Source organism: Lytechinus pictus, chromosome 8 (genome assembly GCF_037042905.1).
Source record: "Lytechinus pictus isolate F3 Inbred chromosome 8, Lp3.0, whole genome shotgun sequence".
Lineage (NCBI taxonomy): Eukaryota > Metazoa > Echinodermata > Echinoidea > Temnopleuroida > Toxopneustidae > Lytechinus > Lytechinus pictus.
In genome coordinates this window covers 36,058,435-36,130,523 of record NC_087252.1, presented here as the reverse complement: position 1 = coordinate 36,130,523, position 72,089 = coordinate 36,058,435, and the positions used below count along the sequence as shown (strand labels likewise).

Below are 72,089 nucleotides of genomic sequence, written 5' to 3'. Positions count from 1 at the left end.
GTTAATGAACACACTGCTGCTTTCCAGAAGATCTAAGGATAGCACATATGAAGAGGTCCATTTTTCATCAAACTTAATTTTTATGTCTCAATGTATAGATTTTTAGTAGCTCTATAAAGATGATACCAACGAAAAGTTGAAAAAGTGATCTAAAATCGCAAAGAAAAACTACTGTTTTTTCAAAAGGAGTAGGTCCATTTCAGTTTAGTTGCAAAAGGGGTTAGGTCAACACTGATTTTTTTTGGAAAAGAATATCATAGAAAACATGAAGACAGGTAGATTTATTCTATACCCTATTTCATTTTCTCATGGAAGGGTATCATGAAAATTCAGTTTCGCATAAGAATTTTGCAATATGGGAGAATTAAAAAAAAAAATCTTGGAGTGGGCCTAACCCCTTTTGCAACAAAATTCTTCTGAAGAACTCATTTATCAAAAGGGGTTAGGTCCATAGTAAATTGTATTGTTTTCTGTCTCTAACCCTCTAAATTTTTAGTCACTCTGATGATACGAAAGAAAATATGAAATTCAAATGAAAACGTGAATGAAAGTGGCAAAGAAAAATATTTTTTTAATTAAAAGAGATTGGATTCATTTCAGTTTACTTTAAAAATGGGTTAGGTCCACATTTATGATATTTTCAAAAATATATAGAAAAAATTGAAGACATGTAGATCTCTTTATACCCAATTTTATGTTCACATGATAAGGTAGTACATCATGACAATTTAGTTTCTCAAAAGAATATTGCAATAAGTGAGAATAAAAAAAGATGGTTTTTCTCGGAATGGTCCAAAGTGGACCTTACCCCTTTTGCCATGTTTGCAACTAAACTTTTCATACAAAGAGGAATATATGAATTATCAAGTCATCAGAGTTGGTGCTTATCGATTCGAATATTAAACACCTATGCCATTAGAGTTCAAATGACCTTCTTCTGATAGAATGGAACTCCGAACTGGCTTATTATAGAAAAACATTAAACAAACTCATGATTGATAATAATGATAATAGGCATTTACATAGTGCCATCTATCTAGAAGTATTCTATTCCGAGGCGCGATTTTTTTATTATTATTACCCCGGCTTTAGTTCGAGCTGCCTTTCAGTGCTCATGCATTCAATGAATTAATCACCTCACCTGGGTTGAGTGCAGCAAAATGTAGAAAAAAATTCTTGCTGACGGAAACTACGCCATGGCTGGGATTCAATCAAAGAAGGGGGAGGCTGCCGCTAAAAGTCCCCTTGCCCCTCCGCTCCAGGCGCCTGTCGAACCAGCTTTTCAAATGAACAATTTCGTCTAAATATAATTAGCATGCGTGTTTCAATTAGCGTGACGTGCAATTACAAATAACGTTCTATACTTTTGACTTTCATTTCAGGGCCACATTCTTTATCTCTTCAATTGGGAGGAACCAATCTTTTCTACACGCTTTCCAAAGTGCCTACCATATTTTATATCGATACGAACGCTAGTGTGCTAAACGTCGAGACATTACTGACTGTCCCCAATGCAGATTTTATTACAGTTGAAACCATCGATAGGTAAGTTATTTGCCAGGACCTGGCGTTTCATAAAGCTGTTACGAGCAACTTTGCCAATAGGCCGTTGGCCGAGGGCGTTTATCGTGTCAAAACGTTTCAGTTGGAGCTTGAGGGGGTTTATTATACGTTGAAAAGGGAGAAAAATACATTGATTGGGAAATTGTTTGTTCCCGCAGTCATATCGCTGCATTTAGTGAAATATGTAATTCGGAACTCCGGTTTCATCATGCTACCTAGCAATTGTACAAGCCACATTTAGCCATACGCACTGCTTTAGCACAGCTGATAAATGCGCGCTCGACATCCGAACTTTGAGTCAAAATCGGTCAGGACCTAGCCTTATTATTATTTATAGACTCAATGTAAAGTATCTTTGAAAATCTGTTTAGATGTCAACAACCTACCTTTAGTTACAAATCATCGCACTATATGAATATAATAATAATGATAATAATAATAGCTGGATTTATAAAGCGCTTTTTGCCTGAGGATACAAAGCGCTGCTATTATTACCCCGGCTTTAGTTCGAGCTACCATCACCGGCGCTCAGTGCATGCAGGGAATTACTCCTGCCGGGTACCCATTCCATTCCATAATAATATCCTCAAATTTATCGAAACCGTACAAAAAATGTAGACTCACGGGTCGGACTGAAAATTGTGCGTTGCCAATTTAGCTGTATACACGGATCGTACGTAGTGCGCCGTTTGTTAATCAAACTGCGTTAATATGGTGAAAATGTGTATTTATAAACTATCTTATTCACAACATACACTTGAAAATGAAAGTGTAGACTAGTCTTGATGGAATTCTGGTAGAAGTGCATAATATTTCGCCTGGGATCCTTTTCCAAAGTGACAAGATGTATAGATTCCATTAACATGATTTAAGAAGGCAGATTTTGTCCTTTTATGAATGCATTTTTTCTGGCACTGCCTTTCGATCTTTGTGTTTCTGTGTCTGTGTGTAGTTAAAGATAGAGAGAGAGAGAGAAATTGAGGGGTTGAGAGGAGAGAGAGAAAAGAGATTATACTAAAGAAAAATAGGGACGGAGAACGAGGGAGAAATAAAATGTAAATGCATAATATTAATTTTGGTAAAGTTCAATGGAAGATTCAGTTTTCCTAATAACAAAACCATGTTACTAATGTATTAATTTCCATTGCAAAATATGATTTGTACAAAAAAAGGAAAATAAATGAATATTTTAAGAATCTGATGAATATAAAACGTGTGCCTCTTATTATTTTGTGAACATAAATTTTCAAATTTTATTCATAATGAAAACCAGGGGAAGGTGGATGGATGAAGACTTATGTTTCTCCTGACAAAGTGTTCTTTATCTGACGGTACTGATGGATATTATTGTCAGACAACAAAATAATGATAATGAAAATGCTTGCTTCTTTGAGAAGAGGAGGGAAGAATAGAGAGGGAATGGGAAGAGGGAGAAGGAATTTGTATGAGGTGTAGATATGAACTACAAAGTGTTTTTTTTTTACGGAGAAAATTACAAGAAGAAAGAGAGAGAGGGAGGGAAGACATGCAAAAGAGTTGTATTGGTAATTAGTTGGACAGGCCTATATGCCGTATTATCACAATGTATAATAATAATAACAATATAGTATTTCTAAAGCACCAATTCCACCTTGATTATGTGCTCACTTATAAATAAATTTCATCACTATTATCATTATGATCATCTCTCTTGTATCCTTCCTCCGTTATAGTCGGAGATCGCTTGTATCAGTTGAAAGAATGCAGACACTTCCTAAGGGTTGTTAGAGCTTGAAAAAATGATGAGGAGGTTTTGGCGGGTTGTGTGAAGATTGCGGATGAAGTATAAAATAAGTGTGTGGAGCTGGGTCATTTTACTGGCATTGTTAAGGTGCACAGGGGGAAGAAAGAGAAAACACTCTAGAAAATGCTGAGGGTCTGTCTCAAAGAAGCCTACAAATCACTAGCGTACCTAAGGGGGGCAGACTGCCCCCCTGTCAAGTCACAACTCATGCAGGGGACGTATCCCTCCCCCCCCTGACGAGTCACAACTGATACAGGGCACGTGCCCCCCCCCCCTTTTGAGAAGCCAAATTAATAATTTGTAATGTAAAAATGCAATAAAAACAGACGTGGACCCCCTCTTTTCCTCTTTTGAACCTGAAAACTTTTTTTTGGCTCGTCAAATTTTGTTCTGGTTAGAAATCTTTTTTTAGGTTGAAGACCTATTTTTTTTTTTTTTTTTTTGCTTGTCTGTCAATTTTTTTCGCGGACGAAATTTCCTCCAAAAAATTTGCCCCTCTTCTGGAAAATCCTAGGTACGCCAGTGCTACAAATTGTCTGGTATTGTCATTGTATTGTCATCACGATAATCATGATGATTTTAAAATTGTTTCACCATCATTTAGTTAACTGAAATATATGACCCAGCCCTTTCATCCTGGAATAATTTTAGGGACATTTATCTTTCCATTTTTCTTTGTCTCTATTTCGCTTTCCACTATATAATCTCTCATTTCTCAATCTCTCTTCAAAAGACAGGACTAGACAAATGCATTTATATAAAAAGGACAATATGCCTTCTTCTTTAATGGAATATATCTTGTGACTTGGAAAAGGAATTGCTATCATTTCTTAAAATAAGTCCACGGCGAAATGTTATGCTATCATACTAGAATTCTACAAAGACTAGTATGTCCGTTTTCAAGTGTTTGTTGAGATTAAACATGGACCTATCCACGGAGGATTATCTATTGTTATGGGGGTGCTGTGACAATGCTCAGCACCCCCAGTAACAATAGAATAATCCTCCATGAATAGGTCCATGTGATTAAAACAGTTTATAAATACATATTTTCATCATAATGCATAATACAGACTCGCAGCACAGCGCACTACTAACAATATGTGTATACAGCTAAATTGGCAACGCAATTTTTTCTGCTTGAGTATCCAGTTTCAGTCCGACACGCGAAGCTACAGTTTTCTCGACTGTTTTTGTAAATTTGAGGATGTTATTATAGAATATTCATATATTGCGATGATTTACAACTAAAGGTAGGTGATTGACATCCATAGAGATTTCCAGGGATACGATATACTGATAGTAGAAATTATAATACTGTTTATCACTGACCAAATCGACTCGAACTTCGACTGTAGCGCTCACATTTCCCCGCTGTGCAATTGCAGTGCCCATGTCTAAATGTGCAGCTCGTACAAGAACTAGGCAGCATGATGAAACCGGAGTTCTAAATTACATATTTCACTAACTGCAGTTGGTTTACTGCGGGAACAAGCCATTTCCTAATCAATGTATTTTTTATTTTTTTTTCAATATATCAAAAATACCTCAAGGTCAACTGAAGCAAAAGTTAAAAACTAAAGCACTTTTGATCGTTCGGCCCGCGGCCTACAAGGACTGCCATGCTTTCTTAAATATAAATTCCAGTTGTGGGAACGATCTCAAAATGACTTTTTACAGAATTTAATATAAAGATCACCAAAGTGTCTGTTTGTATGAATAAAAAATATGTGCCAAAGGATTCTGGAAGAAATTGTGTAATTGCTGAGAAATAAGCAAAATAAGCGCGGATTCGGTAACTTCCGTCGGGTCTTTATTCCACCAATAATAATACACTGTCCCACGTGTGCCTATCTGTGTTGGCGATCTTCAGTGTAACCGTTTTTTAGCTAGATATTATGATTTCACACAGTTCAGTTTATGTAACTGTACCAGATCTAGATCCACGATGATATATCAATACTGTACTTTGGTTTTACAGACTTTCTCACGAAATCAGTGTTTTACTGCAACTACGTTCATTTAGCTTTAAGCTCGAAATCAATATCCGTGAACATTTGGGGAATATATTTACCACATGAAGGGCTCTATGAAACGCATATTGGGTCCTTTTACCTGCGACTATATAGGAGATCGTATGCAACATGTACCCCCTCCCCGAAAAAAAAATCCACACAAAAAACACTATGAAAGACCGGCATATTCATATTCTTTGTAATATGTAATTATGATACATTTATGACCGTGTTGAGTTTTTTTTTTATAATATCTGTTTTTTGAAGTTTTGAATGAGAGCCACATTTAATGTTAATATAATTTACTTTGTTATAAATATCTCTTTTGATTGCACTTATGGTCCACTTTATGTTGGGTGCCTGATTTTAAGACTAATTTTGTCTTCTCTTTGCTCCGCCACAATAGTGTACATTTCTTTATATTTATTTTCTTTATATATGTTTAATTCCCTCGTTGGTTTATTTTCGTGTTCAATTGTGTGTGCTTCCTATTTTGGACATATTTGTCCGTGTATTTATTCGTTTAAATTGAAATGCACCATATTGCATTTTTAAACAATTTTGGAAAAGTTAGTAAAATTCAATATAAAAGGAGCAAATTTAGAGTTTTATTTCAAAAGAAGCTAAATCAACTCTACAGTGATTTCAAATTCCTTATTTTTTCTACTTTACCTGTTGTAGATACAATTTCACTTCATCTCTGCACATCGTGATGAAAATAACATAATTTCTATATGTTTATGAATATTTTATGGATTTAATTCTTTTCGGAATAAAACATGGAAAAGTCACCATTCTTAGAAACAATGAAGAAATGTCATTTTCTCGTTACATTTTCGATGGATAAACACAAAAAGAGATGTAAATTGTACTCTGGCAGCCATATCCATGAGTCTCGTGGTCAAATCAAATAGTAAGCTCTTTTAAATTGGCAAAACATGACCATTCGACTAAGGTTCTACTCCCAAAGAAACTAAATCTATTGAAAGTCATTTTGTTTTGTTTATTCAAAAATTGTTATTGAATGCTGAATAAAAAAAAGATGTGAGTTAATTAAGCTATGATAATAGCAGTATCATTATACAGTGCGTATAAAAAATACACTTTGAAAAAGCCCTGGGAATTAAAAAAATATACAACTTGTGGGTAATTTTTTTCATATATAATCTTTGGATTTTGGTCTCATCTATCCAATGAAAGTAAAAGTTTTGACAAAATGTTCTACTTGAGGGAGCACTGTCCATTTTTTTAATGCTCGCAGAAATCTGTTTGCGCAGAAATGCTCGTTTTCACGCTGTGTCAAGGGGAAAGGGCGAAATCAAACTTACCTTGCGAAACATATCTCATACATTTCGCTTGCACTTTTAGTATTAGACAAAACGGATACATTCAAGTATTTTGTAACAATTTTGCGACCCAAATTGAAATTTCAACACTTAGTAAGCACAACCTTTACCCCTGTTGGGCCAGCTGGATCTGAGGACATAACTGAATCTGAACAAAAGTTTATATCAGACATCTCCAGCATTTTTTTTTTCACTCAGATTTTAATAATTTAAAGTGGGTTTACATTTCATTTTTCATTTAATACTTGTTCCTCCACACTGTTCCTAAGCTTGACAATGATTAACAAAATAAAAATCAGCTCAGGTAAATCACAGCTCAGTGTAAATCAAATATCGTCACGATGGCCTCGGTGTGTGGGTGAGTGGGGTGGGGCGCAATGTACTCTTCGAATTGTTTTGGGCAAGGAAACAATTTATAAAAGGTAAAAGATATCTTCAAATCAATTTTACTAGCTAAATTCCACGTGTTCTTCATGATTAATGTTTACTTTTATTCATATAACTATTTCCAAGTTCTGCGCAAATCATTTTTCACTAACTTTTCAAAAGTAAGTGGTGCTCACTCAAGCGGTTATATCTGTACCAATGTTAAAATGTGGAAAAATCTTCAGGATATTAGAAATATAATTTTTACAGGATTTTTTTCGAAGTGTAAACTTTTTTCTTGATACGCACTGTTTATCAGAATAAAACAATGTACATAGAGAACGTGGTAAAGTAAAAAGCCTCGATTTACAGAAAAAAACGCAAACAGGCGTATTTAGCTCCGTTGAAATAAAACTTAAAATCGCTTTCGAGTTATGATAAATTTGTAGCATCCTCCCTCTTCTCAGTCAAACTAATTGTCCTGATGATCTAAGCCAAATGCACATTTATTTTGTTTCCAAGGTTTCTTGTCTACACTACTCCTCTTACTCAGAAGTTGACTATCTTCGACTTAATGACCAGCACAGCATTGTCAGTCTACCCCATCTATGCACAGGCGTCGGTATTTGAGAAGTGCCTATTACATGTTGGCACAACTGGCGATCCTAATGGTAACTGTAAGATATTATTCTATTTTATAGCCTCTGTGCCTACTAAGGTTTAATTTAGTGGAATTATTCAAAGTTTGAATTTTTTGTAAGATAGTTATAATAATAATAATGATAATAGCCAATTTTTATAAAGCGCTCTTCCCAGAATGGCTCAAAGCGCGTTACAGCATATTATTACCCCGGTCATTGGATTCAGTTCAATCCCGCACGAAAAGTGCACATTTTCCACTCCCTGGGGAGCATTCCTTGCATTCATCGCAGCCTCATTATGGCGCTGGCAAATCAAACATACAATATCTTTCGCATCCTTCCGGGTACCCATTTAGCACCTGGGTCGAGAGTGGCAAAGTGTAGATTAACGCCTTGCCAAAGGACGCTAGACCGCGGTGGGATTCGAACACACGACCCTCTGTTTACAAGGCGAGAGTCAGAACCACTACACCACGGCTCTTCCACAGTAAGACAGGGTAGACGTCTAAACGGTGGGGGTGTCCTGGTCTAGTGGTTCTGACTCTCGCCTTTGAAACAGAGGGTCGTGAGTTCGAATCCTAGCCATGGCGTGTTTTCCTTCAGCAAGAAATTTATCCACACTGTGCTGCACTCGACCCAGGTGAGGTGAATGGGTACCCGGCAGGAGTAATTTCTTGCATGCACTGAGCGACGGTGATGGTAGCTCGAGCTAAAGCCGGGGTAATAATACCAGCGCTTTGTATCTTCAAGCAAAATAAGCGCTTTATTAATCCAGCTATTATTATTATTAATAAACACATGCCCTTTGAAATATCAAATCTGAACGTAGTATACGGGTTGGTTAAATATGCATTTAAAGACTTCTAAAATAACAATAAAACCAAAAAATAGCTAGACAATTGAATTTAATTGTGAATTTATTGTCCAATTGAATGGACATTTGGTGCTCGCTGGTTATCAACGAATTAACAAATACAAATGCAATGTATAAAATAAATGATAATTGACAATACATATCCAATAATAACAGCAAAATGGCGTAAAGAGTAAATAAATATGACCTGTGTATGCTCTTGGAGACAATTCCGTGTAGAAACAGTGTTGACTCTGTGATATATCTTTTTCTTTTGTTAAGCTTTTTTTAGAATCTACAATTTGATAATAATTTGAAAAATTATGGTCACTGGTCTTAATGCCTTTCTAGGAGCCTTCAAAAACATCCGTTACCCCTTTGATTTCTCATATATTTTTGTGACAAGAAACATTACCAAAACGAAAGATTGCTAGAGATAATTGTATACTATTTTAAACTCCAGGATCTATATACATTATGTATGAAACTAACTTTTCAAATCCTATATTTGTTCTATGGGACATTTCCGCTTTTTATTTTGTCGTCATAACGGCTTTTGAATGGTTGCTGTTGGATTTCATGGATATATTGAGTATGATGCGACCAAAACAAACAAACCATGCCCCGAAAAAATATTCGTGATAATTCAATATTGATATCCAATTTTAAACTTCCTACGTTTTTTCCCCATTTCTCTCACTAGCCCGTTTGTACTATATGTACAATTCGACTATCTTAGGTTATACGGATACACTCAACAGTGGGAATCGGACCATGATAGGGAATCTGCCTTTTGAGGAAGGTGAAGTAAGGACGGACATGGAAAAGTATGGAAGCACGCTTTTCTTAATACGAAATAAGCTGGTGGAATACGACACAATGTCTAAATCCGTCAAAATCCATGACAACATCACTGTGTCTCTAAAGACTGGTGTCAAGCATACGTTCAGTCCTCAATCTATTCGGATCACTGGCAGTAAGACCCATGTTAATTTCTTTTATTTGTATTCAGCTCAGGGGGGGGGGGGATAGTTCATCGTGACTTGGGCCTTTGATACGCTGTTTACATGTGATCGGCTTTTGCATCGGCTAGCGGTTCTGAACCGCGAGCCGATGCAGCATCGGCTTTTTCATAGCGTGTAAACGCGATTAACTTGAATCGGCTCTCGGTTCTAGGTTCAGGGGGGCGTTTCGTGAAAGGACTTGTCGGACGTTTTATCCGACAAGTCCCATTTTATCCGACAGTTACCATAGTAACAGTACCTCTCAGCCAATCAACATCAGAGAAAGATGTCAGATCTGACAACTTGTCGGATGAAAATGTTGATGGAACACTCCCCAGAACCGCGAGCCGATGCAGAATCGGATTTTATTATTACGTGTAAACAGAAAGCATCGGCTTTTGGTTCTGAACCAAAAGCCGATTACATGTAAAGACGGTATATGTCAGGTATGAGGCTGCATGTACGTCTACATTTTTTGTTGGTGATCATTGCGTCCCAGCATGTTGGTCTATGGTCCAACGAGAAGGGGAACCGTAATTCAATGTATTTTTTTCCTATCACTGTTTTCCTACATTAATGTACATGAATGGATAGATATATATCTTTTCTTTCATTTCGGACCCATCTCGAAGTTCACAATGCACGCCTGGCCAAGTTAGAATAATGGAAAACTGGTGCTACCGAATTTTCATCTGCAGTTAAGGACAATCAGTGGTCCAGCATGTTTATAAAAAACAAAATGGCTTCCAAAAATGAAGTCTAAAATTGCTGTTACTACTTTAAAAGAACCCGACATAGTTTCTTCATTATCAAGAAACATGATTTTTGTGTCCATGCCATGGTTTACTGGGTCAAATAATACATTGGGACAAGTTACAAGGAAAGTCAGTGGTCTGGTATGTGCAAAAATCTGCGATGTGTTCCAAAAATTGTTTCTTAAATGGCTGCGTTTACTTAAAGCAGACATAACTCATTTTATTTTGGCCTGGGAGATGTGACTTTAATGTCTAAACCACTGGTTTCAAGGGTCAAAATATTACATTAGGACAAGTTTTAAGGATGGTCAGTGGTCTGGTATGACTAAAAATCCAATATGGCTTCCAAAAATTGATTCTAAAATGGCTGCTGATACTTAAAAGGGGCAATGCTCATTTTGTATCCGCCTGTGAGATTTGATTTCAGTGTCTAAACTAGGGTCAAATTATATATTAGGACAAGTTACAATGAAAGTCAGTTTGTCCAAAATTCCACGATGGCTTCCAAAAATGGAGTAGAAAAATGTCTGATGTTACTTATAAAAGGAAACAGTCTGTTCAATACATGTCTTGGGAATATAAGTTTGGTGTCTAAACCATGGTGTAAAGGGTTAAGTAATACACTAGGGTAAGTTACAAGACCAGTCAGTTGTTTGTACATGTATGTTAAAGAATCCAAGATGACTTAAAAAATGGGGTGTAAATTGACTGCTGTTACTTAAAATTATACATAGTTTATAAGAAATACACCTCGGAGGTACAATTTTACTGGCTACACTAGAGTTTAAAGGGTCAAATAATACATTGGGTTAAGTTGAAAGGACAGTCGGGTGCCAGGTATGTTCGAAAATTGAAGATGGCTTAAAAAATGGGGGTCTTAAATGACTGTTGTACTTAAAAGTTGATGCAGAACATTACAAATACACATTGGGGATATCATTTTGGTGTCTAAACTAGGGTTTCAAGGGTCAAAAATACTTTGGGACTGGTTACCAGGATATGCAGTTATCCATTTTGCCTTAAAATCCAAGTTGGCTTTAAAAAAAAAGTTTTTAAGTGACTGCTGTTACTTAAAAATTGATATAGTTCATACAATATCCACCTGTGAGAAATAATCTTGGTGCCTACACTTAAATGCATAGGGATAAATTATCATATTGTTTCATGAGTTGGCAACAGCACCCATTTTGATGAAATTTTAGAATTCGCCATGGATTGTTGTTTTTGACAACATGGAATACTTACCATCCTTGTTTCTTTCGAATGTATTATTTGGCCCTTCATACCAAAATTTAGACACCAAAATTAATTTTTACAAATAGATATTGTAGAACTCTGACCATTATTGAGTGATACGAGTAATTCTAGATGCCTTTTTTGAAAACCCTCTTGGATTTTTAGGCAAACTGGACAACTGCAAAATCATTAACCAGTCCAAACGTATTATTTCAACCATGAAACCATAGTGTGAACACCGAAATCATATCTCCTTGGTGGATTTTAAATGAACTATGTCAATTTTCAAAGTACCAGCAGTAATTTTAGACTCCGATTTTTTTGAAGCCATTGTGGAATTTCGACGTACTGGCCCACTGACTGTCCTTGTAACTAATTTTCTGACTTTTAAAACCATGGTAAAGACATCAAAAATCACATACCCTTGACGGATATTACATGAGTTATGTCCATTTGTAAATACCAGCGGCTAATTTATACTATCTTTTAAGCCATTGTGGACTTACTTGACAACCCATCGTCCTTGTAACTTACATGTATCCCAATTTATTATTTGACTCATTTAACCACGGTATAGGCACAAAAATCATATTCCCGGATATTGAACAAACTATGTTTTTTTTTAGTAGAAACAACAGTTTTCTACTCCATTTTTTGGAAGCCATCTTAGATTTTTTTAACATACTGGACCACTGACTGTCCCTGTAACTTGTCGCAATATACTATTTGACAATTGAAACCATGGTCTAGACACCAAAATCATATCTTCCGGGTGAATATTATATGAGCTATGTCCATTTTAAGTATTAACAGCCATTTTAAACCCAATTTTTGGAAGCCATCTTGAATTTTTGGACACACCAGACCACTGGCTGTCTTTGTAACTTGTCCCGATATTTCTTCACCATCGAAACCATTGAATAAAAACCAAATTAAAGCCACTTAAGTAAGTAATAGATGAATTATGGATTTTTAGCCTCCTGCAGCCATTTTGGGCGCCATCTTGGATTTTCCTGGTACCCAGGAGTGCTAATATTCACTCTTGTATCAATAAATTCGTTTATCCACTGGGCCATGGAATATGAACCCAAATATGATTCTAGGGTGGATAATGAGTGAGTTATATCCATTTTCAGTGACTGGCGGCCATCTTGGACGCCATCTTAAAATTAACTACTTTCCCATATGCGGATTTTTGGTAGATTTTTAGTATGTTATTCCTGAGGTCAAATACTACAAAAAACCGTTGAAAAAATCATTTGTTGCAATTTGTTCCGGGTCAAACCACATATTGACCAGTCTAGATGGAGGGAGGCTTTTTTATCGTCGCGGGCTGGAGTTTTCAATATTACAACGGTAATGATTTTGATAACTTGTATCTCAAACTTCTCTCAATCATTGCATGTACCACTGATTTTTACATGGGCGGAAGGACATGTGAAGGGGCAGGGTGAAGCAAAAAAAAGGCACATCACTTTTTACAAGTGCAGACAAGGTAGAATAGAAAGCCATTTTTAGCTAGGAAGGTTTATTGTTTATTGGGTTAAACACCCCCCCCCCCTCGTCTTATCATTTAAAGATATGTTTTTACAAGTTAGAAAGACTTAAACATAACACTCAGGGCAATCTCACTAACCGCTAATGGCCCACCAGTAGCAGTGTAGCACATTTTCTGCTGTTTTATTTGAATTGATTGGTTTTCGATGATCCGTCCATTAGGTACAAATCAATAATATTTTCATGCTACTTTTTCTCGACCATGCGTTCAATCATATTTTTCGCAAGGTCTCGTATGAAAGATGAAATAAATGATGGATATTTAAGCCACGAACTTCCTTTTTCCGAATAGAGGGCAGTAAAAGCAATACAAACCAACTAAAATTCGCCTTTGCTCCTGACAAGGAACTTTGGTAACACCACTTTCCATCATTGTTCATTGTTCGTACTCAGTCATGCGTACATTGTGAACGTTGAGATGGGCTCCATTTGAAAGAAGGGGAGTACACTTATCGTTTCACTGATGTACTACAAATAATGAGGCAAATAATGATTATGATGGCAAAAATAACACTGAACATAATACGGTTTTTTTTCTTGGACGCAGGGAGGGCGCCTTGAACTTGATTGGATGGCACATTCTTATATTCAAGCTGCATGATAAACATGATGACAAACCTGACGACGGTTCTTTGTTTTTTTTTATTTTATATCACATATTTCGAGAAACTGGCAAGCTGATTGTTTTATTCATAAACTAATATTTCTAACGGGAGCTTTGTTACTCACATAAAAGTGGGTCTTTATAAAGGTTAGGTCCACACCAGAGAAAAAAATGATGATTTGGACCAATAGAGAAAAATCCAACCAGCAAAACGCTAAAAATTGCATCCAAATTTGATTAAAAAATAAGAAAGTTATGACATTAACGTTTTGCTTATTTTTCACAAAATCGATGCACATCTCAGTGACATGCAAATGGGACAGTCAATGATGTCCATCACTAACTATATATTTTGCTTTTTTATTGCTTGAATTATACAATATTTCATTTTTTTACAGATTCGACAATAAGTACCAACTATACTAAACCATATACATGTAGTATTAAAACAAAGCTAATTTCACATGTTCAGGGAGGAAGAAATATTTGTTTCAATTTACAATGAGGAAAAATTAGAATATTTTATAGTTCATATAATGAAATACAAAATAAATAAGTGAGTGGATGACGTCATCAGTCTCCTTATTTGCATACCGACCAGGATATGCATATTACTGTTTTTGTTAATTGTCATTACTTTCTTATTTTACATCCGATTTTGATGAAATTTTCAGTGTTATGCTTGTTGGATGTTTCTCTTTTAGTTCAAACCAACTAATGGTTGAGATGGACTTATCATTTAAGGAGAAATCGAAAAGCGTGAGGTAGCGCACCTTTTCCCCATATACGCTGAATATTGCCAGCTTTAGACCACTTAATGTGTGTCATACCATTCCCGGAGAGACGCCGCCTTCAAACTGCATCGACCGCTCTGATCTAATACCTCCCTGGTTTGCTAGATCGTACACCTTGGGGTCGTCTTTTAAGTGTGGCGATAATTGATCCAATCAACCACACGTATGGATATCCATCGACGTCAACATCTAAAATGCATGCTTGTTAAAAATGTGTTCTATATATGATGTACATTAATGCATTGATTGTTTTCTTTGTTTACAAAAGGACAATGTATGATTTCGAGTAGAAAACTGGCCAATCATATGGATTTCCATAAATTCCGGGTCGATCGAATCAATCGCAATTATTTGTAAGACGAGACTCTGACATATCACATAGCCGGTTACTTTAACTCATAAAGCTTGCGAGTACATGTATTTGTGAGTTTTCAATAGTGAGTGCATTCCTCAAGAAATAATTAGGGAGTTCTCGAATTCGGAAGGGGTCGGATTCTGCAGCATAGCAAATTTATCGAAAACGGCCGCCAAATAAAATTGAACAACTTAGACGTCATAGTCGAAAAATCGTGAACCGGGACACCAGTTCGTCCTAAGATTCGTAGCTGACAAAAAAATGTTAAGACGTCGACTGTCCAGAGTCCAGGACGACACTGCTTATTTTTCATTCACCGATTCGTGAAAATTACTCTTTGAAACCTTTGTCAAGAAGAGCTTGTGACAATATATTCGCAGCGTCTCAGAAAGCGTCTGCGTAGTAGCTGTAAATGCTTTTTAATATACCATTTCAACCTGAAATCTAGTCCATCTACTTTTCAACAGTTGATTAAACCGAACCTGTTACCATCGTGGATTGCCCTATGGACATCTCTGTACCCATCAGCAGTAGCTCGACAGACAGCACGCAGCAGGTCTCATGGAGTGAGCCTACTTTGAACGCTTGGTCCAACTGTGCTACCTTGGAATTTCTGGGACCAGGAACCAATGGAGGTAATTTCAGAGAGGGGAACTACAGCATGTCATACCAAGCCTTTGATACGAGAGGAAACACAGATGTGTGTAACTTCACGGTGACAGTCATGAATAATGGTCAGTAAATTTGTTGTTATCATTAGAAAACATGATTATTACCTCTCACTCTATTTACATGTATGCTTTTTGGCAACGATCGGCTAAAATAAGCGTGTTATTTAAATGACAAGACCGATTTTAACCGTTTGGGACGGTTATATCTTGTAATTTCTTACTATTTTTGGGTCAGATTTTTTTTCCTCAACTAAATAAGAAAAAAATAACATAATATTTGAAAAACGGTAAGCAGAGATGCTGACCCATTCTTCCAGTCAATCACAACTGGGGGGGGGGGGGGGGGGTTGGCGTTTGTGACCATGTTAATAACAATAGTAATAGGCATTTATATAGCGCCATTTATCTAGAAATATTCCGTGGCGCACAATAAAAGAAAGAATAAGAGATTCCGGTTAAGTGTCAAAGTGCCAATAACTAATTCTCTTAGAAAAAATGAGATTCCAGTTTAGATTTGAAGGTCTCCAGTGATGGTATAATTCTGAAGTTCATTAGCAAATTATTCCAGAGGGGTGCTGAGGCAGAGAAAGCTCGCGTACCATATGCTACACTTGTCTTGGGAGTCGTAAACAGTTACTGGTGTTATGATCTTAGGCTACGAGCTGGGTTGCAAGGTTCCATGTAGGAACCTTGCAAAAACATAAGGCAACGAACATGACACAATGCTGTAAAATGGTCGAATACTCTGGATATGAATTTAATGATTTTGCCAATCAAAATACGCTTCTTACGATTTCTTTAAAACCACTAGTCGGAATGTAAGTATATGTACATCTCGGGATATTAGTGGGCTTTCGCTCACCGACTCAGAATGAATCCTACAAGGCAGCAAATGGATTGAAAATACAAGTTGAGTTACAATTAAAGGGGAATCCAACCCCCCCCCCCCCCATAAATTGTTTTAGACGAAAAGAAAAAAAATCAGATAATTTGATAAGGGAAAGTTTGAACGGTATTGGACAAACAATAAGAAAGCTAAGAACTTTTAAAGGTTGCAAAATTGGTACATACTATGCACATATGGGATGTCATAGTGATGTAAGGCAGGGACTACTCCTCCATGTACTCCAATACATAATATGGCTATAATGTCTCTTTTCAATATTTTTACTTTAAATTATATTCTTCTTTCATGAGGACATAAACAATATACCTGCTGGGTAATACTTAGATTACTGCCCAAAGGGACTTGGCACTTGAGAGAAAAACACAAATCCCTGATAATGAAGTACATGGCCTATGGGATAGTTGTCCTTGTCTCTTGTCATAATCCACTCACACAGTTGCCAATTTGAAATCTACGAAGTCTTATGGATCTCAATTTTTAAACAGCCATGACTTTCTAATTTCTTGTCTGATTCCTTTCCATTTTTCACCATTCTTTCTTACTTTTTTTTTCTTATTTCGAATACATGTTGTGACCAAGGCTGGATTCCCCTTAAAGCCTTTGTCGAGGGTCGCTAAATAAGAAGAGCAGTTACAACTGCCTTTCAGACTTTGCGGAAAAAAAAATATGTCGAAACTAAACTACTGTTTCGATTCACCGACCCTCCACAAAGCTTCATTTTTTTATTTATCAGACAACAGGTGAACTACGTTCTAAAAAGCATATGTAAAGCTTTTGCGAAAAATCTCTAATATCTCTCATCTCTTTGATAACTTGTGTATTGCAATTCAGTAATTTCAAAACGGTTTATTCAATTCGGTAAAGGCCCCGATAAAAGATAGCATCCTCAATTACCAGTTATGAATTCTGCTTCTGAACTTCGTGGTTGCATTAAGCAACATTAAGTTATAACAGACCTTGTAATGAGGTCGAGCCGAATTCATTCCTTGAGTGTTACCTCAACTGACTTGTATAATTAAACTTAATTTGATAAATTGACATTGAAATAATATTTTTGTTTTATTTCCAACGCGTCTTATACGGATACTTCTGTACCTTCAGACGTTTCTACTCCGGATGCCTCGTCTATCGATCCTCAATCTGGGCCTACTGGAGGCGGCACTACACCCAGTTCGGATGGGACCCCACCGTCCGGGAGTGGCATCAAAACCTCGTGTAACGTGTTGCAAGTAGCCACTGCCCTTTTCATAACCATGATAACCGTATTCATATAGGCCTTACAAAGCGATCAATAGTTTTATTTTGTTTCTTAATGGTAGACGGAAGAAACGTACTTAAAACATACCCCTTCCAAAATTACAACGCACGCGCATACTCTATGTGGTTAAGGTTTTGAGGTTGTGGCACTAGCATTGCCCTTTTTTCAGATTGTTTGGAAAATAAATCTACTTTTGAATTTGTGTACGTAGCGGGCAGTATACATTCCCGCAGAATATGTCCTCCATCGATATCTTAAAACGGAAGTTCACTAATGAACGTCTTAACCCCTTGTATAATTGAAAATTTTTGAATAAGCGACGCAGAATGACTTCTAGAACATCTAAGAGGTCTTTGTCGAAAACTGGTGAGCCGGGACTGCAGTTCTGCGGAGCGTTGTGGCCCAGTGGATTAGTCTTCGGACTTTAAAACAGAGGGTCGTGGGTTCGAATCTCAGCCATGGCGTAATTTCCTTCGGCAATAAACTGATCCACAATGTGCTGCACTCAACCCAGGTGAGGTAAATGGGTACCGGTACGAAGTAATTCCTTAAAAAGCTGTGTGCGCTATGAACGCCTAGCTTAGCCGGGTAATATAGGAGCGCCTTGAGCACCTAACAAGGTGGATATGTGCGCAATATAAATACCCTATATTATTATTATTATTCTGTCATCAGTTTCGAAGCTGAAAAAAAATGCAATATGTCGTTTGCACAGGACCAAACTGCTGTTTTAAATCACCATTAATGTTTTACTATGGACTTTCGTTGTTGGTCCAGTCTTACTAATTTCTAATTGATTTCATTGAGATGTCCCCACTCCAATAAAAGGGTATTTGATTATAAACGGAGTACTCCTGAATGAAATTACTGCGCTAATAATAAGCAGTAATATGTAATGGTTTTATTAGTTGCTTGAAAGATTATATTTCAGGTTTACTAGGGGAAAAGAAAACACTTGTGTCATGTAAAGGACTTGTTGGACGATTTGATTTATGTAGGGGTTGATGTGTAACTTTATTTCTTCTTTTTTTTAATATATATTTCTTATGCATATATCATGATAATTACGATTAGCAGGATGCTAGTTTTTCTCATTTTGTTCATGTGCACGAAGAATAAAAAATAAATCTAAGAACAAATAAAAAAATCGTGTAGACAATTGCAGATCTAAGATATGCATTGATATTGTATCATTAACTTCAAACAAAATAATGAAATTAGGCTTGCATACAAACTTGGGTAGACGGTAAAAGATAATGGCCATATCTAACATTTATATTACGGTAGGATGTTTTGTGGTATGTTTTTTTCTCTTTTTATTTATCCGCAAATGTGAGTTTATGGTGACCTAAAATCGTTTTCAATAAAGGAGCTTAAACATGTTAAATTATTTCATATGTTTATTATTTGTATACTGAAGATTTAAAAATAGTTTGTCTGGTGTTTGGAATATGTATGTAATAAGTGATCTAATCAGATTGTGTTACTCTGTACACCAAAAAAATGGTCTGAAATTCTTTGAAGAATATGTGGATTTATGCATTTATTTACAAAGTTACATTGTTAAAGCTTATTCATGTCCTGTAATTTTGACATTTGAAGGGAATGGAATTAACCGTCCAATCACCAACGCACATTCATCCAAATTCGCGCGCATCATGCTTGACTGTACGCGCAACCACTATCGGGTGCGCAACGGCGTGTCATCAACACCACAGAACCAGAAGTAAAAGCCGCAGGCGACCTTGGTCGATTGCTGAGCTTCGAAAACTAACACGTGACGAAGCAGACGAACTAAATGATCCTCATAATATGACACGTAACCGGAAGGTGAAGCAACTGAAACGTACCAAATTCGTATCAGAAGTTAGGGAGCTGGACTGTCAATGTCTGACTTGTGGAAAGAGATTAATAACTGTGAATACTCTAATACCTGACCGATGCAGAACTAATGAAGAGCTTGATTCCAAAAGGGGCTAAATCCACTTTTGATCGAAATTGAGTTTTTGATTTAAATATATGTATCTAGACCTGGGAATCAAATGCACCATATTGCATATGGAAAAAAAATGGGAAAGTTGGTAAAAATTGATTGCAAATTTGAGTTTTATTCCAAAGTAGTCTAAATCCAAAACAGTTTTGTCCCATTTATTTACTTTTTATTTATTTATTTGACATCTTTATACAAGGTAACCAATTCAGCTGTACACGATAAAAACATTAACAAAGATAAAAAGCTGGTTTGCAATTGGGCCCTGTTAATTAAAATACATACAAATTATAATGGTAAATATATACAATACATAATATGCAAAATAAACAAGAAATAAATCTTTTAAAAATTTCAACCCTCTGTGCCGTCATCAGACATCAGAAACACACAAACACACGGAAGCACCCAAACCCACACACGCATTCCCTCTCATACTATGGTACACTCTGCAGACTCGTTACTTACTTGTAACATAAAATCAATTTATCATTATGATTACATATTGACATGAGCGAAAACAAATTATGCAATTATGTTATATGTGAATATTTTTAGGAATTCAGAAGTCGTTTGAATATTACTCATGACAGAGCGGATCGAGTGTCTTGAGATAAACAGTTGCATTCATTTATACCTACCGGTATAAAAAAGGAGCTTAATCCACTACCGGGTAATGGAAAATGTGTCTTATTTTACTACTTATCATAATGTTATGGAATCAGATTTGTAGGTACATGTTGTGAATACAAGTTCACACCATCTGTGCGAATTTTGATGAATATTTAAAAAATACCATAATTATGATTTTTTTGATTTAGCTCATTTGGGAATAAAACATCGAAAAGTAACCGTCCTTAGAATTATTTTTTTCGTTTTTTTTTCATTTTCACTGGATAAATGAAGTAAACTATAGTCTTTTATTTTTTTAGCTCAATTCGAGGAAAGCAAGTATGTATTTCCAATGGGATTTGGTCATTTTGTTCATTTATTTCGGTCACTTTTGCGGGGAATGCCTGGGATATAAATCACAAAATAAGATGAGCTCGTATAAGCTATAACATGCCATGTTAAACCAAATTTGACCATGATGGGGACTTGGGTCGTTCTTGAATCCATATACTCGATAGACCTTATGCATGTTACGTAATAATATCATATCGCCCTCCCTCAGAGGATATAGGAGTACGTGTAAACGGAGTTGTCAAAGATGAGTCAGCTGCATATCACGCATTACCTGAGAACAAGGCAATAGCACTTACCTCTATAAAGATGGGGATACGATGGCGTCAATTCATAAGGGGTCCGTTTCATAAAACTGGTTACAATAACAAATTGTCGATAACATTTATAAACCACTGAAATCCTTCACTCTTGTTGACCGATAGTAAAGTCAGTAAAGAAATATTGCATTTGGTATTATAACAAGTCTTTGTGAAACGGGACTCGAGTCTATTGATTACGGAAACTTCGTCTACATTATGCTCTCTGTTCATTTATGAGCAGGTGCGTATCCAGCATCAGATCCTACAAACCACTTCAGGGGCCCAATTGTCGGCGGACAATAGTGACTCTATTATGCTTGTGCATGGGCCCATGCATTTTCTGTCGTAGTTGATGCTGGATACGCTAGTGATGAGTGTGGTGATTCGTCAAACGCGCACATACCAAACGCACACCAGCAAATGCCAAATTGACATTCCATCAGGTACCAATTAGGTGATACGGCATTTGTTCCTCCGACAATTGCTCCAGGTAATTTCGTCTAAGAAACAGGGTTTAGGTTTAGTGTTGCAATAGGATTTTAAGTTCGCTTTAGTGTAGAGTATAGTGTTATACCCAGGGTTGAAGTTGGTCATTCGATAAGTTCGTGGAAGTTTCTTATGGGAAATTCATGAAACCACTAACCCTGGAAGAACAATGGTATCAGAGTGTTCTTGAGTTAACATGGACTCAACAATCTGCGACCACCCTTGGCAACACTCTTCCACACACGATATATATATCATACAGAAAGCTTCAACACAGATCACGCCCCATTTTCATAACGCACCAACGGCAGATTCCCGTTTTCATAAATATTGTGTCATAATGAAGGAATGAAGAATGTGCCAAATAAAAGACACAGCAACCCACTGAACCCTTGCGACTTGTCCTTACATCCGCCAATTCCTATATCCAGAATTAAAGATAACCTACCAAACTCAAGGGACTGCAATCGGAACGTAACTCGCCCCATTCTAAATGAATATTTTCATTGCAAGGTTCTATGAGACAACATCCAAGGTTTGCAAAAATTATGCAAAGCGTTGGCATCCGAAGTGTCATAGGTGTCAGGCGATGACAGATTTCTTACCACCTTTTTGGAAACATTTTCTTTCTTTAAAATCATAATTTTCATTATGGGTCCCGTAACACAATGGTCAGCGATTAATCGTACGCTTAATCATAATTGTGGTCAATGCAGTCAAGCGTAATAATAAAAAAGCTCGACGATCATTACTAAGTTTTGTTTTGTGTTACGGGCCCCTGGACACACTTCTACAAGGCAACGACGGTATTGGGGCGCAGAATGCGACGGACTTTAATAAAAAATAAAAAAATCCTAGAGTAAAAATAACAAGGGTTTCCATTATTAGGTTAATTTCATTCGTCACCTGTTTTTATGCCCGGTGTATAGACTAAACGAACTTTTGAACATCGCTATTATTCAACACATGGTGTATTTATCAGAATGTGCGGACATGTATGTAAAGGTATAATTTAACGATTTGTGTGAAATTGTTCAATAAGATTATCAGAAATAAATTATATCATTTTCCACTCTTATCTTTTGATCTTATGCATATCGTATAAACCAGAAAGATTTTGACAGTGAGTAAGTGTAAAAGAAGCAGGGATTGTCCATTTACCTATATTTATTTCATCAAAATCAGACAAGATGAAACAAAGTTATGAGATTTTTTTCAGCTATGTATTATTTTAGTGAAACCGTTGACGTGAGACCATATTCCCGCCTATTTATTTTTATTTTATCAAATGAAATTTAATCTATGCAAATATTTTCCACAAATAATTTTTTTAATATAGTTGATAACTGAGTTATTGCATAATAATGTCAATTGCAGTGGCATTTCATTGTGTCAGAAGGAAGACGTATCGTGCATACGTGTATAACAATACAAAATAATTATGATTTCATGTAATAATACAAGAGAAAAGAACGTCGGGACGACATTACTAACAATCAATACTAAATGATGAACTGTTTCTTGAAAGTTCTTTTTGTTTACTCAATTGGGCGCGGAATATTACAAATGACATCACAAACAACAACACAATCAAAGCTCCATGTTTAATTTCGGTTGCAAAAAATGTATTATTGGAAGTGTGTTCAAATGTGAATTTTATAATTACAAGTCAATAAAATTATATAACCAGACACCCGAAGATTAACAATAAATCGCCTTGGAATGTTCCATTCAAATAGCTAAACTTGTCATTTGCAAAGTAAAAATTTGAAAAACTGTGTTATCTGAAAGAATTCTTGACAGTGTCAAGATTTGAAGTTGTAAAGATCATTTAACTTCACGAATGTGACGTGTGCGCATCTCATGCTTGAGCGAACAACACAGCTATTAACCCTGTTCTCTTTGAAGCTCTCCCTGAATTTATTCTACATTGTGTGCTCTTATGTGTTATTGTTGGTCAATGTTGACAAGTTATCATATATCATGTTTAAGCATAGGCTGCTTTTTCCAAGCTCAATATAAATCTCAAAACTTATTTTGGGCGAGTTGGTTTTGGTTTTGGGGTGTCTGGTCTGGTACGGCGACCTTTAACAAAAGAAACCCATGTACCTAAAAGATTATCCCTTACCCCCAATGCAGTTCACCACTTCGATTTGTAATAATGCCCACGATATTGAATTTTTAATACAAATACTGCAATTTACAATTTGCATAGTGATATATTTCTCAAAAATGAATATTTACATTATTCAAAAATCATTTTATGTCGATAAACATTGTACTACCATTTGTGAACCGAATTCACAACTTAGGTTGTATCATGTTTATAGTTTTATGAAAAAACACACAAGCGTTACAAAGAGATTGGCACTGTTGTATAGGTTATCTTAAGAAATCATGACGGAATTTGAATTAAAAGAGTTATTATAATATATTATGAGCAAGTGCAATAATAATATGTACGAAAGAAGGAACAGTGTTATAATACAACATCGCAAAAAATTGCTATCGCGGAAGAGGTTTACGTTGGAATACTACAATCCCACAACAGTTATCTCTGTATATTTACAAACACATGTCGTTTTCGTCAACATAAAATATGCGTATTACTTCTCTATCACCACGAAGTAAATTGCGTCGAAGATACTAATAAAAAATATAAGTAATGCCTTTCATATCCAAAATTAAATACAACTTTACATACATGTAAGTATACCCCGCTTTATTACCCATATCGTGTTATACTGGCCTATTGCGCTAGACGCTACTCAGTACATACAAATAAACCAAGACCTACACCTCATTTTGTATTCTAAACGAGTATAAATCATTGAATATGATGAATAAAATGTATTATATGTACTAAATAATCCGATATCCATTTTTTTTCTACTTAACACATATTACGCTATAAATTCGTGATTGAATATAAACGGCGCTTTGTTTAAGCAATACAAAGCACGAGTCTTGCCAAATTTCAATGATTGCGGGACAGGAAAGCGCAAAGTTTGGCCTAGTTTTGGCAAGGACACGAATGCAAAAATTCGGATTCCATGCGACGAAAGTGGGCAAAACGTATGCCTAAACGTGGTAATCCCCCTCCCCAGGTCCCTGTTGTACAGTGCTGAATATTCGGAAACTTTGCTGATTGTAGATGCGTTACAACTCAGTGGATGAGTCTCCGGACTCTGAACCAAAAGGTTGGGGTTCTAATCCCACTGCAGCACTCGCGTTCTTTGGCTTGGCTTTTATCATTATTTACCACTCTTCACCAAGATATAGCAAATTGGTACTCGGTAGGAAAGAATTCCTTGATTGGCTGAGCGTCCGATCAGGGTAGCCTTGCTAAAGCCAAAGTATTCGAATGCAGCGCTTAGAAACATTCGCAATATGCAAGCGCAATAAATGTTGCGTATTATTATCATCAATATCATCATCATCATTATTATCAAGTGTTTGCGGGTGGTACTTGTAGTCGCTTTTGTCTTGATTAAGAAAAAAAATACGTACGAACAGAAACTCCAAAACATCGTGCCAACGATTGGCTTGGCTTCCGAACATGGAGCGAGAGTCACAGGAGGCAATAAACATTAAATAAATTCGAGTGCCGGACCGTGCCATTTCTTTGTTATATTCACATCCCTGAAAGACTTTTGCAAAATGGAAGGGAGCCAGGTGAAAACGAAGTCTAACCATGGATCATTCTACCCACCTGTCATCGTGGCCATGTACAGTTAATTAAGAAATGCGTTGCGGAGTTCCAATCTAACGCGACTCTTAAAACTCAAACCCAACTCCATATCTAACCATACAACCGACGTTGAGTTCTTGCCTATTCATTTTCAGGTGTGCTTAAAGTCAGCTGTTTCTCCTACCGGAGTATAAATAATCTACCAAGCTAATGCAGTTTTCAAATTCATACGAATCAGTCAAGCAATTACAAAAATTACGAGTTGAAAAAAGAACGTCCGAGTAATGCAACAAATACACAAAAATAATGCCCTAGATACAAAAAAAATTCCCTAGATACACAAAAATAATGCCATGATTTTAAACTTAACAAACCATTTTTGAAGATTTTTTTCTCATTATGACTACATTTACTAAAAACAAATCACATCCTGGGGTATTTTGAGGATATATTACAAATTTAGGTTAACAATATAGCATCTAGTATTAAGATACCTTAGCCTTGAGACTGTATGATATCTCGAAGACAACGAATCGCCTGGGTGACAGCCACATCGTCTGCCAAAAGTTGTTCCTCGCTTTTAACATCACCATCTTGACTGATCTTCTTGATCTTGTGCTTCACTTTATGTCGAAGACGTTTGGGCATCGCCAGACGCGAGTGTGAGATCCACATGTGAAGGTAATGGTCATACGCCTCCTTGGCAGAATTCCCACAGTCCTCGCACACGTAAATCTTCTTTCGTCGCTCCTTGAAGCCGTAGGTCAGTGGCATCCCATGGACCTTGCTGATGTGGGTCTCCAGAGAGACGCGTTGGGTGAAGGAGCGTGAACAGATGTTGCACTTGTAAGGCCTTACACCTTTGGAGCATAAAGAAAACAATACGATTAAGAGGATAATCATTCAACTTGATTTAGGAAATACCAGCGTGAATCTTATACCAAAAGCATTCCTCACATGTACTTCATTGTATTGACATTTGCGATCTCATGATTAAGAAGGCCTAAAATATGCCATCCTTTCTTTGAGGGCGTCGTGGTCTAGTGGTTACAATTCTCGTCTTTCAACAAGAGGGACGAGGGTTCGAATACCAGCCATAGTAGATTTCCATTCAGCAGGACGTTTACCCACATGTTGCTGCACTCAACACAGGTGGGCTTAATGGGTACCAGGCAGGTTTAATTCATTGAATGCAAAACGCCTTCACCAGATAGAACTACAGCCTGCATGTATAGTGCGCCGTTAAATATAGGCAACTAGATAATAGCCTTCTCACAAATGTTATATATTACATATCATTACTACTTCCACCAGTTTCTCTTGCAGAATGAATTATCTACTGACATACATTTTACTTTAATATAACCTTCACTTAAGAAAACAAATTAATGACCAACTGTACCTGTATGAGTGCGGCAGTGCCTTTTCAGGTCGAACTTGTCCTGGAAACCCTTCTCACAAAAAATGCAGATATGGGTCTTAGTATGGTTGTGTTCCGTGACCATATGCCTTGTGTATGCTCTTTCCGTGTTAAATGTGCTGCAGCAGCTACTGCACCTGTGTTTCTGCTTTGACCTATGTAATGTTCTTCGAAACTGTACTACACCTTTCCCAGAAGATGGAGAGTCGGGGATGAGAAGAGATGCGGAATCAGGATGTTCAGGGGTCTGGCTCATATGCTCGTTGACAAGTTTCGGTCCGGGTGCGTGTTCCCCCCGACTAAATCCTTGACCTGTTTCGTGTTTTCTCTGGCCAACTGCGAACGTATCGTTTGAAGTTCCTGATTCGATTACATGGTAAGCACGGAATTTGTCAGACTGTTGTGTGGAAAAGTCATTGGATATGATTGATGTAAATGAGGTTGAAACATCCAATGAATCCTTCGAGTTGTAGATTTCTTTGAACTTCTGACCGTTTTTCCTCGCAGGTATTCCAGTCTCTAAAACTGTGTATTCTAGCATCGGTTGAGTTGTCTTAAAATGTTGAGAAGAGCTCTTAGGATCACTTACGGGCCTTGGAATAGAAGGTCCTCCAAGTTCGTTTGGTGGTATCAAATTCGTGGATGAGGTTACTGCGGTTTTCTTTGAGAACCGAAGGTTTTCGTGAACTGGATTGCTCTGGTTTCGAAACAATGTTGCGTTTCCCGATGTGGATACTTGTCTATCTGACGTTGTGGGTAGATATCGCTGTCGTTTCAAATGTGTCCATCTGGAAGACCTTGGTTCTATTATGATAGGTTGTGGAATCGTCCCATTTATCCCCTGAGACGGCTGACCTGAAACTTTCTTCGAAGACTGGCAAACGTTTGGTAAATATTGACGTTTGTTAGATACATGTTCGGAGTAGAAAATATTTCGAAAAGCATCCCCGTTTTCGTGAGAGGTTGCTGAATTGTTATTTGAACTAATCTGACGATCTGGGCCATATGCTTTTGGACATATATCCTCAAGATAGGTAACCTGCGAAACTTCTAGCACTGCGTCGGGTGAATGAAATGACTCTGTTTCCATCGGTGCATATGACGCTGGGGAATCCTCCATAAGACATTCTCTAGATTGGTATGCATTTATGGAGCGGGAGGTTGAATGGCTGAAATCTGGTTCTTGAGAACATGAGGTATGAAGTTCGCGGAGTAGATCCAATACCAGGTCACGTTTCGCTACAGCGTCAAGATAATATGACTTCAGCAATGACATGCAATTTGATCGGCCTGGTTGTTTCCCTGTTTCATCTTGAACTACCCGAATGATATCTTCTAAAGAAGGTAAGCTATTCTTGGACCTCTCAGGCAATAGAAGACTATTCATCGATTCATATAAATTAGGGAATACGTGGTTTCGGATGCGTTTTGATGTGTAATATTGTGTTATAGTATCGCCTGATTGATGTAGTCCATTGTCAATAGAGAATCTCTGAGTGTGGCAATTTGGGACAGACTTTTGCATCAAATCTGAATGAAGCACTTGATTCATACCTCCGTTGTACATGTACAGCGTATCGTTATCTGGATTAACAGGGCGCTTGTACGCTTCTGTCGGTAGTGCAAATATATCCTGGAAAATGAAAAAAATATATATATATTCCTACAAGCAAAAAGGTAAGTTATATACTTTATGTATACATTATATAGGGGGTAATATACAACGCTTGAAACATAGACACAATGTCTCCATTTTAAAGGAGTTCTGTATTGTATTTTATCTCCCATTGTCAACATTGGGATATAAAGTACATAAATGAAAAAAAAAATACAAATGAAGAGTCAATAGAAAGGTTGTGATTTGTGAAAGACTGAACAGTGAAACAAGTTCTGGGCCCCGTCTTACAAAGAGTTACGATCGATCCAATCAATTGTAACTATGGAAATCCAACAATGTCATAATTTTTTCTTTCGGAGATTTGTTTGATATCCTTTGAAAACAAAAAGAAGCATACTGAATTGTCAAGAAAACAGTTAATGTATGAATATACATCATTTCTAGTAATTATTTTGAACAAACATGTATTTTAGATGTTGACGTTGCTGGCTTTCCATAGTTGCGATAGATCAGATCAATCGTAACTCTTTGTACAACGCGGCCCATGTCACCATGAAAGTTCGTATATAATGTGTGGCATACATTTGCGTAGAATCGTTTACCCACCATCGTCAAGGTTTTACAGTTTGTGGCATTGCAAGAGAACCAGATGATAATTAATATAGAATTTGTAGAATTAATATTTTTTTTTGCTTACCGAGGGGGGTTTTGTAATCATCCCTTCGCTGTTGTTAACCACGTTAGTGCTCCAGCTATGACGTTCATGGCGGATAAAATGACCGGTCTTCCCATGGGTATTCCCTGGTGAAGATCCCTGGTTCGATAGCCATGCTTTCCCTGAGCCTGATATTGACAGATCTATTGGTCCATCTTCTACATCTGCAAATTATCGACCAAATTAAACCGAAACGTAGTTTAGAAAGTGTTCAGTGGCATATCATTTCATTCGTACGTTGAGATGAATTTATAGTTTGCATTCTCTTTTTACCCTCTGCTAAAAAGAGCGAAATACCACATAGTGGTTTTTTCATAGGGGGGGGGGGGGGTTATGTGAAGATCTGATTCACACTATCCTCAAATCTATTAGTGTGATGATGATTTCATATTGTGACACTTAGCTACAGTATAAGTGTAAACAGTGTGTTTAAATACAAGAATATGTTTACATGTGATTTCTGGTGATTTGCCTGTAAAGAATGATAAAGGAATTTACCTGTGAGTTGTGTTTACTTACAATGTTTCATTTCAAAACTCTGTTGTACCCTCAATTTGGAATACAGTTGTTTTAGTACCTATTCCAAAATCTAAACCAAACACATTACCATGATTACAGAACTTGCGTCCTATCTCATTAACTTCCTTCTTTACCAAACGCGCTGAATATTTTGTATGTAAATGGTTTATTCCAGATGCTGTATGGTGCATTAATCCCAACCAGTACGGAAATCGACCTGGATTAAAGGGATGGTCCGGGCTGAAAATATTGATATCTAAATAAAGAGAGTAAAATTCACAAAACAAAATGCAGGAAATTTTTTCAAAGTCAGATAACAAATAACGAAGTTGTTGAAGTTTTAAATTCATTAATCTTTTGTGAAAACAGTTATATGCACATCGTCATGAATATTCATTTGGTGGGCTGATGATGTCACATCCCCACTTCCCGTTTTTTTATGTTATTACATGAAATCATAATTGTTCCATTTTATCATACATGTGTAAATGATGTGTCTCCACCATTATGAAATAAGTTGCGGCAATAAATAACCAATGCACTTAATCAGTTGTCAATCTAATTGCTGTAGTTCTTGGTAGAAATTTTTCACAAAAAAAAACTAATTTCATATAATAAAATACTAAAGAACACGTGGAGATATGACATCATCAGCCCACCTAATGAATATTCATGAATACATGCCTAGAATTGTTTCACCGGAATAATGCAAATCTTTAATATTCAATAACTTCGTTATTTGTTATCCGATTTTGATCAAATATTCAGCATTTTGCTCTGTGAATTTCACTTTATTTATTGAGATATTGAGATATATTTTTAGTTATTATCAATGTGTAATTCATATTAATGTGTAGGGCATTTAATTTTCTTTAAAATGATACCCTACATGATATCATTATGATTCACATGGAGGTGCAGTACCTTGAAATGTGGGGCAAGGTCAAAATTCAAAAGTTGCAAAATGACACAATATTGAAAGTCACTGTTCTTTTTTCAGTGGTGATGAGTGAGTTTCTCAGCGGTTTCTTTTAATTTTGATCGATAATTCCTCATTAGTTTGAGTAAATATCAATTTGTAATTAATATAAATGAATAGATCACTTATTTCTCTTTAAATGATACCCTACACGATGTGATTATCGTTCACATGGAGGTGCAGTGCCTTGAAATGTGGGGCAAGGTCAAAATTCGAAAGTTGCAAAATGACACAATTTTGAAATTCACTGTTCTTTTTTTCAGTGGTGATGAGTGGGTTTCTCAGCGGTTCTTTTAATTATTTTCATGCACCTCAACATCAACATTAACCACGTTAACATGGAATCAAACACACCTCTGCAAAAGCAAACACATAACAAACAAACGAACATGCATGGGTATTTCAAACCACGACTCAAGCCATGTTATCTCACAGAACCATCACTGCAGAAGCAGAGGCTTGATTTGAATGGATTTTCATCTCTATTGACACAGACAAAGAATCATGTTCTGTATTCATGGTATTGACCCTTCTTGACTATTTCTGCTCATTTTGCAGCTTTTCAATTCGGACCTCATCCAACACTTTTGAATCCTGCTCTTTTCGTAATGGCATGATCATAACAAATATGGTATCAATTGAAAGAAAATTAAATGATCCTTTGAATGATATCAAATATGCATTGTGTAAAATTGGGAGTTGGGAGAAATTAATGGCTAAACTCAGATTTCCAAACTTTTTTTGCTCGTTTTTGCAGCTTTTCAATTCAGAACTCTTCCAACACTTTTGAATCCTGCTCTTTTCGTAATGGCATGATCATAACAAGCATGGTATCATTGTAAGAGAATTGAATGATCTTTTGAATGATGTAAAATATGCATTGTGTAAAATTGGGAGTTTGGATAATTTAATGTCGCGACGGTTCAACAGTTCAATTACATCAATCCATATTTTTACTATGTAAATATTTTAGTTTTATTCTTTTTAAAACTCATTAAATATTACCTACTAGTCTTTAAGGGACAGGATATGGTGTGTACATGTAAAGGTTTAGTGAACGTATTCTCTTCTTTTCTCTTCCTTTTTCTCCTTTGTGCTTTTGCCTGCTTCTCTCCTCTCTTTTCCATCCTATACACCTTCCATCGCCTAGTTTCCCTTTTTCTTTTAACTCATCAACTAAGCCTATTATACTTTTCATGGTTTTTTTAAGGTCAGGCAATTTATATAATAGGTTCGTGTATCATTTAGAAATATTACGATACACTGCATAGACGGATCCAGGGGGGCCCAAGGGGCCCGCCCCCCCTCCTATTGGCAGAGCAAAAAAAGGAAAAAGGGGAAAGAAAGAAAAAAAAAGGAAGAAAAAAAAAGGAAAGACAGAGGAGAAAAAAGAAGGGGGACAAATAAGAGAAAGAAGACGAGTGAATAAAATAAGATGAGGGGAAGAAAATAATTAAGAAAATCTTTCATGTTACTAAATAAAAAATTCTGCTAGCGCTTCGCGCTCGCATTGCATTTTAGGTGAATTACATATCTTATACAAAACATATTTCATTTCAGAAATCGAACTTTCATTATTTTGTATGATTTACAAATTGATTTTTTTTAAGTGCTCTGTAAAAATGTCAGTTTTAGGGTCTCACTCTAAATATTAACATTTTCTGCTCGCGCTGCGCGCTCGCCGCGCTCGCAAATTTTGATTTATCGTTATCCAGTTTGAGATCACAATATCAAAAATTTTCTGCTCGCGCTTTGTGCTCTCATTGTGAATGTAGAAAGATCCCCTATTACTATGTTTATGATTTACAAAACATGAATAGTGTCTCGTTCAGTAGGTCTAAATCTCGAAATTTTATGCTCGCGCTTCGCGCTCGCATTAATTGTTAAGTTATATACCTATTCTGTTTAAGTTACAAAAAGTGCTTATAATTTCCATTCTTCGGGTAAAAATGTAAATAAAATCAGCTCGCGCTTCGCGCTCGCATTATTTGATTTATAAAATATGTAACGTCTTCATGGCTAACTGCATGTAATCTTTAACAGGTACCTTTCCCATCAGTTAATTTCTGCTCGCGTATCGCGTTCGTAGTTATCATTTAGTTGCATACACATCTTTTTCAGGATAACAAACAATGCCCAGAATGTGCAAATTTTAGAAAAAAATACATGAGATTTCGAGAAAAAAAATTGGCTCGCGCTTCGCGCTCGCATTATATAAATATGGATTATGATATTATATATTTATGTTGATTAATAAGAATAAAGTTAAAAAGTGACTATTAGGAATACCCCTACAAAGAAACCAAAAATCTTTTCGCGGCCGATCGGGGAATATATGGCTGAATTTTTTTCACCCCCCCCCCCTTGTTGGCGAAGGCTGCATCCGCCCCTGCACTGTAAGAAAACTGTTTATGTAACTTGCACGTTTGTAAAATTGATCACAATTCGGCCTTTCGCTGCCATGACCTTTCAATACAAAATTTCAGCTTTCTGTCTATTTGCGACGGTAAGCTCATCTGGGCCCGAATCCCCAATATCAGGTACCGAACACACGAATAAATATAACACAAAAAACAATACGCTGAGTAGGGCATGTTACAACCGATAATGTCGCAGCGACGCATAATGTCGCAATTGCGACATTATGCGTTGATTGTGACATTATGCGTTGGATGATTTAGGCATAATGTCACAGTCAACACGTAATGTCGTAGCTTAAATTACTAACGCATAACGTCGCAAGTCTTAACGCCTAATGTCGCAGCGGTATTTTATTCAGGAATCGAGTTGCAGATAAGGTATAAGATATGTTTTTACTCCGTAATTCAGTCAAGCTCTGTCATCTGAAAGTTTTTGAAAGTTTGTTTGGTGGGACAGGCGCGAATGCAGGGGGGCCAGTAGGATCATTTCTGTGGGGCAAAACACACTTTGTCGGATAAATAGCGTTTGGAAGCACAGGCGGCGGAAGTGGGGGGGGGGGGGGGCAGGGGAGGGCACGTCCCCCCTTAATGTCAGGTGGAGGGGACAGTCCTCCCCCCTCCCCCTACAAAAAAGAAAGGAAGGACAGAAGGAACGGAGGAAGAAAGGAAGGAAGGAAGAAAAAAAGAAAGGAGGAAAGAAAAGAAGGAGATCGAAAGGAAGAAAGAAAGAAGTAATAAAGAGAGATCAAAGAAAGACACAGAGAAAGAATAAAATGGAAAAGAAAAAAGGAAAAGAAAAAAATAGCATATAAACAGCTGAAATAAGAAATATCAAAACCTACACAGAATAGCGGAAAATGACAGTTTTAACTAAGGAAAATATTATAATTTAAACTCGTCCCTTATGCATTTTTGTTCAGAAACAAATAACAAGCAAAAAAGGGTCTTTTGGCACCAAAATAAAGGAGATATAGTTCAAATCCCATAATTAGAACCCAATAAACTTCTTGGCGGTGACTCTACACCCAAGCTTCCCAGTGCTATGTTCATTTCGGGAACTTCTTTATAACCCTTCATAATGCAGAAATATAACGAACAGTAGTAAAAAGACTGGAAACACGAAAGTATTGAAAAAAAGGAATCTGAAATTTTATTTCAGCAGATGCAATATTTAGCTTAATTGGATGAGCCTGCGGTTTTGAATGTTTTTAACAGAAATATGGCGTTATATATAATTGCTGTGCATCACCATCATCGAAATGCACGCGACTATCCAAGCTCACTCTCTGCGCTAGCTCGCTTTTCCTGATTTCCCCCATCTTAAAGCCCTCATTTCCCAAATTTCAAATCAATTCGGATTATTGCATGAAAAATATTGTTGAACAATCCGGAGATCGACACGTACAAAGTTCACAAAATATAGAAAAATTATGAAATAAATAGATACTTGCGAATTATTAAACAAAATATGATCAAATAAGAAATATCAAACTTTTTAAGAGTACGAATATATATTGCACTTCAGGCTTATAAACATCGTTAATGATCAATAAATTTTCCCCATTTTATATAATGTCTAAGCAAAAAAAAAAAAAAAAAAAAAAAAAAAAAAACAGTTTTTGGTTGTAACCTGGTCTTATATCTAAAAAAATATTCTAATGAGATTAAATTGACAATTTTGAGATGTTGATTTCATATAAATGATTTTTTTTTTACAAAATGCCGTCTGGAAATATCAGAATTCTTAAGCTGCCAGGGGCTTTGCTCCCTAGACCCCAACCCCCGCAGGCTTCGCGCTACGCGAAGAATAAATGGAAAACATGAAGAAAAAAAGATGAAGAGAGAAATTGCAGCAAGATAAGAAGAAAAATGTGAATGTGAATAAAATTAGGGGAGGGGAATACTTGGAAAATGAAAAAAAAAATCGTGGCGTTGCATAAAAAATGAAATGTTGCTCGTGCTTCGCGCTCGCATTCCCTGTTCAGGGAAATAACCTGCTCAAGATGGTAAAATGGAGCTTTGAATATTCCATTTCAAAGACAATATACACAAATTATTTTGCTATAACTTTCATTTTTGTGTCCAAATATTTTCTTTTTTAGCTTGCGCTCCACGATCGGATAAAATGTTTACTTAAATACCAATCCTGTTCAGAATGCATGTTTACGGGGGGCTCCATTTTTTTCGAAAAGTTCACGGGCGCACCGAAAATCAGGTCGGGCCACGAGGTGCAAAATCCTGGATACGCGCATGCCTTATTAGATATCTCATCTTGTTTGTAAGAAATGTTTATAAAACTTAAGACGTTAGTAGGACTACTAAAAAATCAGCTTTTGCCAGCTGACTGGGGGAAAATGTGGGTGAATTTTTTTCCGCCCACCCCCCTAAATGTTGATGCTTCCGCCGCCAATGTGTAGAAGTCAATTCAGCAACTGCTACTTGAGCTTAAATACATCTCGGATACATCGGTGATGTTGAACACGATTCTTTTTTATGCTTGCCAATCCTTAGGATAAACGATCTACTTCTAAAAAAAATAAAAATAAAAATAACATTCAATGAAAATGCACTCTACAAAAGATTGGGTAAAAGAGCTCCATGAGGGTAATTATGTGTTCAACCATCATTGGGCATTCTTATTAATCCAGTGTGATGAAAATGTTGCCCTTCTAATGTAATTGCTGCTTTAACCTTACGTGATATGTTTCTTGCATTGGGTAAATACCGCCCCAAATTAATTGGACACATAGTTACCCTCATTGTGGTAAAAAAAAATTCCTAATATATTTTACAGTGTGTAAACTTCGCCGATCACATGTTAATCCTGACAATATAAATTGCGTTTGTCACGGTAGGTGAGGAACGGGAATGAAGTGTCAACAAACGCAAGAAATTATTTGAAATCCCTTTTAGGGTGTGCGAATATGGAATATCTGCACAAGTATACGTTTAGAATGGCCTAGCGGCCGCCCTTGAAACACCAGCTCGCGGATGCTGTCCACTCTTCATTTATGATGACACTCTCCCCCGGCCCGGACGCGCGTTTCCGTTTTACACCCTGGCGAAGGCAATCTCTGCAAAAATAGATACAAAGCGACTAGTGCAGAGTCTACACACGTCGCTGGTTAGCGAGTCTCCTTCTACCGCATGCAAACTACGGCCACTGACTGTTCAGCTAGTGGCTACGTATACACGGCCCTGCATGCACAGAGCTAGAGAGCAGTCATACGAAATATATCCGAACATGTTTTACAGTGGCGTTTGTATACACAAGGAGGTAAAAAAAAACCTAGAATTCGGGCAATAGCCAAAATTAACTTAGTAAGCGGTAATAATAATTATAAGACAAGAAAATAGTACAAAACGAAGAAGAATCTAGGGACATCATCCAGTTGTTTCCACTCATAATTGTTTCAAAATGATTATAATACTAGTTCTAGCTATACTACTCCTACTACCACCGATACTACTACTGCCTCTAGCTTCTACGACTGCTACAACAACTACTACTACTACTACTACTACTACTACTACTACTACTACTACTACTACTACTACTACTATACTACTCACTAATAATAATAATGTAACATTGATACTAGTGATGAAGAAGAAGATAAAGATGAAGAAGCTAAGACCGAAGAACAAGAAGAGCACAAAATACAATACTTAAATGATTAATAATACTATAACTACTACTACTACTTCAACTACTACTACTACTACTACTATACTACTAATACTGTTCATAACAATGCCGCTAACAATAATAATAATGATGCTAATAATAATAATAGTGATAATAATAATAGTAATGATAATAATATTGATAACAAACTATGCAATTTATGATTAACAATCTTATAACAGTTTCAAAATGATGCTTATGATAATAAAGTATACTACTACTACTACTAATCCTGATAAACATATGATAATAATAATAATAATAATAGTAGCAATAACAATAATAAATGTATAACTACATTACTACATGGCTATGCCGACTACTACTACGACGACGACCAACAACGGTGACGGAATGTCATCCTCTTCTTTCATGATAGTGAGAGGGCAAATTACCAGCAATTCGGCAAAAGCAAATGATCAAGGCAAACATTCGTGTTGAACCTGTATAGTTTTTTTTTTGTTTTGAAACAATTTCTTTTAATTTCAATATATAATCAAACATATCATACATGTATCACAAAACATTACAAGACGAAACAAATATTGCAAATAATTATTAAAGGTAACATTTGATCACACTCACTGAAAATTACATAATAACATAAGACTAATATTACAAAACATTGTTTAATGCATGTACATACTCGGAAGAAAAAAAAAAAAGTAATAATAAATATGAAATATACGCATCCATTCGTTACTCTAAAATCAACCTGTTCCCATTTCTGGAGATGAATTGCCAAGGTATTCCTATCTTGTGCAATCTTATATTCCTCTTCCCTATATTTTCTACAATGTTTTATTATGATCCAACAGGTGGCAAAACAGCGTCCTGCCTCGCAGAATAGATCTCTTTTTTTAGCTATTAAAATTACTGTATTTAATATCCTATTTGAACTTCCATCAATCCCTAACAAAGTGTCTTTCATATTGAGATTCTCCAATTCTTTTAACCTTAATTTATGTCCAATATTTTTCCAAAATGCCTGAACATTCGGGCAACTTTTAAAGGAGAATGAACCCTTGAAACCAGCTGAATCCATATCAAAGAGAAAAATCAAAGAAACATATTGTTGAAAGTTTGAGGAAGATTGAATGAATAATAAGAAAGTTATGAGCATTTGAATATTGAGATCACTAATGCCATGTAGATCCTCCCATTGGCAATGCGACCAAGATCTGTGATGTCACACACGTACAACTCCCTCATTACTTAAGTACTTATTTCACATATATTCTCACTTTTATAGAGTCTATCACAAGATGAGGTGTTCTCTTTATGAGAGGACAAGTACAGAGGTTTCACAACATTATATCATGGATGAATCGTTTGTCGTATGATTAGAATGAGCAAAAAGAGATGTTTTGGGGTATATTTTCAGTGTCCAAAACTGGACAACTCTCCCCTTTTGGACACTGAAAATGTACCCCAAAACATCTCTTTTTGCTCATTCTAATCATATGACAAACGATTCATCATTGATATAATGTTGTGAGACCTCTGTACTTGTCCTCTTATAAAGAGAACACCTCACCTTGTGATAGACTCTATAAAAGTGAGAATATAAGTGAAATAAGTACTAAAGTAATGAGGGAGTTGTACGTGTGTGACATCACAGATCTTGGTTGCATTGCCAATGGGAGGATCTACATGGCATTAGTGATCTCAATTTTCAAATGCTCATAACTTTCTTATTATTCATTCAATCTTCCTCAAACTTTCAACAATATGTTTCTTTGATTTTTCTCTTTGATATGGATTCAGCTGGTTTCAAGGGTTTCATTCTCCTTTAAATAAGTGATCAAGAGCTTGAACTTCTTGGTAACAAAACGAACATTATTTTGTTAGATGAAATATAATATATTGTATGAAGTTTATCATTTGTGTAAATAACCCCATGCAGCTGTTTAAACTGAAATTCCCAAAGTTTACAATGCACTGTAGAAAAACGCGGTCTCATGAAAATATGCCGAATTTGATTTACTGTTAAACCTGAAAAAATACGATTGATTTTATGCATGTCACCCGTCTTTTTTTTAAACCGTCAGTAAAATATATATACAATTGCTTTGAACTGATCTTGTCTAGAGACTAGAGTTACATTTCTTCCCAATAGTTGTAAAGAGATATGGTCGTCATGGGACTGATTACTTTGTAATGGATTAAGCCTGAATGAACGTTTCCATCCAATTGGCAGAGCATCATCATACCATATATTTTTATAATATCGTTAGAGTCCAAACTGCGGTTTGAAAAGTAAGATACTTGCCTTATAATTGGCCGTTTCCATCAATCACATGAATCGAAGTTTAAATATGTTATGAGTATAGAGTTTTATATCAAATACCATTTTGCTATCAATACATACATGTTTTTCATTAAATTTTATTGCGTTTGAAACACAATCCTTCTCCTTTGTCCTAAATTATTTCATTCCTTGCCAAACTCTTAACATTTCAACATCATAGAATGTTGGTAACTTTGCTTTGATCTTGGCGGTATTATACATGTAATTACATTGGAAAATGAACACACCACCAATTGATTTACATAAACTATTGAACAGCGTTTTCAATTTCATCTGATTGTTACAATATATTAATCTTTTCATCCACATTACACGTTGTATATATACTTTAATAAAAACTTCAAAATTTGTTACTCGTAAACCTCCATTTTCATAGTATTGATACATTGTGCTTCTTTTTATTTTATCTTGTCCATTCCAAATAAATTCGAATGTGATTCTTTCTATTTCCACATAAACCCACTTCGGGACCACGATCAAAGATGAGACATAAATCAGTTTTGAAAGTGCAGACGTTTTTAGAAGATGAACTTTCCCTAATATGGTCAAAATCTCTTTGCTTCCACAAACTCAATAACTTTTTTTATTTTGCTTAATATTTCTTTGTAGTTCATTTCTTCTTTGACCTTCACATCCATGGTAAAATATATTCCCAAAATATTCACTTCTTTAACCATATTCCATCCTTTTGGGACAGAGTCCTGGTTTGTACTGGGTCCTAATCTCATTAAATTTATTTTATCCCTGTTTGATATGAGACCACTTAATTTACCAAAAACATCAAAAAGTAATTCAAGTCTTTCTAAGGACCGTTCATCTCGTACAAAAATCGATACATCATCAGCATACAGCACTTGTTTAACTTCATTCTGAGCCAATAAAATACCCCTAACCCCTGTATAATTTGTTATAACATTTGCAAGTAATCAATAGATAATATAAAAATGTAAGGCGAGAGGGGATCTCCCTGTCTTACTTCCCTCTGTATATCAAAATAACCAGTTGTGAAGCCACCATTCATAACACAACTACATGCTCCACTATACAAATTTGTATCCACTGTCTAAAAGATACACCAAATCCAAACATTTCTAATACATTTTGTATAAACTCATGCGATACAGAGTCAAATGCTTTTTCAAAATCCACCGCTAATAAAGAGCTTTTTATATCGTTATTCAAAGCCTGAAACAAAATATCATCAATAAGACGAACTGCTTTGCCTATATTTCGATTATTAATGTATCCATAAACCTGGTCAACCTGTATAATTTCGAGGAGAATCTCTTCGATTCTTTTGGCAAGAACTATAGTTTTTAATGTATAGAGGGTTTTTACCTACTTTTTCAAGGAGTGATTACTCCTTGTTTCTGTGAAGCAGACAATTCACCTTTTTCAAAAGTTTAATTTAAACAATCAACCAATAGGTCATCATTTACACACCAAAACATGGAGTAGAATTCTGTTTGGGGCTTCATTAAGTTGCATGCTTTTCAAAGCCTCAAAACATTCACTTTTGCTTAATTTACATCCACAGCTATTTTTATTGTCTTCTGATAATTTAGTACTACCTTGGAGGAAAGGGATTTTTTCCAGTAAATTTTCAACATCATTGCAAACTCCGACAAGAATATAAGGAACTGTAAAATAATTTGATGATTTTTAGAATTTCATCTTTGTCGCTATATGTCAGTATCTGATTATCTTCACCTATTAATTTATGAATCTCAGATTTGCGTTCGTTTGATAACACAAGTTATTCAAAAAATGCAAAATTATTTTCCCCTTTTTCACTCCAGGCCGCGCGTGACCTTACTTTGAGACCATCAAGGCCAAAGTCAGATAACTTCTTAAGGAGTTCTCTTTTTCCTCCAAATTCTTCCGGAAAACATCAGAGTTATTCACAGCAATTTGCTGTTTTAAGTCTCTCACTTCGGACTCTAAAATCAGCTTTTGCTTATTTCTTTCTCGTGTCTTTTCTGTAGAATATTTTCGAGTACACTCTCTAATCTTTAATCTAATAAAGCCCCAAAGCAATGAGTAATTAGAAAAAACATTTCTGTGTTGCTTTTTCCACTGAACTAAGAATCTCATTTTTCAAAGCAGAACATATTCTTTATCATAACATAGACTGTAATTTAATTTCCAATATGAAGGACCTCGCTTCACTTCTTTTTTCCCACTACTACAGGTAAGCAAGATTCCAGAATGGTCTGGGGTTATAGACGGTAAAATGTCACATTCCAGCACCAATGTTTCAACTTCTTTTCATATTATCCAATAATCTAGCCTATTTCCTCCAAATATCTATTAATTGAAATTTGTCCATGAACTCCAAAAATTCTGTATTAAATCTAGATTTCACCTGTATGGTTGACCCCTTATGATCTAATTTATCATCTAATATCATATTAAAATCACCACCTAATATAATAACATGACTGCATGAGAGAAAATATTTTATTTATAATGATATTGATTTTTTTTTCAGGACTCTTCTATTTGCTCATTTGCCTTGTTCCTAGTTGGAAAATAAACATTTCCTATTATCATTCTAACTCCATCTAATTCACAGTAGAATGTAAGATATCTACCATCATTATCCCTTTCCAATCTGTACAATAGTAATAAGCTCAGCTGCATTTGCACATGTTCTGCAGATATCTTCGGTGCGGACTTTTGCATCGCGCGCCCAGCTGATAATGTAAACAAACTTTAGACTCTTCACTAGTCGCTTTGTAGCTATTTTTGCGGAGATTGCCTTCGCCAGGGTGTAAAACGGAAACGCGCGGCCCGGACTAATATTCAGTGACTTTACCTTGAGACGCAGCTTCAACATCTTTAGTAAGGTACTGTCCTTCCTTGTAAGTTATTGAACCTCGCGTATCTTCTGCGGGTGCATCTTCAGGATACATTGGAAAAGGACATTGCACAGCAGGGGTGTACCGAAACATTTTCCTAGCATCGAATTCGGAGCTGCACCACTGCTTCCTGTTCGGGCTACCCCGAATCCATGTGGCCAATGTCTATTAATTCTTTATTACCAAAGGAGACGCTTCACAAAGAAACGAAGCCGAACAGGACATATATATATAACTAATAACGCAATGTGTTTATGTAACTTTGCCGTAACTTGGGAGTTAGGAGGAAACGGAGCAAAAAGACGACTGGATATTGAAAAGTAAAGTGCTTGGTTAACGGGTGAGATAGCATCAGAAACATATAACCTTATAAGCTACAAGCTGTTCATTGGTGCGTGTAAACAAACTATTTTTTCATACGGATTTCATATCAGCCTATTGTTCGGGTTCTATTCGATAGTCATATGCCTCCGAGCCAGCAAGCCTAAATAATATAATGCATTCTGAGGGAACAAGGGGCATAGTTTGAATGAGTGTAGGCCACTGGCTGATCCAGGGGGGTGGACGAGAAGGGTTCCCCCCCCCCCCTTTAAGATGAAAAATTATTCTTTAATGCAAAAATGCCGTTAAAAAAAGAAGTGTGCCACCCCCAAACCAGCCCCCCCCCCCTCCCCCCCCCCCCCTTTGAAAGTGAAGACTTTTGTTGGCTCGTCAAACCTTTTCGTGGACAAAATGTCCTCTTTTTTTTGGCTCGTAAAGTTTTTCCTCGGAAAATGTGCCCCCTCCCCCCGTTGGAAAATCCTTGATCAATTTCAATTCAATTCTTTATTCCATTTCCTTTCAAAACATAATACAAAGTGAGCACAATAACTAGACATTAACCCGTGACGGTTCAGTATAAAGCCGTCATAGATCCCCCCCCCCCCCTTATGGCTTTTTTCAGGTGATATCTCTTATTTGATTATTTGATACATACATAGACATGCTAAGTGTAGTTGACAATCCTTTCACACATTAATTGCCATACTGGCTTGACCTGAACCTCACATCAATTTTTCTTTTCGTGGGTTTTATTTTTATTATTCACCTTAGAGTAAAAAAACACCACATTAGAGTTAAGTTAGCACAAGAACTAGATGTTAGCCCATAATGGTTTAGAAGGCCTCAGCCGTAATGTTTTAGCATGCCCTAGAACTGGATATTAATCCATGGTTGTTTAGTTAGCCTTACAACTGGATGTTAACCAATGCTTGTTTAGAAAGCCCAAATAAACTTAATATTAGCCGGTGATTAAACTGTTAGAAAATGTATCCTTAATACAAAAGAAGTCCCTGCAGCAGATTCTCGAGAACACCTGTAATCTTACCAGATTGCGTAATCTTGCAGGAAAATTGTATTTTGGTGTATGGAACCTTATAAATATCCTTCAAGAAAACAACCTTTTCCCATTTTTTAAACAGACCTGTTCTGTTGAATTGCAGAAAAACTCCTGTTTTATGAACTTACAGAATGATTATGTTATTGCTTTCTGTAAAATCTTCTTTTTTCTGTAAAATCAGGGTTTTTTAATAGTGTAGTTACTAAGCCAATGATGATTCATAAGTGCAAACATTGAATGCTAACCATTTATAGTTATATTAAATTACCTCGAACAACTTGGATTCTAAATTTGTATACTTCCAAGAAATTGACGTCTAATAACCCGTTTTAATCTAAGCTAGGTCGGTCCGGGAACCTGATGTTTGTTGGTGATTGCTGTACATCTCTCATACCGATAGTCCTATGAACTTTGGTAACAGAAACACAATGCTATATTTAGATTTTTTGTATCGGTCGGTGGAGATGAAATGTTTCTGTGCCAAATGTTCATGCCCGACTAACACATGTCAAAAGAGTATATCAGAATAATTTGTATGGCGGCCTGTCAGGTCATAACAATTTGATGCCTCTGCGCCAATTTTCCACAAACGACCAAGACCGAGCAAAAGAGTATATCACAAAGACTTAGTAGAGGTCTATGAGGTAATACCGATTCTCGGTTACTTTTTCATGCCTGACCAATCAGAGTGTGACGAGTATAATAAATAAAAGGCTATTTAGTGGTGTTGGCTCTAATAGTCTCTGTGACATGTAAATCACGTGATTAAAGTATCATCCAGGTATGGCTAAGTAGACCAAGTCAAGAGGCAGGCTATACGGAAGTAGTTTTTTCAGTCTAGTCATAATATTCATGACTATATATATATCAATGAATAGTTCATGAAAAGGTTGCAGACCAAAACACACATTTTAGTGCATGATCGCTTCTCTAAATATTTGTCAAATTTTATATTTGTGGTTTCTTTAAAAAAAAAAAAGCATTCTTCCAAATCATGGAGTTGATTTTTTTTTTTATTTATAGTGAAGGGTTTTTTTTCTCAAACCTGCAACCTAACAATTATGTTAATCCCATAAGATTCCATCAGGAGACCTGATTCGATTTTGGATTAGTTGCGATATTAGCCAAACATTAAGAGCAAACAGAATATAGGGCATGTCGGAACATGGCCGTACGCAGCAAAGGGGGGCACTTGCCTTTCTCCCCAAGGAAATTCTTGAAAACCTACATTTTTTGGCTTAAAATCAACAAAAGTAATTCAACAAAAGTGTGCACAAAATCCTTAAATGTCACTTTAAAAAAACATTCACACCATGGTTGTTATGCAAATAAGGAGACCGATGACATCATCCACTCGCTATTTTCATTTCATTTTTTTATTCCTCCCTGACAATGTTTAATTATCATTGTTATAACATTTTGTGGTTCAAACAAATCTGTCCTTATTGTCAAATCTGTAAAAAATGAAATATAATACAATTCAAACAATAAAAATACAAGTACATAGTAAGGGGCATTATCAACACTCTAATTTGCATATCAATGAATTATGCTTATAATTGTTATGTGAAATATAAGCAAAAATTAAAAATGTCATAACTTTCTTGATTTACATCCGATTTTGATGAAATTTTCAGTGTTATGCTTCTTTGATCTGCTGATGTTCCTTTTATTATTTACATTAACATTTTTCTCGGGTGGACGTGACCCTTAAATATGAAAACCAATAAATGTATTATTTTTAATTTTACTGCGGCACACCATCTGCCACATCCAAACTGGATGGTATACGCCGCAAGAAAATAGAACAAGTTCGATTCCCACTATACTATAATTTACGCAGCTATACGGCATTTCCGAATAGTATCCTCGAATGAAAACAGGAAATCCTCGATTGGCATGACCTTTTAAATCGTGCATCGTTTACCGAATAGTACACTATTAAAAATGCCTAATCGTTTTTTTTTCTTGGTTTTTGTCTCACCTGCATAGCAGATTGAGACTATAGGCGCCGCTTTTCCGACGGCGGCTGCGTCAACAACAAATCTTAACTGAAGGTTAAGTTTTTGAAATGACAGCATAACTTAGAAAGTATAAGGTCATAGTTCATAAAAATTAGCCATTAAATTATTCAAGTATTACTAAGCATCCTGCTTGAGTTTCAGGTCACGTGATCAAGGTCAAACGTCATTTAGGGTCAATGAACTTAGACCATGTTGGGGGAATCAACATCAAAATCTTAACAGAAGGTTAAGTTTTTGAATTGTCATAATAAGTTAAAAATATATGGACCTAGTTCATGAAACTTGATCATAAGATTAATCATTTATGACTCAACATTCTGCCTTAGTTTCAAGTGACGTGGCCAAGGTCAAAGGTCATTTAGGGTCAATGAACTTTGGCCAAGTTGGGGGTATCTGTTGAATTACCAGTTTATGGATCTGATTCATGAAACTTGGACACAAGAGTAATCAAATATCACCGAACATCCTGTGCGAGTTTCAGGTCACAACGTCAAAGGTCATTTAAGTTTAATAAATTTTGGCCAAGTTGGGGGAAGAATCGTCATCATAACTTTGAAAGTTTATTGGTCTAGTTCATAAAACTTGGATATAAAAGTAATCAAGTATCACAGAGCATCCTGTGCGTATTTCAGGTCACATGGCCAAGGTAAAAGGTCAATGAACTTTGTTTGGGGTATCTTTTGAATTTACATCATAACTTTTTAAGTTTCCCGGGGAGGGGGGCACTTACATTGACGAATGGATACCACGCACGACCAAAAAACACGTAAAAATGAGGTCTTTATCGAGATAGGGCACGTTACGTACGTAACGTATTAAGGGTGTCAAAAGCACTAGAATAATGAAAAAAAAAAACATTTTCCAAAAAAGGTGGTTTTTAAAGATTGGTCAATTAATGGTCAATCATCTATGCACTTTTTCTAACAATGGAAAGGAGGGGGTATCTTCACAAAATAAATGACGCGAGCTTGAAGAGCGAAGCAAAAGAAAATTATATTCCGATAGAAAAACTAACATTTTATTTGTCTTTTACTAAAGTACACAAAGTGTAACACACCCCGTAAAAACGGAATATTTTAATTCAGCCCCATGTATTTAACCTTTTTTTAGCAGGACATGTAATTCACTATAAACAGCCAATACGAGCAATGTTGCGCCCCCGGTCGAACGTGAATAGGCATGGAGCCCCCTAAGTTTAAGGTCAATTTAGCGCCTCGGTTGAACATGAATTTAGCGCCTTTATGTGAAATATAACTTGAAATATGTATTTGTCGCGTCTGGTCAAACATAAAAATGGCGGTCCCCTAATTCGAACATCAATTTGGCGCCCCCCCCCCTAGTTCCAACATCAAATTGGCGGACCCCCCCCCCCCCCCCCCCCACCAATTTCGAACATCAATTGGGCGCCCTCCCTAGTTCAAACATCAATTTGGCGCCCATAGTTCGAACAATCATCAAATCGACGTCCCGGTCCATCTCCCCCTCTTTCTTTTCCCATCTCATTTTCTTTCTTTCTTTCTCTTTTCCTCATTCCCCATTCTCTCTTTCTTTCACCCTCTTCCTCTCTTTTTTCTTCTCTTCTTTCCAACTTTTCCTCTATTTGTTTCCTTCTCTTTCTTTCCCCCTCTTCCTCCCTCTTTTTTCGGGGTGGGGGGGGGGGCATGGGTCGGCGCCTGATATAACCCCATGGTATCGTATCATTTGACCTTTTGACCTCTCGATGACATTTGATCTCACTATATCCTGATCATAATTTTACACACGCTGCGAACTATCGGACCCGCGGACTATCGGGATGTCCCCATTTTGCACACAGAGAAAAACTCGTTTAGGGGGTGTTTGGAAATAATTTGGCCACGCGTGTGTACAGCAATACCTTTGACTGGCCCTCATGGGCCTGCGGATGCCTGCGTATATTTGGAGTATAAAAAATGCTCAATTTTAGTCCCAATAACAGAAATTTAAACAAAAGTTACACATTACCTCCAGAAGATGTGAAATGCATTTCATATAACCAAATGCAAAAGTGTGTAATTTCATACTATAGTGCAAAAATAAACAAAAACAAAACCTCACAAACACACCGAAACTGTCACACTCACTGTTTTTTGTTTCTGTATTTAATTGCTTCTCTTTTTTGCATAAGTGTTTAGTTTGCTTTGTTAGTTGTTTAAGACAGCAAAGCCATATTATAAAGAAAATCAAGCATTCAAAAGAAACAAAAGAAACGAATGCTTGGTTTCTGCTTGTTTTATCCCCAATAACATTTGTTTTTTGGCATCAACATTTTTGTCCGACAAGTTGTCAGATCTGATATCTTTCCTTAATTTTGATTGGCTGAGAGTCACTGTTTCTATGGTAACTGTCGGATAAAAGGGGACTTGTCGAATAAAAAGAGTCCTTTTATGAAACGCTCCCATGGACGTCGATTCGATGGCGCCAAAATGACGTTCGAACTATGGGGCGCCGAATTGATGTTCGATCTAGCGGGGCACCGAATTGATGTTCGAACTAGGGGAGCGCTAATTTGAATTTTGACCATAATGCGACAAATACATGTTTCAGAGAGGGAGATGAGGGCAAAGTTATATTTCATATGGGGGCGCCAAGTTTATGTCCAACCGAGGGCGCCAAATTGACCTTGAACTTAGAGGGCTTCATGCAAATTCATTTTCGACCGGGGGCGCAACATTGCTCGTATTGCCTGTTTATAGTAAAATATATGTCCTGCCCAAAAAACTTAAATTAATGCGGCTGAATTAAAATATCCCGTTTTTTACGATAACAGAAAAAACAATGTTTTCGAGTTTTAAGTCTGTTTAGCGAGATAGATACCCTGTTCAGGGTCACAAAAAAAGGTTATTATCAAATTCAGCTCGCGCTACGCGCTCGCAATATTTGATTAATGAGGTATGCATCCTCTGCTTCAATCCCACATGTAAGTGTTAGTGGTTTTCAAGTCAACATACATAGGCCGATCCATGGGGCAAAGATTTTGCCCCCCCCCCCCCCATGGTGGCGCAAAAAAAGGGGTAAGAAACAGAAAAAAGGAAGAGAAAAAGGACAAGCAATTAGAATAGGAATTATACCTTAGTCCTTCCTAAGTCAGTATATACAAAATTGAGCTCGCGCTTCGCGCTGGCATCAATAAATTGTTTAGTCATATACGCATCCCGACCTTACAGTGTTTTATGCGAACGAGCAGCACAAGCTGAAAATATTTGATATTCTAACCTGACAACTGAAAATGTATTTTTCATTTCATCATTATAAAAGTTTTCAGCTAGCACTTCGCGGTCGCATTCATTTCTTAATAGATATGCATCGTGTTCATCATAACAACTACTAACATAGGCGGATCGAGGCCGCCCGAGGGCAACCTCCCCCCTATTGACAGAGCAAATGAATTGTGAAAAACGGGGAAAGAAAAAAAAAGTGGGAAAGAAAGGAGAAAAAAGAAGACGAAACATAAAAGGAGGAAGACGAGTGAATAAAATAAGGTCAGGAGAAGACTTGGAAAACAATTTTTTTTTAAATATTTAATGTCACTATATTAATAGTTCGCTCGCGCATCGCGCTCGCATTGCCTGTTCGATGTGATACATATCTTGCTCAATAGGCTGATATGTAGTTTAAAATATCAAGTTTTGATATCAATATACAAAACATAATTCAGCTCGGACATCGATCTTTCATTATTTTGTTTTATTTACCGATTTATGTTTTTAAGTGCTCTGGAAAATGTCCGTTTTATGGTTTGAATCAACATTTGCAACATGTTGTGCGCTCGCACTATTTGCGAAGTAGGCCTACCTATTGTCTTTTTATATTTCACATAAGATTCTCTAAATATATCTTTTCAGGTGTCTCGATTGTAAAAAAAATAATAAAGGCCTATGAGCTAGCGCTGTGCGCTCGCATTTTGATTGGTGAGTTATGTATACCTATATATTAATTCTATTTAAAAAATCCGGATCGCAATTTGCGCTCGCATTATTTGCTAAAAATATATCAACCAATGAATCCTATTCATGATTACAAAAATACTTAAAATATCCAGTTTTCAGGCCTCATGAACTGTCAACAAATTTAACACACTCATTAGGCTTAACAGATTAATAAATATGAAATAAAATTTGTATGAATTCATAATTGTCCCTTTTTCAGAAATAAATATCAACAAGTTTTAGGAAAAGAAATAGAAGATAGTCATCATTCATGATGACAAAATGTCCTTAGGCCTAAAATGTCTCGATCCTAGGTCAAATAAATTATAAAATATCAGCTCGCGCTTCGCGCTCGCATTATTTATATAGTGCAATCAAATTTCCCTATATACACAGTGCTGTAAACAGTGCTTAAATTTACCCTTTTTATATCGGAATTTCAAATATTATTTTCAGCTCGGGCTCTGCGCTTGCATTATTGATTTTTATGATGAAAAATGAAATGTATTCAGATTGCCAGGATTCTGTCTAACTCTAAAACACGCGCGCGCATGTTTTTGAGATACAAAGCTTGATCTTATTCAAAACGTGCTAAAATTATCCAGTTTGGAATCAGAATATCAAAAAATTTCTGCTCGCGCTTTGCGCTCGCATTATTATTGTAGGAAGTTACCAAAATTTACCCATCCTTTTTCATGATTGACAAACATGAATCGAATGTCCCATTGGGGGATTTGAAATCTCATCTTTTTAGGTTGGAATATCAAAAATGTTCAGCTCGCGCTTCGCGCTTGCATTATCTAATCGTTGAAATATGTATCGTCTTAATGGCTAACTGCAAAACATCATTAACAGGACCCTATTTGACCAGGCCAGAACGAATATTTAACATTTCTGCTCGCGCTTCGCGCTCGTGGTAATTATCTAGTTACATACGCGTCCTGTTCATGTTCACAAACATTGCCCAAAATGTTCAATTTTCAGGACAAAATACATGAAATTTTATTTTTAGATTACATAGGGCTTAAGAGATTATTACACATTTATGTTGCTTATAAAGTAAAGCTAGGAAATGACTGTTAGGACATTGGCGTTTTGCCTCCTCCCCCCCCCCCCCCCAAAAAAAAAGAGAGAGAATCAAGACTGAGAAAAAATAGAGAGAAAATGAAAGGGATTAGGATGAAATATAATATTATTTTCCAAATATTATGTCAAAATTTACCACAACCTTGTATTTTTGTAATAAAAATGTCAGCATATTTGCTTGCTCGCTTCGCTCACTGGCAACTTCTTATTAATTTTATGCGATGCACCATATCGAGCCCCATCGAAATTTTTGGCTCATTACGGCACTGGGACAACCCCTTCAAAGAAACCAAAAAAAAAATCAACTTTGAGCGGCCGATCGGGGAAAATATGGGTGAAAAAATGGCCCCTCAACCTATTGGCGGAAGCTGGATCCGCCCCTGACTTAGGCTTTCAGGATATAATACATGAAAAATCTATAAAAATAAAAAAAATAAAACAGATCGCGCTTCGCGTTCTCATTATTTATTTAGGCCTTCTCGGGTATGAGCAGATGAGAAAGCGAGATTCCAAATCTCGCCTTCTCATCTTCACATACCCGAGAATTGGAGAAGACGATATTTGGAATCTCGCCTTCTCATCTTCACATACCCGAGAAGTCGAGAAGACGAGATTTGGAATCTCGCTTTCTCATCTTCACATACCCGAGAAGTCGAGAAGAAGAGATTTGGAATCTCGCTTTCTCATCTTCTCATACCCGAGAAGTCGAGAAGAAGAGATTTGGAATCTTGCCTTCTCATCTTCACATACCCGAGAAGTCGGGAAGACGAGGTTTGGAATCTCGCTTTATCGCCTTCTCGTATCCGAGAAGTAGAGAAGACGAGATTTGGAATTTCAGCATCTCGCCTTATTGGACAAAAAAAGGCTGAGAAGACGAAATACCGGATCACGCCTTCTTGCTTTATCGGACCCCAAAAGTCGAGAAGACGAGGAATTATCTCGTCATCTCGGTGGCACTTTTAAGCTTCCGTAACTTTGTATGATCTTGGTCATACTAGTATTCGTTTCAACGTACCTTTCATTCCCTTCATTAGGGTTTGAAATAACTGCTTTTATCAACCATGTCAATGAATTGACGATCCCAATATTGACCGCACGTTTGTTTTAACATAATGAGAATTCGCAAATGTCATTAATGTTTTTTTATTGATATGATATATTTTCAATTGGTGATGTGTGGACCTCTGTTAATAACTTGTCAATTTTGATTTACCAAAAAAAATCAAGTTTGCTTATTAATGTCTTTAATCTATTTTAATTTTTATGTTTTTGTTATGTTGATATGCCTTTCTTTCTTCTTTCCTCATTTCACCCTGTGCACCCCGTTAAAACTCAAGGAAGAATGTTTCAAATGTTTTCTAGTTCTTACACTGTTCATAAGGAGATGGGATTAGGTGTATATTTTACGCTGAAGGGAGAGAAATGGGTACATATGGAGAAAAATAACTTATCCCAAAAGATAGAGAATTGATCTCAATTACATTAAATCACAATTGTGTCCTATTTTTTTCAATACAAGTTTGTATGATACATGTATGTCTACCACGTAAGGCATAAGGAAAAAAGTTTGCCTAATGCATTAAATTAGATTGATTAATTAATTAGATTCATTGCGGTAAACGAAAAATAATAAGTTCGATGTTCCAGCCAGGGTGACCAGATTTCACAAAATTAAATACGGGACAATCGACAAAGCACTATGTACCATCGGATCGACCGAGCCAGGCCAAAAAATCAACAAAAAAGGCTACACAATGTTAGACTTGTTAATAAAATATACACAACAAAAAAAGTAAGTCCCCCCTAAATCAAATTACTGTAACTTTTGAACGGAGTTATTTTGAGATATGATATTTCGTAGGTGGTTTTCTACACTCATTAAGCAACTCCTGAAGAAAAATGAGATTGATCAGTTGAGTCATGCATGAGTAATTAAAGATTGAATTAAAAATGACAATTTTTGAAAGTCACAAGAGTCGTTTTTCAGATTGTGCAAATACAAAGTTGGGCAAAAGTTGTTTTTAGGTGAATTTTGTGGTGTTATGCTGTTTTGCTATCCATCATTTAGCCACTCTACACACAATTTTGATATCGTATGTTCATGGTTGAGTGAGCACAATATCGCAGGGTCCGCGGAAGCGGGGATGGGGGGCCACTTTTTTCCAAAATCATGTACAAAAATGTAAAAATGACCATACGATTGTGATTTTCTGCATGGTCAGCCCCCCCCCCCCCACTTTTGGCTCAGCCCCTCCCCCACACTTTGAAAACCGTTCCGCGGCCCCTGTATTGTGACGTATCATCATAGGGGTTTTTGGTAGTATCCTCCACAACTTGTTAGGTCATATTAAAATTTGAAAATGTTGGTGGCTCCCCCAATTATAGGCCCCTCCCCCATTTTGAAATCTTGGATCCACCACTGATTTGTTCATAAATTAAACTGATCATGAGAAATTGTTAGGAAAAGAATACATTTATGCAGTATAAAGAGTATTCATTCCTAAGTTTTCGAATGTGCTCGCTTAACCATGAAAATGTAAAGTTCGGTAAGTGTGTGGTGATAGAAATGATGGATGATAAAAACAACAGGAATTAAAGTCACATTTGAAACCGAATTTGCCCCCAATATTCACCTTATTACCCTTTAAAATGAGTCTGTGACATTGAAAATACCCATTTTCTCACTTTGATGCGTGCTCACTCATCCGTAAATAAACAAATCGATTTCATTTTTGCACAGAATTCTGCCCATAGGTTGATAAACATTACTGCCAAATGACATTGCTAAAGACAGCCTTGATAAAAAGTTCCACCATATTGAATAAGGGGTTACTTATTCTTAAACATACGCACCCATAATGTACACAAGTCTATGAGAGAGGAAGTCAAAATTTTAACAAATATGAAATAAGGAGTTTGTTTCATGGACGGTTTATGTTACTTCTGCCAACAGTTATTTCATGAAACTTCGCACATGGCTTCAGAGTAACACTATCCAAAATGCGCGCACACCAAAATAACAATTCGATACGGCACAGAGTGGGGCCAAGGCCTTGAACTTTCTTCTCATTTGCATAATTTTCGAATATTGTGTGCTCACTGATGCATTAAACATCGGGATTTTCATAAAAAATCAAATCAAATGAACCATGCAAGGAGGTTTGTGACAGATATCCATAGTTACAAGTTGCATTTTTTCCAATAACGTAAAAAAGAGCTAATCACATTCCACATGTTCATTCAAGTGTGAATGTTTAATTAAACGCCTTTGAATCATTGAAGCATGTTAATTGGTCATGAACATAACGAAAAAGTTGATAAAAGATCAGTTTCAGTTTAATACCAAAATGAAACAATACTTGCCTATGATATTTGAAAATCGTATTTTTTGTTTTCAATAAATGTTCATTGAACCGTGAAACGATGAATATTGTTGAAGATACTCTTCCCAAAAATAACTGTCATCATATTCTATCATTTTTATTGATGAAAATGTGTAAAAAAATCCAATGATAGCAAATTTGGACTTGTGTTTATTCAACCGTAAAATTTAGCCCCAAAAATTGTATCGTCTTTTAGAAAGTACCTTTTACAAGCCTTCTGACTATTTTTCATGATGAGAATGTGGAATCAGTTCCAATAAAATGGAATCAAAGTCATGATTTTTGGCTTGTGACTTTTGAAAAGTGACATTTTTGCCTTCTGACGGTGCTCACTGAAGCATGACGTAAAATATGTCCATAACATTCACTCAGAGGGTAGCTTATAAAATTACCTACACGCTCATGTAAAAATATATCAAAAACTCGCATTGTTTGGGAAATTATTGATGTTTGATCAAGGGGGGACTTACTATTTTTGTTGTGTATATATTAAAGGAGAATGAAACCCTTCAAACCAGTTGAATCCATATCAAAGAAAAAAGTCCAAGAAACATATTGTTGAAAGTTTGAGGAAGATTGAATGAATAATAAGAAAGTTATGAGCATTTGAATATTGAGATCACTAATGCCATGTAGATCCTCCCATTGGCAATGCGACCAAGATCTGTGATGTCACACACGTACAACTCCCTCATTACTTTAGTACTTATTTCACTTATATTCTCATTTTTATAGAGTCTATCACAAGGTGAGGTGTTCTCTTTATGAGAGGACAAGTACAGAGGTTTCACAACATTATATCATTGATGAATCGTTTGTCATATGATTATAATGAGCAAAAAGAGATGTTTTGGGGTATATTTTCAGTGTCCAAAAGGGGAGAGTTGTTCATCTGTGACATCATAGATCTTGGTCGCATTGCCAATGGGAGGACTCCATAGCATTAGTGATCTCGACATTCAAATGCTCATAACTCTTCTATTGCTAGTCCTATTTTACTCAAACTTTTGTTGATCTTATTCTTTGATTGTTCTGCTTTCACAAAAGCTAACTTGCTCCAAGAGTTTCATTCTCCTTTAAGAAAGTGGAAGGGAGGGTGAGCGGAAGAAAGAAAAGAGAAAGAAATGAGGACACAAGAAATGAAATTGAGAGGAAAGAAAAAAATTAAGGAAAAATTAAAAGGAAAAAAGTTAGAATTAAAGGATGAAAGAATAAAAGACAGATAACGGTTTCCGTCATTACTTGAAATGTATAAAGAAAGAAAGAATTAAAATAAAGGAAGGGAAGATGAATAAATGTGTGAAAGAAAAAAAAACATAAGGAGAGAAAAGAGAAAAGTAAGAAAATGGAGGAAAGGAGAAAGAAAGGAAAGGAAGAAAAAAATTTCCTTCATTATTTGAAAGAAACAAAGACAAAAGAAAAACAGGAAGGAAGCAAGGAAGGAACAAAGGGACAGAAGGAATAAGGTAAAAAATGAAAAGGGAAAACAGAAATTAAAAAATGAAAGAAAGGATGAAAGAAAATAAAACAAATAACATCTTAAATCAAAAATTTAATCAACAATAGATTCCGATCACACTAGTTTAAAAACATAATGGTCTATCACAAGATAACCTAAGTACATGCACATGTTAACATAATGCAAGGGTACCCTAGGAAAAGTGCGGGCACGGCCAATATTATAGAGCACGCGGGAAACTGCATGCGCGGCTAAACACCCTAGTCTGCTCCCCTTGAATACCCTCAGTTAGACGCAAAAGCACCCTAGGGTGTTTGCGTGCTCGGGCGTGACGTTTCCTGCGGCCGGCACTGTAGACCAAATGGCGCATAGACGAAATGAAAGTAGACTAAGTGGTCATTAGACCATTTGCCTTTAGACCAGTTGGCTATTAGACTAAATGGGAATAGACGTAATAAAAATGGACAAAGTGGTTTTTGGACCAATCGGCACAAAAATGCCATTAGACCAAATGATAATAGACGAAATGGTTATTAGACCAACTGGCTATTGGACAAAATGGTAATTGGACGATGTGGAAAGTGGACGTAGACGAAATAGCAATAAACCCAATCTGGCATCCTCTAGTTCAAACATCAATTCGCCCCCCCCCCCCATTCTAATATCACTTTGACGCCCCCTAGTTCGAACATCAATTCGGCGCTCCCATAGTTCGAACATCAATTTGACTTTCCCCTAGCTCGAACATCAATATGGCGCCTTCGTTTAAACATTTAATCGGCGCCCGGTCCACATCAAATGGGCACTTCCGCTCATTTATTAATGATTTCGAACATCAATTCGGCGCCCCCTAATTTGAACATTAATTTGGTGCCCCCTTCCCTAGCTCGAGCACCAATGTCAGCGCCCCCAGTTCGACCATCAATTAGGCGCCCCCTAATTCGGACATCATAATGGGGCCCCGGTCAACAACAAATTGGCGCTTCCGCTCATTATCTATCAGTATTTTCCCCCCTCTCTCTTTTAATTCCCCTCTACTTTTTCACTTTCTCCCACTTTTTTCTTTCTCTTTCTCTTGTCCTCTTTCCCCTTGTTTTTCCCCTTCCTTTCTCCCCTTTCCGTCTTTTTCTTTTTTTTCTTCTTTTCCTTTCCCCCTCTTCTTATCTTTTTTCCTCTCTCTCCCCCTCTTCGTTCTTTTCTTCCCCCTCTTCCCCTATCTCTCTTCTTTTCCTTTTCCCCTCTTCCTCTCTCTCTTTTTTTCTTCTCTTCCTTCCCCTTTACCCTTTTTGTGGGGGCCAAGACCCATTCGCCCCCCTATAAATCTGCGCCTGGATGTAAACATGGTAAAAACTTGTTACTATCTAAATTGATTGTGGTTTATGTGGCAGTGAATACGGGCAATTTTTCTCCATTCCTATGATTGCAACGTCAGGCCCAAAGAACAATCTAAAAAAAGGGCTGATTGACAAAATCCAGCCTTATGTTGCGAAGATCCCGCGTTTCCATTCCAGTAGAAATATCCTTTTATTGTGGCATTAACCTGCCGAAAAGAACAGTGCCCCATAATGTGATCACAGTGTCTTCACAAAGTGAAAATATTATTCAAACTCTTAAAATGCACAAATCAAACAGTATGAATATATTTTTACACTGTACATGCTGTAGACATGGTAGACACACTGTTTATTCCATTAGGGTATGCTCGCTCATTTATAATATTTTGTATATTAGTTCAACACGGTGCGTGTGCACATTCTTTTGTATTTCTTTATGCGAAGCAACATGAAGTAAATTCTTTCTTGGTTTGAATGCAATAAATGCGTTTAGTGCAAGAAATCTGTAATACAAAACTTATTACTACATGTGTTACACATGCATTTACTAAATGAATTACGCATATTTTCACCAAAAAAAGAAGATATCTGTATTATTTGGGGATCAGTTTTCATTGTATTTTTTTTTTATCTTCGCTTCATTACGAAGGTGTATGGGAGCAAGTTCACATCGAAAGCAACTCTGAAGGGCAAGGAGGCGAGACTTTGTTTCGAGATCCTGCTATACTAACCAATCAAGTAATAACTTTCGACACACGTGGGCTATCGGATCTGGGTACTACCAAAGTTTCAGATGTGATGGATGAAATCAGTTGAGTAATTTGCATTTTTGCATATATTCTGCTTATAACTGACAATGCTTACCCCCACCGGTCTATTCTAATGACCCCCACCCCTTGATAATCGAGAATAACTACTTTGCTTGTATGTTCCCCTCTCTCTCGTTTAAGTTATAACATAGAGCTATAGCTCTATGGTTATACCGTATTGTGCTTATGTTTCCGGAGGAAAGTCTTGGAAATACGATTACAATAACAATATTTAAAATAATAGTAATAATAGTACTGAGCGCTTTACAGTTATAAGCATAAGTACCCTGACTTAAGCAAAGTAGCTGTTGAACATACTACTGAGTCTGGTCAGATGTATTACAATTTAGTGCAAATAAATGTATAAAAAAAGCCTAGTTTAAAACGACTTGCCAACATCGCCAAACGCTTCTTGAACCCAGGTATTTTATTGATTGAATTTAGCAGGCATACCTTAATTTCGTTAAGATTTTTTTAAACCAGTTCTATGAATTTAAGAGACGTTATCGGATGTTAACAATTCAAATAATGTACGCCAATTAAAAATTGCAAAGCGCCACAAAGACGAGCTCGGTCAATTCGCTCCTTCGCTTTTATTTTTTTTCGAACGATTTTACGCGTCTTGCCCCCACCCCCAGCCCCCCCCCCCAAAAAAAAATCTGCGCACGCCCATGTCTCACAAACAGGTCACTACGTAATGTTGCCGGATTTGCGGGGAGAATGTTTGCATTTACACTGTGACCTTTATGGCCGCCTTCTTGGATTTTACAAATGGCCGACGAAATTAGAGTTAATAATTACTTCTGCTTCTAGGTAACCTTGAATAATACCTTTGGCACAAAACCGCTATATCTGAGGAAAATGACTCCATTGGTATCAAATAATCAACTTTATTTAAGAAAGAATATCATTTTCATGACATTTTGTGGTCTTTTTCTACGAATTACCAGACTCGAGCTCATGTTGGAAATAATGAGACCAAATCTTACCTTTCAGTAGGAAACTGTTAAACCAGGGTGTCTTAATGTCTTTACTTATCATTTGGCATGTGTTTCAGGTACCTTGGTCTATAAAGATCACAGGTCATTCAGGGTCAATGAACTTTGACCATATTTGGGTATCAATTTGAAATGTAAAGCATGTTTTGACAAAGTCTTCGTAATTGTTAAAGCTTATGGGTTATGACGTAACACTGATTATCTTGCATGGGTTTCTGGTCACATTTTAAAGGTCAAAGGTCATATAGGGTCAATGAACTTTGATGTGGTTTCAATATCTAAAATTTACCATTGCTAAGATTTGATATTTCAATAAAATTTTGCAAGTTTAAGTCCCTATTCTATAAAACTTTCATGTATTGGTCATCAAGTGATTTAGAAGCCAAGATATTGGGTCAGATGCATAGAATATAGCAATTACTTTTTCTAGGCTTTTGCTTGCTCCTTGTGCACAAAAATGAGCAAGCAAATGCTTTGCTAGTTAGTTCAAGCAATCTTTAAATGACTATTAGCACTTTCTTAACGATTAAGCTATTGCCTAAAAAGCGTATGCTTAAAGCGAACATTTCACTTATGCGTTTAAGCACTTGCTTAGGTTTTTTCAAGCTCCGTCAGATCAGCTTCAGCGTTTGCTTGATCAGGGCGTTCGCGTTGTTTAATCATGATTATCCACCTGAGAGAGAACTCCAAGATGTGCAGAAACGAGTACATGAACATGTTTCCTTCCTAGTAAGTGCAAATCAAATGCCAAATATATAAATTTATTGAAAAGAAACAAATTATTTTGTCACCATGAAAGAAAAGATGTCATATGAAAGAAGCGGTAATTTGCACTGTCACATATTTGCATTCGACTCATGCCTTTTCTGTGAATCGTGTTCGCACCAGCGCGCTGCAGCGGTGACGTCGCTATTGTTCAAACCGATAGCAATTGCTTTCTGAAGGCAAGAAAAATGTTCAAGCACTAGCAATGGGTTTTTCATATAAAATAAAGCAATTGCTGAGGCATGATGTTTTGCTTGGCTAGCAATTGCTTGTGCTTGAAGCGATTGCTAGCCATCAATTGCTACTTTTTAAGCATCTGACCCATTGTCGAAAACCCTGTACTTGGCCGCCATTTTGTAAAACTGGCGGCCATGTAGGTCTCGGTGCAAATTGAAACATTGTTATTCTGATTCATTATACAATAAGTTATAAGTTATTGTTCGCTTGTTTAGAAGTTTTTGAATTATTTGGAACAAAGCAATCACCGTTATTGAACCGTTTCTTCTTGTTCAATCGAACTCTTCCAAACAGCTGGAAAGCGAGGAATCAATCCTCGTTCTTGGACGACTGGAGAAAGAATAGACTGTCCTATCTTTATCCTGAAATACAAGTATGTAATTATCTTCCATTCATTCAATTTAATTCTTTTCATCTATTTCACTTTTTTTTTTATAATACGAACGTATATTTACAATGTGTACAATTAAATAAGGCATTGATACATAAGGTGTGGGCCCCCAAGAGCTTATCACCAGGGGCCCCAAACGTATAAGATACAATGGGGAATAACTACATAGAACAGGAAAGCAATTGTCTGTACAACTCAAACAATAAATGTTACATGTACATTATAAGATAATAAAACATTTAGAAAACAAATTTAAAAACAAAAACATATCAAAATTACTTAATTTTGAAATTAAAAGGACGCACCTCTCAAGGCTATTGAGCATTCTTTAAAATATTGTTCCCATAAATAATAGAGTATAAGAAAGAAAGAATAGAAAAACATAATTATAATTATAATTATTATTATTATTATTATTTGCAGTCATCAGTACGATCCAGCATTGTACCTCTCTAAGAGGTATAACTTCAGCTTGCGTTTGAAACAATTGAGAGAGGGGCTATCAACCAGTTCGTTATCTAGGCTGTTCCAGAATTTGGGTCCTTTTGTAGTAAAAGTGCTATTTGCAAAAACGGTTCGGGTTTGTGGGAGGTGGTAATGATTAGCTTGTCTAGTTGAATGGGAATGTAAAATGAAATTGCGTTGAAATAATGGCGCAAAGGCATCTGGTAAATTGTCATTCTTAAGTTCGAACATAAATATACCAAGGTTGTACAAGTATAAATCAGATAGTTTCAAGATTTTGCAATTATAAAAAAGGTTGTTTGTATGAGCACGAAATCCAGCGTTGATTATTCTTATAACACGCTTTTGGACAATGCTAATTTTATCCAAGAGGGTTTTGGAGCTATTGCCCCATGTTAGAATACAGTAATTGATGTAGGGCAAGATTAGAGCAGAATAAAGTATACGCAACACATGAAAGGGTACAAAGTGTTTCAGTTTGTTTATCACACCAGTGTTACGAGATAATATTTTTTTTCCTTATCAATCTGTACCCGCCATGTTAGCTTACTGTCGATATATATACCTAAAAATTTGGTAGAATCAACCTGGGAGATGTATTTATTATTTATAAGTATACGACCGGGTAAAGTGGAAACCGAGTTGCTGAATAGCATAAAATTAGTTTTATCAACGTTAAGGGACAATTTATTGGCCTGTATCCAATCAAAACAGCTGTTAGTTCAGTATTAATGATATTTAAAAGAGTATTGGGGTTATGATGGGAGCAAAAAATATTGGAGTCATCAGCAAAAAGAATAAAAGATAACACTGAAGAGGAATTCTGTAAATCATTGATATATAAAATAAAGAGGAGCGGGCCTAATAATGAACCTTGTGGGACTCCACATCTAATGGTTTGAGGGGTTGATTCAACACCATTAATATAAACATATTGTTGTCTATCATGAAGGTAGTCCCTGAATCACTCCAAGGCCTTTCCTCGAATTCCGTAGTGAGACAACTTGTATAGCAAAATATCATGGTTAATGGTATCGAAGGCCTTGGAGAGGTCCAGAAAAATACCCGCAGTATGTAACTTGCTGTCAATAGCTCTGGCAATTTCATTAATGAATAACAAGAGGGCATGTGTTGTTGAATGTTGTCTGCGGAAACCAAGTAGTATCTTGGAAAAGCTGGTTAAAAGAGATATAGGGCGAAAATGTCATGTTTATTGCCTTTCTTAAAGATAGGTATGACCTTGGAGATCTTCATTTTCTTTGGGACCGAGCCAGTTGTTAAAGATAAATTAAATATATGTGTTAACGGACAGACTATTTGGCAAATGACTTTTTTTTACACCGTCATATCCAGGGCTTTTCTTAAGCTTCAGGTTGCTTACAATATCAATAACCTCAGTTTCTTGAACAGGAAGGAAAAATAAACTATGAACAATTGTGTTACGTAGGAAAGAATGAAAGGGGGAATCGGGAGTAGGTATGTTTTCTGCAAGATTAGGTCCTATGTTAACAAAGAATGAATTGAATGCGTTAGCAATGCTAGTCTGATCGTCAATGCATGCGCCTTCAAACTGGATGTCGTTAAATTCATGACTATCATTATTTGTTTTATTTAAAACCGTATTAATTATTTTCCACGTACCACCAATGTTAGATCTAAATAAAGAGAATTGATTCGAAAAGTATTGCCATACGTAGAGTAAAAGTTAACTTATTCCTGTAAAGTTTGTATCTCATTTTGTTAGTTTCGCTGGGATTTGCTTTGTATTTGCAGAATAATCTGTTTTTCTTATTTATAGACCTAAGTAAACCTTTGGAAATCCAGGGTGATCTGGGTATCGTCTTATTCTATTATCAATTATTCATAACATTCCGGAATGACTTTCAGATATTGTTAGATTCTAGATCGAAATATATAAATGTTGTTTACTCAATGTTCAAAGATAACTTGTTTGATTGTAAACATGAAACAGCCTTTTTTATTTAGTTCAGAATATATAATCCATGAGTATGGGGCGTATTTGTGGTCGTGTCTCTTTGGGTGGTAGGTGGGTAAGTATGGGTTAAGATATATAGGCCTATTGGTGCGAATGTGCGTGTGTGTGTGTGTGGGTGTGTGTAGCGTGGGTGGGATGAATTACTAGATAGAGGGAGAGAGAGAAAGAGGGGGAGGAAATGGCGTCATCGACACTCAAGTCGCTCATTTTGAAATACATGCACTGCTTCTCAAAAGAGATTTTGGAATTCTGTTTTGATGCAGTTAAATTGTTGCTCTGTTTATTTCGATCATGGTTTTGTTTTCAGTTCGAAGGACCCTATTTACTTTAATTTTTGGTAGACTTACAATGTTTGCATACTTGCATATTCATTTTTTTTTTTTATAATGACGGGCCAATAGATTTCTTATCAGCAAAAAATAGTCGTCACCATCCTAGAAAATCTGGAGTGATTTGAATAAAAACTATCATCTACAAATTCATTCTACCAACCTGTTTCATAAGAAAAAAGACAATTTTAAATTCGAAATGTGTGTTTGTTTGTTTTTATTTCCATATGAAAAGTCATAGATAAGATAATGAAAATCATGAAAATATTTACAACGGAGGATAGCCCATTTCAGTAATATTTACAAAATATCCCTGTTCTTCCATATTGGGTCCTAATTAAACGAAAATAACTCAAAAAGATGTAAGATTGAAAATTAAAACAAAGCACAAAAAATAATTAAACTAGCATTGAACAAAATAAGATAAATAAAAGAAAACCTAGCTTACTCATAATCGTGTATAATCCAACAAACAATCAAGATTGATAGCGATAACTTCGAACGTTTGATGCAAAGGACTGCATCGTTAAAGAAAGATTGATAACTTGGGATGGTACTTTGTTGTACAATGAAGCCCCCTATATAAAAATGTCCTTTTACAACTATTCGTTTTTGGTTTTGGAAGACAGATTTAATAGTGTAGAAGTACGAAGTGAATATTGATGAGATTTAAAAGGTATTGACATTTTCATGTATTCCAGGACAAGATTATGTAGAACCTTGAACATCATTATATACATATGCTCACGATGACGAATCTCTTTTTTTCCATTACAAAATTTCGTAAATGTGAGAAGTAAAAACATGCGAATAAGGGTTAATTCTCAAGATCATTCTTCCAGCACGGTTCTGTAGTTTCTGCAGAAGACCCATATGTTTATGAGATGGAGACTGCCATGTAGCATCTGCGTAGTAATGTGGGAGGATGACGGAGGAATAGATAATTCTTAGACTAGATTGATTTACAAATACATTAACCTTCCAAGACAGCTTATCATTTTGCCTATTTTCTTTACCAAAAAATCCAAATGAGTACTCCATTTAATTTCCTGATCAATATAAACTTCTTAATATTTGTAATTATCAACATTTTGAATACTCTAGTTACGAACATTTATATTTAACGTATTATGTTTTCTCAGCATATGCCGGATACCAAACATCATACTAACGGTCTTTTTGCAATCCAATGTTAACTTATTAGTATACATCAACCTATCTACTTTATGAAGTTCATGATTTGAAATGGTTTCGACTACTAACGGGTCTGATGAATAAAATACTGTGTCATCCGCGTATAGATGAATTAAGTGATATATCATTAATAAATAAGACAAATAAAAGCGGTCCTAGAATCGAGCCCTGAGGCACGCCGTTTAATATATTGCACAGTTTAGAATGGGTATTGTTAAAATAAAAGTTGTTATTTTCCGTCAAGTAAAATAGCTATAAAACCACTATAATTATTTACCAGTAATACAAATTTTAGAGAGCTTGATTTAAAAGTTACTCATGACTAACCATGTCAAATGCCTTGTGTACGTCCAAGAACACAGCCCCGGTATATTTTCCGTAATCCATGGCAAGCAACCAATCTGCTGTTACTTTAGCCAAAGCTGTCGTAGTGGAATGACAAGGCCTGAAACCGAATTTCTCTATGATTGAGACTTGGTTTAGGTTCAGATGGTATAACAGTTGTTTTTTAATGATTTTTTTTCTAATAATTTTGATACACACGGCAGTATGGAGATGGGTCTGTAATTGTCTGGATTCGATTTATCTCCCTTTTTATGTAATGACATAATTTTTGCCACTTTCCATTCATCGGGAACTTTACTTTCTTCAATCGACTTATTGATTAAATATGTAATAGAAGGGGCTATGTCATTAGCACAAGAATTTAATATTTATGTTGATATACCGTCAGTACCAATAGATCTTTTGTTTTTTAAGTTTTTTTAATTTATTTTAGGACATCACTCACATCAATCTTAGACAAACCTTATGAATTATTGACATCTTGCACAGGGGAACGATCAGTTATAAAACCACTAGACATATCATTGGCTACACTAGCCAAATGTAAATTGAACTTATTTGCTGTGCTTAGAGTACCAGCAGAGGATATGGGAATATTAAACGAAACATTGTCATCTGGAATAATAGATTTAAGAACTGACCAAGAATTACTTCTACTCAGATTATGACTTAATTTTTCATAATATTTCTTCTTTGCTATTCTGTTTTCTGACGGGACTTTGTTTCTCAACTGCCTATACCTGAGCACTCTTTCCATAAGTTGTCATCATTGCGTGATTTTGCCTTGCTTTTTACCTTCTCCTTCTGTTTCATCAAATTATAAAGAGATTCGTTTAACCAGGGGGACTATTTACTTTTTACACGTTTAGTTTTCATAGGCATAGGTTTATTTACAATTGGTAATAAAAGATCTACCCATTTGGGTCATGAATGTCAATTCTAAAACTTCTATATTGTTATTACTACATTTCCTAAATGTTAAATATCTTTCATTTGAACTAACAAAACTGGACTTCCAAATTGGAAAACTCGTGGAATGATCACTCAAACTATCATCTATGACGCCAAAAGTGCTAACCTTGTCAGTATAATTAGTGAGCATGTGATCGATTAAGGTGGAAGAATTATCTAAAACTCGCGTGCATATTGAGGAATTAACTTGTTCCAAAGAGTAAATGTCATGTATTTGATTATATTTCACAGTTTGTAAATTACTGGACTTTTTCTGAACAATTGACATCACCCATTATCAATGGATAATTGAAACCATTAGCAAACGATAGTAAATCTTCCTAACGATCCAGAATTTCAGTATTGGGATTGGGTGGCCTGTACCAATTGACAATAACTATTGGGTGTGTATTTTTCATACGTATAATGATAGGTATAGCTTCTATAACAGAAAGTGAATCATAATATAATAGAGTATAAGCAATGCTTTTGGAAATAATGACCTAATTGGGAATATGCAGTTCACTTGTCTTAACACTACAGTCCAATCTAGTTTCATTCAAGGCAAATATATGAATCTTATTGTTGAGAATTATTGATTTTATTTCACCTATATTCTTTAGTAAACTGGCAATATTCAACTGCACAAACCTTAGTCCCTTGGCTGCTTATTGGCCATATTTACAAAAGGTGATGTTATCTCGTATCATACGATCGTTGGTAGATCGATCCATATTAAGACTGTAACTGTGAACTGTTAAAGGTTGGTTGCTTCAGCAAGTGAATGGATCTGTTTCTTTGTGGTTTTTCCATTTGATTTAGGAAGGGCTACAAAGATTCAACCATCTTTGGACCAGGTTGCAGTCACCTTCTTCGAAGACCTTGCTTGTTTAAGTATCTCATAGTTAGAAGCAGTCAAGTCTTCCACGATGGAGACTCCTGTATTATACCTGGTTTAAGCCCCTTTCACAATTGACGTACGACCTTTTGCGACCTTTTGGTCGTGCGACAGGCTGCAACAGGCATCAATCGCTAGTCATCTCATACGATCGCACAGGGGCTTTCACAGTTGCAAAAGCTGTCGTACAACAAAAAACAACCAGTAAATTCCATTGCACGAGTAAGTTGCATATGCTCTTATTGTGTTCGTGCGATCACATGCGAGTGTTGCACGAGGGGTTGCGAGTGGAACGGTCGCATACATGCGAATGAAACGGTAGTGCAATGCTGTAAGCCGTTGCGATCGGTCTTGCAACAGTCTTATGGCCCATATATTATCGCACCCAGTCGCAAGATGTGCAAGTGTTGTACGACCTCCAGTCGAATAAATGCGACTAATAGTTGTGCCACCTCTCGCATCAAGTCGTACAACGTTGAACAACACTCGCACGATGATCGCCCGACCGATGGTACGACCCCGGGTACAACCTGATGCGAGTGAATCGATCGTATTTGATCGCGTTCGGATTTTTAACATGTTCAAACTGGTCGGACGTCAATTGTGAAAGGGGCTGAACGGTCGCATACATGCGAATGCAACGTTAGTGGAATGTTGTAAGCCGTAATTTCGATCGGTCTTGCAACAGTATTATGGCCTATATATTATCGCACCCAGTCGCAAGACTGGTCTCTGTAGGTCTCGAACACATGTGCAAGTGTTGTACGACCTCCAGTCGACTAAATGCGACTATACTTAGTTGTGCCACCTCTTGCACCAAGTCGTACAACGTTGAACAACACTCACACGATGATCGCCCGACTGATGGTACTACCTGATGCGAGTGAATCAATCGTATTTTAAGCCCCTTTCACAATTGACGTACGACCATTTGCGACCTTTTGGTCGTGCGACAGGCTGCAACAGGCATCAATCGCTAGTCATCTCATAAGATCGCACAGAGGCTTTCACAGTTGCAACAGCTGTCGTACAACAAAACAACCAGTAAACCCCGATGCACGAGTAAGTCGCATATACTCTTATTGTGCTCGTGCGATCACATGCGAGTGTTGCACGAGGGATTGCGAGTGGAACGGTCGCATACATGCGAATGAAACGGTAGTGCAATGTTGTAAGCCGTTGCGATCGGTCTTGCAACAGTCTTATGGCCCATATTATTATCGCAACCAGTCGCAAGACAGGTCTCTGTACATGTAGGTCGCTTGCACATGTGCAAGTGTTGCACGACCTCCAGTCAAGTAAATGCGACTACTTAGTTGTGCCACCTCTCGCACCAAGTCGTACAACGTTGAAAGACACTCGCACGATGATCGCCCGACCGATGGTACGACCCCGGGTACGGTCTGATACGAGTGAATCGATCGTATTTGATCGCGTTCGGATTTTGAACATGTTCAAAGTTCAGATGTGACCAGTCACGACCACCTCGAGTTCGTGCGACCGTCTACAACGACTGCGAGTGCTCGCAAGACACCAAGAGATCGATCGTGCAACAACAAGAAAAAACTGTTGCAGGCAGTCGTAAACTGGTCGGACGTCAATTGTGAAAGGGGCTGAACGGTCGCATACATGCGAATGCAACGGTAGTGGAATGTAGTAAGCCGTAATTTCGATCGGTCTTGCAACAGTCTCATATTATCGCACCCAGTCGCAAGACTGGTCTCTGTAGGTCTCCAGCACATGTGCAAGTGTTGTACGACCTCCAGTCGACTAAATTCGACTATACTTAGTTGTGCCACCTCTCGCACCAAGTCGTACAACGTTGAACAACACTCACACGATGATCGCCCGACCGATGGTACGACCTGTTGCGAGTGAATCAATCGTATTTGATCGCGTTTGGATTTTGAACATGTTCAAAGTTCAGATGCGACCAGTCACGATCACCTCCGACCACCTCGAGTTTGTGCGATCGTCTACAACGACTGCGAGTGCTCGCAAGACACCATGGGATCGATCGTGCAACAACAAGAAAAAACTGTTGCAGGTGGTCGTAAACAGGTCGTACGTCAATTGTGAAAGGGGCTTTATCGCGTTTGGATTTTGAACATGTTCAAAGTTCAGATGCGACCAGTCACGACCACCTCGAGTCCGTGCGATCGTCTACAACGACTGCGAGTGCTCGCAAGACACCAGGAGATCGATCGTGCAACAACAAGAAAAAACTGTTGCAGGCGGTCGTAAACTGGTCGTACGTCAATTGTGAAAGGGGCTTTACCGGTCCGATGACTGCGATCGATGTCGTCGAGTTGAAGATCAATCTGGAGTTTCTCTTTGGCGATTTCGAGAATGTGTTATCTGTATTTTCATCTCTCGATTCCGGTACTCCAAAAACTGTAATGCAGTGTCTCCGCGGGTATTGTTCAGCTTCGTTGCTTTTTTTCTTGGGGTGTTCTGACCGTAGGATCTTTTTCACCAATTCGTGTTTCAAAATCCTTGGTTTGTTTAGTTTTTTCATCCAAGGCGAGCCCAAGAGAGAGGATTCTTGATTCATTTATTTCTATTTGTTTCACAAGTTCCGTTAGATCACGTTTTATGTCTTTCATTTCCTCTCTGGCCGCCGATTCTACCATACTTTTTATTGCTTTCAGAAACTCTACACCCTTAGTGAGTTCGCCGATATTCAAGTAAGTTTGTTCCGCATTAGATTTAGATTGACCCATTTGTCGAATTGATACAGGAATCCTGTATCAATTCGACAAATGGGTCAATCTAAATAACAGGAGTATCATTAGTGGTTGGCCGTGGCATTTTCACAAATCCAAAGGTTAATAGTTATAATGGACGATAAGTAAGTGAAATATGAAATGAAGTGAAGTATGTTAGGGACGATGAAGGCATCTCGGTTATTCACAATGTGCAAAAGCACTCGTTAATTGTAAATCGCATCGAGTGCGCTGCATCGCCACGAAAATTATCACCACCAATGTTTTCATTTCGTTTGTATTTCATTTGTAATTTTATAGCTCTGATACTGGAATAGACCATTTCCGTGACTTTCTATCGTCACTTGTACCCCAAATCAGGCAAGAGTTCGGTAAGTTTAACAACTTTATTACAAGTACATATCTATCTAATATTAATAAATAAAATATACTACTACTATCCCAATTACCGCTACTGTTCTACTACGATGATGACTGTATATGTACGTCTCCTACACCGCTACTCGAACTGCTGATGCTGCTACTACTACTACTACTACTACTACTACTGAGTCAATATTTATTAAAATTATTTTTAAATCATTGTTTTTTAAACATCATTACCTCCTTCACCACTGTTGTTATCATCTTCACCGTATTCACCATGACTTTCATTATCATCACAAACAACACTATCATCATCTTCGTCATCATCATCGTCGTCGATATTATTATCGTCGTCATCATCATCCTGCAGGCTCGTATCCGATCATGGTTGTGACCTTCGCAAAGAGCATCTTGAACCAGGATGAGATCATTGGCGAAATCACCAGAGCTGGTATGGAGAAGAACGGAGTATTCTTCACTGAAAACTACACAGCTTCGAACCACGAGATGGATTCTAAGAAACACATTGCTCTTCTCAAGATCCTTGAAGCCTGTATCAAGCGAGCCGATGATAACATCACGTTCCGCTGGCGAAAAGACAACGAACCCAAGCCTAAATCAACCCTCTCCCAACAAGTCGAGAGCACTTTTGTATAAAAAAGGTACCGCGAATTAGTCAGACTGGAATTGATTGATTATAGAGGCTTGGTTTATTTCAATACTAAGAATACCAGAGCCGGGTTTATTCATGCTTATTGGCTACCATCTATTCGCCTTTTTTTTCTGGGGAATATGCTTGCTTGCATTCAGTCACTTGGATAATTTTCCGTAATTCATCATTTAATATTTTCTGGATATTCATTTTTTCACTAGTTATAAGCAGGTCCGCATAATATTTTGGCTATTAAGTCAAACCATGATATATTTAAATGAACAGATTAATGAATTGTCCATTAGCAACAATTTGTAGCAGCCAAAGAGCATTGAATTATACATTTCACTCTTGACTAATAATATGTATCTACAGCATGGAAAATAACTTGTGATATTCTTCGTCGATAGAGGACTAATCGCTTGCAAATAAGTTTACACATGACTACAAGCTACACGTCACGACATTATTTATCATTCATATATTATTCATATAGGACCTGAAGAAGCAACTAAAAACATATCAATGTTTTAACGCCTTTTAAATACACAGTGGTATACATCTGCATTGTTTATATTCTTTAAGGACAAGTTCACCCTAACAAAATTTTGATGTGAATAAAAACAAAACATCCAACAAGCAAAACACTGAAAATTTCATCCAAATCGGATTTAGAATAAGAAAATAATGACATTTTAAAGTTTGAGTTCATTTTACAAAACAGTTACATGTACATCCTGGTTGATATGATATGCAAATGGGGTAACTGCTTACATTATCCACTCACTATTTCTCCTGTATTTCATTGTATGAAAATTGAAATTGAAATTCTCATGTGCAACAAAGTTATTTTCCTCCTGAACAAATGGAATTAACATTGGTTGAACATTTTGTGGTTCAGTCAAGCTGGTCATTATTGTCATATTTGTAAAAATTGAAATATTGTATAAAAAAATAATGCAGAACAAAATAAATACTGAGTGAGGAACATCATCGATTTTCTCATTTGCATATCACTGAGTTGTGCATAAAACTGTTTCGTGGACAAAAATAAGCGAAACTTTACACTGTCATTATTATGTTTTTTTACATCTGATTTTTATTTTTAAATTTTTTAGCGTTATGCTCGTTTTATTTTTCTATATTGATCCAAATCAATGTTTTTCTGGGGTGAACTTGACCTTTAATAGTTCAAATAGATAACTCGTTTAAATACAATTATTCAATAAGCCATGATCATTATGATGGAGTCATTAATAATCTTTTAAATAAAATTAACTTTGGATATTGCTCACCGCCCACATACATCCTTGATTTGTCACTAAATGCATGAACTGCGGGAGATTTTTCTTATTGTTATTATTATTAATAATGATATTATCATCATCCAGTAGAGTACTCAGGATATTGGAAAGGGGGGGGGTTCAAGCTGAAAGAAATGTTGACAAGCAAAAAAAAAGTTCTTCAACTTACTTTAGGGGGGTGGGTAACAACAAAAAATTGAGGGGGTTTGAACACCTGTAACCACCCCCCCCCCCCCTCCCTCCCTTTGCATGATAAAAAATATTTAAAAAAACATTTACCTAACATATTAAAGTGGATAACCACTGGGTCAAGTCCTGCCACCTCAGTCCGTTCGTGGACACTCTTTTTCGAATTGTTATAATTCTTTTCCGTTTCATACGATCTAGTTTAAATGAACACGATCAGAATTGTTGGTGTACATGATTTACATCTTCTAAGATAAATTAATTTCTTTGCAATAACCAAAGTATGATTAAAAAGAAGACATTTATTTATAACATTCAAGGGATTACACCTTTTCCGTTAGTAATGACAACTCACACAGAGTGAGTTCTTTTCCTAGCTGATTCCAAACTAATTGTGTAAATGGACAATTCCAAAACAAATGTTCGATTGTTTCATTTTCTACATTACAGAAAGAACATGAGGGTAGTAGTAGTACATCGTGTCTTTATTGAAGATCATGTCAAACAACCAGGCCCGGCAACGTTTTAAGTTAGCCGGCAGGTTTAGTTTACAATATAATCACAGCACATTATAGATGTACATTACAATCACATTGTATCATTATATTGCTGTTCGATACAGTAATATATAATAATAGTATTACGTATCGAAAATACAATACAAATAAGTTCAAACATTTATAGATACATACACGTAGTACCGAGCCTTAGAATAGAGAGATAGAGGAAGAGAGAAATTGAAAGAGATAGAGAGAAATAGAAGGAAAAATGGAATCGAGAGGGAGAGGAAGTTTGTTTCTAATTCGTCAATTTGCCAACTCGTCTACTATAATTTGGTCTACCATTAGTTTGTCCACTATCCACGTCCACTCGCCACTTCCTCCAACCAGTTCAATCAGCTCAATGTATTTCGTCCTACAAAGTAATGACTTTCATTTTATGCAACTTGTAATTAAGGTTTAAATATCGTCCAATGTTTTGAACTAGAATTCTTCAAAAGTGTTCAATAAAATAAACGAACGAGCCAATGCACATTCTTTATCTGAAATATCATATAATGCTCCAGAACTTCTAAATACATTGTCTATGTACTCAGGTTTGAGCCTTAATATTGATCAAACACAGATACTTCGTATTGGATCGATGAAAAAAAAACTGCTAAGTATGCCACATTTATTGTTTATCCTGTTTATAA

The 72,089-nt window shown here is 36.5% G+C and overlaps 3 protein-coding genes across 3 annotated transcripts; 2 read left to right on the top strand and 1 right to left on the bottom strand.

Moving 5' to 3' along the window:
• Positions 1-1,388: 1,388 nt before the first annotated feature.
• Positions 1,389-19,097, top strand: LOC135154930 (uncharacterized). The gene is made up of 5 exons (XM_064103172.1): positions 1,389-1,545; positions 7,596-7,750; positions 9,271-9,543; positions 15,340-15,606; positions 17,552-19,097. The coding sequence occupies exons 2-4, from the start codon at positions 7,648-7,650 to the stop codon at positions 15,345-15,347; spliced, it is 384 nt and encodes a 127-aa protein (XP_063959242.1). The 5' UTR covers positions 1,389-1,545; positions 7,596-7,647; the 3' UTR covers positions 15,348-15,606; positions 17,552-19,097.
• A 6,538-nt stretch (positions 19,098-25,635) lies between these two features.
• Positions 25,636-26,693, bottom strand: LOC129266537 (transcription factor Ovo-like 2). The gene is made up of 2 exons (XM_054904391.2): positions 26,543-26,693; positions 25,636-26,000 (listed from the first exon to the last, which is right to left on the bottom strand). Exons 1-2 carry the CDS (start codon positions 26,643-26,645, stop codon positions 25,636-25,638), a joined length of 468 nt encoding a protein of 155 aa, XP_054760366.2. The 5' UTR covers positions 26,646-26,693.
• Positions 26,694-50,599: 23,906 nt separating this feature from the next.
• On the top strand, positions 50,600-69,409 carry LOC135155296 (uncharacterized). Its single transcript, XM_064104245.1, has 5 exons — positions 50,600-50,916; positions 56,891-57,093; positions 59,386-59,464; positions 68,687-68,757; positions 69,123-69,409. The coding sequence occupies exons 1-5, from the start codon at positions 50,600-50,602 to the stop codon at positions 69,407-69,409; spliced, it is 957 nt and encodes a 318-aa protein (XP_063960315.1).
• The last annotated feature ends 2,680 nt before the right edge of the window (positions 69,410-72,089 follow it).

Coding starts and splice junctions, on each gene's coding strand:
- LOC135154930 (XM_064103172.1), top strand. CDS start 7,648: ATGACCAGCACAGCATTGTCAGTCTACCCCATCTATGCACAGGCGTCG. Junction 7,751..9,270: donor TGGCGATCCTAATGGTAACT/GTAAGATATTAT, acceptor TTCTCTCACTAG/CCCGTTTGTACTATATGTAC.
- LOC129266537 (XM_054904391.2), bottom strand. CDS start 26,645: ATGGTCACGGAACACAACCATACTAAGACCCATATCTGCATTTTTTGT. Junction 26,001..26,542: donor GCACTGCCGCACTCATACAG/GTACAGTTGGTC, acceptor TATGCTCCAAAG/GTGTAAGGCCTTACAAGTGC.
- LOC135155296 (XM_064104245.1), top strand. CDS start 50,600: ATGAGAAAGCGAGATTCCAAATCTCGCCTTCTCATCTTCACATACCCG. Junction 59,465..68,686: donor ATCTTTATCCTGAAATACAA/GTATGTAATTAT, acceptor GTAATTTTATAG/CTCTGATACTGGAATAGACC. Junction 68,758..69,122: donor CCAAATCAGGCAAGAGTTCG/GTAAGTTTAACA, acceptor ATCATCCTGCAG/GCTCGTATCCGATCATGGTT.